Raw genomic sequence first — 72,089 nt, 5'->3', positions numbered from 1 at the left:
GAATTCCACAGGCTCACCACTCTCTGGGTGAAGAAATTTCTCCTCATCTCCGTCCTGAATGGTTTACTCCGTATCCTTAGACTATGACCCCTGGTTCTAGACACCTCACGATCGGGAACATCCCTACTGCATCTACCCTGTCAAGTCCTGTTAGAATTTTATTGGTTTCTATGCGATTCCCCCTCACTCTTCTGAACGTGGAGTGAATCAAATTGGCTGAAGACTGGCATCTGTGATGGTGGGGACCTCAGGAGGAGCACTGAGACATCGGGAGGCCTCCGCTTGTGCTGCAGTGGAAGCTGAGACAGCGGTCAGCAGACGCTCCATCACGGGTTGGTCTAGCAGTGCTGCCATGGAGGCGCTCAGCACATTCACTGTGGAAAGAATGGGCTCGTAAGCTCTGCACAATGCCCTGTGCCACAATGGAGCCAGACTCCTCCATTCTCCTAGCCAGTGATTGTAGGCTATCTGACAGGGGTCCCAATGCACTAAGTATCTCAGTGTGCATTGTCATCAGCATTTTCTGGTAGTCTGCCCAAACAAAATCCTCATCTGAGTCCCTGCAGCAGAACTGGTCTGAGACCTCACCCTCCAGGGAGTTCGTAAGCGAGCTGAGCTATCCCCCTGTCCTGGCTGCGGCCCACTCTTTGCCCAATGACTCACCATGTGTGGATCCCAAATCTATACTAGCCTCTAAGGTACATGCAGTACATGGTGGCTGCAAGTGTAAAGTCACGTGAAGGTGCTTCATCCTCAGAGATCGGCTGTTATACTCGCCATTCCTCCAGAGGCTGCAGTAGAGGAGCAGCCTGCAGTTCTTGACTATCTAAAAGCAGAAAAAACATAAGGGGAGGGCGGGGTGAGGGAAGGGCAGGTAGAGAGGAAAGCAGTCATCCCATCTGCAGTTTCCATTTCGTTGCACCTTTCAGGATGAGGGTGGGGAGTGAGTGGAGAAGGTATGTTGCTGCCTTATGCCGCATCATCCTGGATGGCCTTAGCAGAGTTGGGTGCCACTAGCTCTGTGGCATTGGTGACGGTAATCCTATGCACCATCTCTTCCAGGGTGATGAGGGGAAGCATATGTGCTGGTCCTCCACCGGTCCTTTGGGTGTCCCGCCTGTTGTGGTCCATCTCTCCTATAAGACAGAAGACAGAATGTCAGTGACTGTGGCCGGGATATTATGAGGGGACGTGGGTATCAACATCTGGAAAAAGCCATGCTGAGATCCTCGCATCACCTCTTCACCGGAAGTCTTGCCCTCGGCAGCAGCCGCGCCACCGCGGAAGAGCTGACTGCTGCCGGAGGAGCACCTACCAGAGGCCCAGGAGTGGTGCTGGACCCAGGCCACAGGCAGGTCAGGGCGGCAGGGGTCTCGTGGGATAGGGGTCGTGGGGGAGGGGAGGGGGTGTCTGGGAGTCCTGCTGGGTGAGTGATAGGGATGTGATGCATTCTGCAGTGAGACTTGGGTGGGTGGTGTGATGGATGTGATATATGATATGCAGATGCATTCATTCACTCAATGAGTGAGGTCATTAGACATTTTCTGGCACTGCTGCCAGGTTTTGGGAGCCACCACACCCTGGGTATTAACCGTCCTTGCCACGTGCTCCCACGTGTGGAAACATGGCCTTCTTCCTGACCTCTACCTCTCTGATTGGTGCATCCAGGGTAGTGCCACTAAAGTGGAAAGCCCTTTCCTTCACCTGGTGTGCCATTCTCTTTCTCCCTTAGTTCTTCTATGTGATTATCCAACAGCCTGCAACATCCTTTTTATAATAACTGTGCCTTTGAAAAGGGAAGGATGCCTGGTGCGTGTCGCTTCTCCACAATGCTACTCAGTGCTCTGCAGTGCACAGAGGAGGTTGGCAGTACAGTGGAGACTAGGGCAGTGTGGGAGTTGCTTGTGTCCATGCTAAAATCAGGGAAATTAGGTGGTTATGCTAATTTTATTTCCACCAACTAGTGTGGGCAGGTTACAAATTGCAGCCCTCTTACCCTAAAATCGGGGCAAACAAATTTCTAGCCCTTTAAATTTCACTTAAATGGGAGAAGTAGAATACAGTGTTGAATGGCCTCCTCCTATATTCCAATCCAGATTGATAAATGTGCAGTCTTTCTAAATCTGAGCTAAGGGTTTGTGTCTGCTATCAGCTCTGGTGCTTCAATGAAATGGCCATTTACCACATATCCCAGGGCATGAGACTCAACAGGTTGTCCCTCTCAATAACTCAGGAATTTTAAGGGCAGTTATAGCCCCTCTCCACTGCTTGCTGGAAATCATGTAACGTAACATGGAATGAAAATCAGATCTAGAAGCTTCCTGCTTTGCATATCAGTGTTAATCTACATGGTGGATTTACCCATTTCATCAAATGGGAGTGAAGTGAAATTCTGACAGTCACAGCTGCACAATAGTTTGATTACAATGATATTGCAGTATTCAAAGGAGGCTGAGTTTAATTTTGCTAACTTTCTCCCGTCCTCTCTCAAATGGGTTATTTTGAGCTTTGACATTGAGGTTCAGCAAGCTTTTTGACAACAGTTGCTAAAACAGCTGAGCCTAATCCTACTTTCAACTCACTTCTACACAGTGATTGTCAAACTTTTCTTCATTGGGCTGGGGGTGCTCCTGCAAACATTAACATTAAGACACTCAGAAATATTAACACACTCCCATTAACACCCTACCCCAAATTCTGAAAGACAGTGTCAGTACCAAAAATAAAACAATGCTATCACTATGTAAAATATTTATTAATATAGAGCACAGAAATAATATGCTGGTGAGTCAACACATGCAGCAAAGTACAAAATTCTGATGACAGACAGGAAAGAAATTGATAGCTGCCCAGATATCCTGCGATTCTCTCACAGACACTTAAGGTCCAGGAACCTCACTTTGAAACCTTGTCCTAAAAGTACTTTCTTAAAGCACCATTAGTAAAATAAATAGTATTAATTTAGTGATTCCAATAGAATTGTTTTTTCCTCATCCTGACAATTTTCTCCAACTTTTTTAATGTCTCTCTATGTCACATTCTAATACAGGCTGACAGGACAGGTGTGTGTCCAACTCCCAGGCCTCTGCCAACTCCAGTTTGTAACTGATTACTATCCATTCGATTGTGCCTCCAGTATGCCATTCTTTGTTGTGTATCTTGACTTTAATGGCCTGCGTAAAATCAGGTATGTATTAGAGTGTGCATTAGCCAGGTGTGAACCTGTGCCTGTATGTTACCAACCCAGCACCCTGAACCCCAAGGCACCTAATTTATAGAGTTAAAGTTATCAAGGGTGCTTTGCACTGGATTTCCACATTGGTACTTCGCCTCTGGGACCTAATGGGATGAAAAGTTTTTTCTATCTGTTTCCAACAGGGACCTTTCATGATAATGCTCGGATTTCTAAAGGGTAGGTCATGCCTGATGAACCTGATTGAATTTTTTGAACAGGTGACTAAAGTAGTAGACAGTGAAATGTCTAAGGATGCTATTTATATGGTCTTCCAGAGGCATTTGATAAAGTCCTTCATGAGAAGCAGTTAGCTAAATTTGAAGCCCGTGGAACTGAAGGCAAATTATTGAGTTGGTTAGGAAATTGGCTGAGTGATAGGAGTAGGATATGACTAGTGACCCCCAAGGATCTCTGTTGGTGTCCGAACTATTTTACCGTATTTATTAACGATTTAGATGATGGGACAGAAAGCCTCATATCCAAATTTGCCAATAACACAAAGATAGGCGGCATTGTAAGCAGCATTGATGGAAGCATAAAGTTACAGAGATATTGATCGATTAAGTGAAAGGTAAAAGCTGTGCAAATGGACCTAAAAAGTGGAGGTCCAAAGAGTCTTGGAAGTCCAGGTACACAGGTCATTGAAATGTCATGAATGGCTGAATTTGTTGACGTTGCAACTCTAGGGGGAGCACTTCCCTCACCTGTGCAGTTGCAGTGACGTTAGCGACATCCTAGGCAGCTGCCTGCACCAAAGATAATGCCGATCATCACAGTCAGTGGATCAAATTCTAGAACTAACCCTACATCTCTCCCCAGCATTTGATACTTTTGTTTGGCCTTTGCTACAGTCAGTGATGAAATTGCAGTTGTTTGATAATTAAAAAGTCAGTGCCTGCCTGAGTGACAAAGGCCCTCCACTTCTCCCTGTAAATATTACAATTACATTGGAGGTTTTTAATGAGCTCAAACCAATGTTTGATCTTCTCCAGCTGTGGGGGGAGCTGCTGAATACAAAGAGTACATGCATCTTGCTCCTCAACCTCTCCCTTCTGCCCAAATATGTGACAGTTTATTCATGTATATTTGTTTCCCTGCTGGGGGATTGGGGTGAGGTGAGATTTTATTGTAGTTAATTTTCACAAACACAATTTTGCATTCTCTGTTACCGCATGTCGAACTGCTGGGGAGGGTTCCCGGTCTCGAGCAGACTGCAGATGTGGCCAGGTAATGGTAGTGGGGTCACCAACAGCTTCTTTATAAATCATAAGTAAGCAGTAGGGCTGTTGATCTATTTCACTGCTAAACTCAGTGTTGCAGTGCAGGGAGTTGGAGTTCGAGTGGGATTGGGCCATGGACTCCTCACCGGTGGCATCTGAGCTTCACACCGAGTTTTCGGAGCCTTAAAACACTTGTATATGATGATGTCGCCACACAACAGCCTGTGTGTGATGATGTCACTGCAAGCATGTACAGGTGGGTTTTAAACTGGTCCTAGCAAAGAGGGAGATTCAGCTTAGGGGCACATTTTGATGATAACACCATCATTTTAGTGCATGCGCAATGAAGACTTTCAATTGGCATCAGGAGTTACAGTATTACCAGAATGGCACCTGGACTCCAAGGGTTAAATTACAAGGAGATATTACACAAACTGAGGTTGTTCTCCCTCAAATTTAGAAGGTTAAAGGGATGTTTTGATCAATGTTTCAAAGATACTAAAGGGAACAGATAGGGTAGATAGAGAGAAACAATTTCTGCTGGTTGGGGAGTCTAGGATTTGTGGGCATAGCCTAAAAATTAGAACTAGACCTGTCAGGAGTGAAATTAGGAAACACTTCCACACACAAAGGGTTGTGAAAGTTTGGAACTCTCGCAAATTGCAATTGATGCTCGATCAATTGGTAATTTTAAATCTGAGATTGATAGATTTTTGTTATCCAAAGGTTTTAAGGGATATGGGACAAAGACAGGTATATGGAGTTAAATCACAGATCAGCCATGATCTCATTGAATGGCACAACAGGCTCGAGGGGCTAAATGGCCTGCTCCTGTTCCTATGTTCCTAAATTTGAAGTTATTTACAGTCATCATACGCCAATGGTATAAAACTACTCTTTTTTGGCCCTAAGTTGACAGTCTTAGAGGAAGAGTTACCTGGCATCTAATTGTTCTATATATGACCTCAAAATGCACAATGCTGACATTGGGTACCAAGATTTGCTGCAATGCCAAAGGAAGAGAACATTAGGATCTGGGGTTATCCCAGCATTAATAATAGCAATGCAATTCCTCCATTAAATTTATAGGCCGCAGAGTTTAAATAAAAAGAAGAAAACTGTAAATGCAGGGCATCTGAAATACTAGAATTACACAGCTGCACTGTAAAGAGAAAGTACAGTTTAATATTTCAGATATAATCCTCTATCTAACAAAGCATGCACACCCAATACTTTAGTCTATCTTTTCCCTGTAGATATAGGTGGACCTACTGTGTATTTCCAGCATTCTCTGGTTTTGTTTCGGATCTATAGTTTTAATAGTTGTGTTACGATCAGGTGAGGATGGGTCAAAAGGCTCTCCTTTTGTCCCTCTCCTTGTTTGACCGCAACAGCGTTTATTTCTTTTAAACAGAGGATGTGCTTACCAATTCAGTGAGTGTTAAACCCTTTTATGTGCTATGATCATAAAAGAATCAATCGGATAGGTTTTCTTGAGTTTAACCAAGAAAGAGGCTAGTTTATTATACTTAAAACCAAAACCCGATCTAAGTAAAAATAATAAACTCCAACTTTCACACACACACACATAAACACAAGAATCACACACACACAAATAGGTTACAAAGTGAAGAAGAATAGATTGGTTGGATTAGAGTCCAGAACAAATAAAAGAATATACAGTCTGTGGAGTCTGGTTATTCAGTTGTCATCCAGCTGAACTCATGATCCTGAAATTTCTGGCTGGTAGAGGTAGCCACCTGGTTCAGGGTTTTCTTGGAGACAGTGATACAAATGGTTTTCTTCCAGGAGTCTCTGTCTGCAGCAATGATAGACTTGGATGTTTTACAGCCAGCAGGCAGGGTTCAAAACATACAGGGTTGCCTGGAGAGAGAGAGACCTCAACTTGGGTCCTGCACTGGTGCTTGGCTCCTGTAGAGAGAAGAAACTGCACATTTTCACACAGATGGAGAGTCTTTCACATGATGGACCAGTGTATTCTCTCTTTTGCCTCTCAATTAGTTCACGTCTAAGAATTCCAATCTCTCTCAGGTCCCATTGTTTCAGTAATATAAAAGCAAAATACTGCGGATGCTGGAAATCTGAAATAAAAACAAGAAATTCCGGAAATACTCAACAGGTCTGGCAGCATCTGTGGAGAGAGAAGCAGAGTTAACGTTTTGAGCAGTGTTTTCCCTTTGAGGTACGTCTCCACCAGTATCAATGTTCCAAGATGGCTTTGAATGTCTTGTTAATAGAGGTAAGGCAGGTAGCTCATTCAAAATTCTCAAGCCATTGTTCTGGTGGGAGATTAACCAGACATTCGACTCCACCTTGGTATGTGAGGTTTTTAGCTGCAAATTGCAGTGGCCATTTTAGCTGCTAACAGAGATTCTTTTATCAGTTTTTTTTGTCTGCTGCTTTCTTTTTAAAGTTGAATTCAAGTTCTTTGTCTCCTGCTTTCTTATTAAAGTTTAATTCAGTTTTCCAACCGATGGATTTAAAAAATCATCATTCAGCACAGCACGTGTTCATGACAGTTGGTAATTTTGGGATAGATTGGCCTCATTGTGTTCTCTTGTATCTCTCTCTCTCTCGCACTGCAGTAAGAGAAAGCACTCACTATTCCCACAACCAAACAGAGAAGGAGAAATATGAGAGGAAAACAGAAAATAAAGATAACTGAAAGGAGAGAAGAATATGTTATGCCACTCAGATGCCCCATGTGACTGCTGCAGCAGGCTGCTTTTAAGTATGGCTTTAAGTATATAGCCAACTAAAAATCTAGCATCTAATATTTGTCCAATGTTGACAGTTTCCCACTAAGACCAAATTGGTCGAAGCTCTATCCAGACTGTCCTGACATACCTGCTAAGAATCAGCTTCAGCGTGGCAGTACTGGAAGGCATGTGGTCAGGTGACCTGCCAATACTCTCAGCTGTAGAGAGAAAATGGAAGCTTGTTAAGTGGTAATGAAATTAGAAGATAGGTGTATTAAACAGCTCAGAAGTATACATTAGGAATTGAGTTTTACTATTTAGACTTAACTAGAATTGTTTTTTTCCCAAAAATATACTTTATTCATAAAAATCTGTACAAAAAGTACATTACAAAACAGTACAAAACAGTTCCAAACAGTTCTAAGTTGACATTCCAGAAAGTCCAAAAGAAATCAGTTTTCTTCTATACAGAATGTGAGTTGCCTCAGAACCCTTCCATTCCATTTTACGTGCAACATGCATTTGCATTACACAGCAAAACCATATTTTGATGCATACAGCCCGAGGGGTTTTTCACGGGTTCCAGACCCTTGGTTCTCTATGGTGGGAGGATCTTACACCGTGGCCTTTCCCCATTGAGCTTTTGCACTGGCTGCCCCAAGCTTTAGTGCATCCCTCAGCACGTAGTCCTGGACCTTGGAATGTGCCAGTCTGCAACACTTGGTCATGGACAACTCTTTGCACTGGAACACCAACAAATTTCAGGCAGACCAAAGAGCGTCTTTCACCAAGTTGATGGTCCTCCAGCAGCAATTGATGTTTACCTCAGTGTGAGTCCCTGAGAACAGCCCATAGAGTACAGACTCCTGTGTTGCAGAGCTGCTTGGGATGAACCGCGACAAAAACCACTGCATCTCTTTCCACACTTGTTTTGCAAAGGCACATAAGACATTTCAGGGAGCACAAGATATTTAATTTAGTGAAATAATTCATCAGAAGAAAAGGCAGTGGGGAACTGAGCCACATGGACCAGGAAGATTCTGGGTTTGATTTCCATTTCATACTGAGTTAGCTGGTCTCAGTAAGGGCAACAACAAGGGCAAAAGCATTTCAACAGTTCCCATCATATTTCAGACCACTTAACAGGCTGGAAACGTTGGAGTGGTTCAGGAAGGTTTTAGGAAAGAAAAGACTAAAGATGTGGTCAAGGAGAAGGGTTTTAGGAGTCTTTTAAAAGGAAGGATAAGTAGCAAGGTGGAGTAATTTTGAGAGAGAAGCTGTGTAGACTATGAGAATGAATTTGAAGTCAATTCACTGGGCTGAGGACAGGGTTCATGAAGGTAAGTGAATTTGTGCAAGAGAGGCTGAGGGTCATAGAGTCGTTAATGAGCTGGAATTTGTGAAGTATAGAGGCAGGATGGCTGCCAAGTTGAGTATCAATCCCTGAGGCAATGAAAGTATGGACATGATGGGCCAAATGGCCTCCTTCTGTGCTATATGACTAGGGTAAAGGAACTGTAAGAACATAAATAGCTAAGGTTCTGGAGATGGATCATTGGCAACAGACTAGCTGTGAGGGAGGAAGCTCAGTCCTGGGTCAAACAGGATCCCCCAAAATTCTGTACCTCTAGATTTAGCCAAAGGGAGCCATCAGACAGATTCATTCAGTTCAGGCCATTGACAAGGAGGTGCTGGGGAGAACTAAAGTTTGTGGCTTAATTCAGTTTAATGTTCGTGGGCTAAGAGAAAATCAACCAGGAGTCCCAATTATATCTTCTGTCAAGTAACCCCAACTAAAAATTGTTCAGGTATGGACATTGGGTGAGGACCAGATCAGTATCCAGCTGTAATGCTGTCTGTGACTGAGCATTTTGATCACACTCACTTTTTGGATTCACTTTGCCGAGATAGTGGAGAGTGTCTGGGGCCCAGGGAATTCTAACTCTATTATTTTATTTGAAATGGGTTAACACCAGTGTTAAAAAAATAACCAATCAGAAAATCCAGGCTTGAGTCTTCAGGAGAGGACGATGAGATCTAAAAACTCTTTCAGAATCAATTAAGCTTGAAGTCCAGCAGGAATGTTTTGTCTTGTGTATTGCTGCTGTGACAATTTATTCACTGCATTTTACTAAATTTGTGATCATTAAGATGAGCGATGATAGTACAAGGGTACAGTTTTATGCTGCAGACTCATGAATTGGAACTTGGCTCACTCTCTGAAGCTTGCTTCCTCTTAGGATTCTGAACAGGTGTCAGAGAGAGCAGAGACTTTTATGGCATCTGTCAGCTCCAGCCTCATGACTGAGTAATGAAAGGATACTGTTCAATTATGCAGTGCTACTCAGTCCCTACAAACATGTCATAATCTTCTGCAGTCTTACATAAAAAAAGGAATGAGTCAGCTAGGCTGAGACTGTGGAGAGCAGCCTGCACCATTCAGATTCATTGCTGCCTCTGCCTACAGCTGCCACCCAGTGTCAGTCAAAGAGACTGTAGGTCAGCTACAAGCCAAAAGAGATTCCCTTCTGCTCTTCGAAATGTGGGATCTTTAAAGCCTGCCTGTACACATGGCATAGGCAAACAGGGCCTTCGTCGATTGCCTTATCTAAAAGATAGCACTTCCTCAGTACTGCACTTTAGTGTCAGCCTAGATTATGTGCTCAAGTCTTAGAGTAGGATTCTTGGAGTGTCAGCTGTGGCTCAATTGGAAGCACTCTCACTTCTAAGTCATTAAGTTGTGGGTTCCAGTTCCATTCCAGAGACTTGATATAACCATAGGCTAACACTCCAGGGCAGTACTAAGAGAGTGCTGCACAGTCGAATGGTGCTGTCTGTTGGATGAGACGTTAAACTGAGGACCTGTCTTTCCTCTCAGGTAGCTGTAAAGGATCCCTTGGCACTATTCGAAAAAGAGCAGTCATGTTCTCCTGGCCAATATTTATCCCTCAATGAGCATCATGAAAAGCAGATTTTTGGTCTTTACTGCATTGATGTTTGTGGGGTTGTGCCATGTGCAAATTGACTGCCGCATTTCCAACATTATAATAGTAACTACACTTCAAAAAGTACTTCATTGGCTGTAAAGATCATGAAAAATGCTATATAAATGCAAGTCTTTCTTTCTTTAGGATTTGAACCAAACACCTTATGACTTGGCAAAGAATGCCACTAATCTGAACTATGATAGGGTATCATAGCCAAACCTGATTCTGTCCTTATTGAAAGTCCACCCTATGTGTTTATATTCTAACAAGAGTTATGGACAAAGATCAGGATGGGGCATTCTGTCTGATTTCCCTCCTTCTAACTTAAGAGCAATTATACAGCGTTAGCCCATACAGCACAGATCAAAGAGTGGACATGGAGTCTTCCTAGTCTATATGGATCAGTAACACACTGCATCAACCATTGAGCCATTGCAGAAGGTTGTCATTGGTCTCTATTTTTGACAGCTTCTGCGGTGTTGCGGTTGTCTTCTTCAAACTTACTTGCAATGTTGAACTAAATGAAAGACCCCTACAGAGTGAAATATGCTACAACAAAACAAAAGGAAAATACTGTGGATGCTGAAAATCTAGAATAAAAACAGAAAGTGCTGGAAATACTCAGCAGGTCTAGCAGTGTCTGTGGAGAGAGAAGCAGAGTTAACATTTCAGGTTGATGACCTTTCGTTAGAACTGGCAAGAGTTAGAGATATAACAGGTTTTAAGCAAGTACAGAGGCAGGAAAAGGGGCATGGGGAACAAAAGGGAAGGTCTGTGATAGGCGGAAGGCAGGACCTTCTGTTTTGTTCTTTCCTCACCTTCCTTTCCCTGCCTCTGTACTTGCTTAAAACCTGTTGCATCTCTAACTTTCTCTAGTTCTAATAAAAGGTAATCAACCTGAACTGTTAACTCTGTTTCTCTCTTCATAGATGCTGCCTGACCTCCTGGATGTTTCCAGCATCTTCTGTTTTAATAAAACATGCTGAGGGCTTCCTATGGAGAGCAGCTTTCAGACCATGCCCATGTACATTTGCCTTAAACTACATTGCAAAATAATAAAACATTCAGAATTTCAAAGTTTCACTGTTCACTGCCAGGTTGTAAAGTAATAGATCCCCAGTGGCAGCTTCTACGTAGATTAAGCTCAGCAGAAACACTGTCCTCAGTCGCAGGGAGGCATTAGCCATTGTTTACACTGTCGGCCTGACAAAAACATGCCAAAGCCTTATATTGCTCTCAGGCTAAAAATAATCCAATCTAAATGATTGAAGTGCAAAAGAAACTGAGACACAGGAATGTGCCAGTCTGCCCTCTGCTTACCAAATAGCTTGCTGAAGTTTTCCTGGTAGCTCCCTGTAGACACACATACATTTTTAATTCCTCCCATTTTTTTCCCTCCTCTCCTAAATGTGCCTACTCTTGTTGGGGTGTGGTTCCACAGACAGCAGCAACGCTCCAGGACCTTGTTCAAAATGTCCTGCGTGAGGCCAGACAGCAAGTGTTGGCAAATTATTTGACTGCATGGGTCATCACTGCTGAACCTGATCCTGTTCTCTCCTGATATTTTGCACACTGGCACATTCCAGCAGGAGTTACTGGACAAGGGAAACTATGAAGGTATGAGGGGCAAGTTCGCTATGATGGATTGGAAAATAAACTAAAAGATTTGACAGTAGACAGGCAATGTCTAACATCTAAAGAAGTACTACATGGTCAACAACAGATATATATTCTTCTAAGGCACAAACACCCAATGGGAAAGGTGAATCAACCATGGCTAACAAAAGAAGTTAAAGATTGCATTAGAACAAATAAATTGGCTTATAAGGATGCCAGAAAAAGTAATAAGCCCAAGGATAGGGAGCAATTTAGAACCCAGCAAAGGATGACCAAGAAACTGATAAAAAAAAAGGGAAAAGAAAATATGAATGCAAGCTAGCGAGAGACATAAAGGCGGACTGTAAAAGCTTCTTTTTGTATGCGAAAAGGAAAAGATTAGTTAGGACAAATGTGGGCCTATTACAGGTGGAGACAGGAGAATGTATAGCAGAAAACAGGGCAATGGTAGAGAAACTAAACAATTACTTTGTGTTTGTCTTCACAGAAGAAGATACAGAAAATATCCCAGAAATTCTAGGCAACCAAGGAACTGAAAGAGATTAGTATTAGTAAAGTGGTAGTACTTGCAAAGTTAATTGTATTGATGGTTGATAAATCCCCTGGACCAGATGAGCTACATCCCAGAGTGTTGAAGGAGGTGGCTATAGAGATTGTGGATGCCTTGGTGGTTATCTTTCAAAATCCTATAGATTCTGGAATAGTTCCTGCAGACTGGAATGTAGCAAATTTAACTCCACTATTTAAGAAGGGAGGGAGAATAGAGAACTACAGACCTGTTAGTTTGATGTCAGTAGTAGGGAAAATGTTAGATTCTATTATAAAGGATGTGATAACTGGACACTTAGAAAATAAAGGTAAAATTGGGCAGAGTTGACATGGATTTATAAAAGGGAAATCATGTTTGACAAACCTGTTAGGAGTTTTTTTAGGATGTTACTTGTAGCATAGATAAAGGAGAACCAGTGGATGTGGTGTATTTGGATTTTCAGAAGGCTTTTGATAAGGCCCCACACAAGAGGTTAGTAAGCAAAATTAGAGCGCATGGGATTGGGGGTAATATACTAGTATGGATTGAGAATTGATTACAGACGAAAAAGCAGAGAGTAGGAATTAACAGGTCATTCTCAGGATGGCAGGCTGTTACTAGTGGGGCACCACAAGGATCAGGGACACAGCTGTTCACAATCTATATAAATGCTTTGGATGTGGGGACCAATTGTAATATTTCCAAATTTGCTGATGACACAAAACTAGGTGGGAATGTAAATTGTGAGGAAGATGCAAGGAGGCTTCAAGCGGACTTGGACAGGCTAAGTGAATGGGCAAGAACATGGCAGATGGAATATAATGTGAATAAGTATGAAGTGATCCACTTTGTTAGAAAAAACAGAAAGACAGAATATTTCTTAAATGGTGAGAGGTTGGGAAGTGTTGGTGTCCAAAAGGACCTGGGTGTCCTTGTTCATGAATCACTAAAAGCTAGCATGCAGGTGCAGCAAGCAATTAGCAAGGTAAATGGTATGTTGGCCGTCATCGCAAGGGGATTTGAGTCCAGAAGTAAAGATATCTTGCTGCAATTGTATAGCGTCTTGGTGAGACCACACCTGGAGAATTGTGTATAGTTTTGGTCCCTTTATATAAAAAAAGATATACTTGCCATAGAGGGAGTGCAACGGAGGTTCACCAGACTAATCCCTGGGTTGGCAGGACTGTTTTATGAGGAGAGATTGAGAAAACTGGGCCAGTATTCTCCAGAGTTTTGAAGAATGAGAGGTGATCTCATTGAATCTGACAAAACTCTCACAGGGTGTGACAGGGTGGATGTAGATAGGATGTTTCCCCTGGCTGGTGGGAAAGTGGTGTTGAGGTAGATGATCAGCCATGATCTAATTGAATGGTGGAGCAGGCTGAATGGGCTGAATGGCCTACTCCTGTTCCTATGTTCCTTCCTATGTTACTATTGAAACCAAGAACATGAATCATGGCAGATTTTTTGTGTTCTCTCGCTGGTGGTGCAGAAGCTGGTTGAAGTGCCCCAATGGCTGCTCGGGCTAAGATCTTAACATTGATTAATAAGAATTGCCAGATGAAAAAAGACCATGGTCCATCCAGTTCAACTTCTGCCGTCCTGGCAGTCGCATGATGCAACAAAAATAGAGTTGTTGATCAATAATGGCAATCAATCTATCAATTAGTCTACAGCAGAACATGTGACTTAAGCTACACTTACCACATGCCATGTCTCAAATTACTCATATACTATATCCCAAGATGTAATTTTCCCAAAGAAATCTATCTAATTTATATTGGAATTAATCAATACTCACTACTTCCTCCATCTTCCTAGGGAACCCTTTCCATAGATTGGCTATTCACTCACTGAAGTAATGTTTCCACAGATTAGTTTTGATTTTAACCCCCTTTAAGTGCAGGCCATGTCCTCTGGTTCTACTATTCTGGACAAAGTGAAACAGATTGTCATGGTCTACATTATCTAGTCCCTTTGCAATACAAAAACAGCAATCATATCACCTCTCAACCTTCTGGTTTCCAGTGTGAACATGCTCAATTTCTCTTGTAGGTTAGATATTGGTTGAAAATGACAAATCTAAAACATAAATCACTTATTTATAAGCGTAAGGAAGGAATTTGTATTTTTGTTGCAACATCCTAGGAATATCCCAAAGCACTTTACAATTAAGTATAATCACTATTGTTTAGTAGGCAAATATAGCAGCTAATTTGTACACAGCAAGATCCCACAGTTATAAATACCCAGTTAATCTGTTGTGATGGAGGATTGAGTGTTGTCCAGGACTCCTCTATTTCTCTTCTTCAAACAGTACCAGAAGATATTTTATATCCACCCAAACAGGCAGATGTAGCCTCAGTTTACTATTTCATCTGTAAAATGCCACCTCTAATACTGCAACACCCCTTCAGTACCATCAGTCTAAATTGTGTACTACAAGATCTAAATTGGGGCTTGAACTCATAACTTTCCACTGACTTAGAGACAAGAGTACTAATCACTGAGCCAAGCTGACACCTTTTATGGATAGAGTGTCCAAGCAGTGGAAATCTCACCAGTGCTGTGTGATTTTAGTTAGTTAAACCCCAGCAGTGTCCTCTGCACAATTAGCATTATCTGCATTGAGTTAAGTGGGCTGTGTCCTGACAAAGAGTATGTATACACTCTACTGATGTGCACTTCCCAGTGCTATAGTCTGGAGACGATTAAGGATGTGGATGGTTTCCGTACATGTCAGACACCCAGCTACCCCAATATAAATTGAGTAAATACTTTGTGATCTTTTTGTAAAAGGATGTTTGGCAAGTGGACTCGAAGCAGATTGTGATATGAACCTTGGGAACGCAATTAAATTCTAATAATAAAAAGTAGTTGTGTTATCTTTTCTATGTTGAGGAGGAGTAAGTTCAGTCTGCAATCAAGAAACAGGGATAGTGTAGGTAGAAAAGCTTTGATTACAATTTTTTATTGAGGAGAGAATGGGGGTCAAATTGGAGAAGACCCGAAACGATTAGCCTGCACCTCCTAAAGGCGAGGTCTTTATCTTCTTTTGTATGGTGGTAGCAAAAAACAAATCAATATTAACATCTAAGTCAGATATCCAGGCTAAAGCTTCCGATGTAACAGCGTGGATATATTGTAGGTTGCCTGTGAATTTCCCCTGAGGGCAATCTCTATCAATCAGTACTCCATCCTTCAATCTTATGGTTTACCTCACCCTTACACGCACAGCTCTGTGGCGAGCCTTGCACCCAGAATTCACAGTTCATACACACTGGTAGCTATTTAGCCAGGACAGCTAAATCACCATAATCTATTGCAGGACACCCACTGACACATTTCCTTCTTTCTTGCAGGAGAAGCTGACGCAGGACAGAAAGCAACAGGAAAGAACTGGAGGAGGACTAGCACCTGCATGTTTTAAACCCCATGGAGGAGACAATGCTGGCATCATGGGAAGGAGCATTGCTGAGGCTGTAGACCCTGGCTATGCTGGAGGGACTAATGATGCGGATATCTGCATACCCAATCCTACTTCTTTGTTATCACTTCTTCCTCATTTCAGAAGTTCTTCTGACTCACCAGCTGCAGATGGTGTAAGCTCATACTTCTTAGTTTCTCCTTTCCCTTCACCACAAGCTACCTCTTGACCCTTTTTACATTTCAGATACCAAAGAACTGGAACCTTTCCATTGAGAGAAGAAAGAGGAAGAAGACAGTAAAGATGAAGAGATACTGTCACTTGATCTTACACCCACAGCCACCAACTCAGAGACTGACACTGCGCATTTTTTAAAGGCTAGGATAGAGGGAGGATGTGCATGTGTTGAGGCACTGGGCACAAACGTGCAGGAGTCAGGGCAGGACGAAAGGATAGGAAACACAGATGCCTACTGGCTGGAGGGTGAGGTCACACACTAGTTCTGCTGCAGAGGAGACAGCTGAGGACTTTGATAACTCAGGCTACAGAAGAAGGCTAATGGGTATACACAGTCATATGCTTGGAGCACTGGAAAGCCTTGCAGAAAACCTGTGTAAAATGCCAAGCAGAATGGAAAAGGACCTCATAGGAGCACTAGGATAGGCAAAGGCGTGTAAGTCAGACACTAACAGAATGCATAAGGATGATTAGATTCATTTTGTATACATTGTTTAAGGAGTGACTTTATAACATTGGATTTGAATGCACATTTTCTTGTAGTTTTTATTTCTGTCTTATCAGAAAGAGGATAGTGTGATGGTCAGTAATAGAGGAAAGGTACAGAGTGTTGGACTGCTGGTGAATTGGGAGGTGTAATTGAGCTTACTATTATCGCTTATGAATATCGCTAATAAGCAGATAGGGGCTGTCTAAGTGTTATAATATTACGTATCCCTTGGTGTGTGATCTGTTGTAAAGAGTCACAGGACTACAAGTAATATCCAAAATAAACATGGGGTTTATTATAACTGAACTGGAACATTTATACGCAATAGGTTACTGCACGAGCTCATCTACACATGTCTTACTATCTCGGGCTCCACCCACAATTGACTGGTCGTGTGAGACTGAACATCACATCCTCTGATGACCTTCATTTAAAGTTCTTAAGGTGGTCCATCCTTAAGGTCGTCCCACAACATCCCCCTTTTTTCCAAAGATAAAAACATATATACATTAAGCAATGATGTTGTGGTTCGGACTAACTATACATGATTAAAACAAAACATTATTCACAGGTAAGAAAATTTGACAGTCTCTAAAATGTAGAGGAGGTTTGCTTATTCGTCCGGATCTGGTTGTCGTGAGTTGCTCCCCTCATTTGGAAAGCTCAGAAAAACGATGATGGCAACATAGCCAATCACCGGCAATCCCTCTGGCCTCTGCATACTTGCTACAATGAACTGAAGTCTGAGGAGAGAGTCCTGGTCATACTGCCTCTTCATGCCAGGACTGCCAGCATTTGTGTCATCCTTTACATGGACTGACCCGATACAATCGACCTGAATATTTGCTGCCTTTTTTGGTGCATTGCTGACTTCATGTATTGTGATGATCTGTAGACCTTGGCATACTGGAAGTCCGGCGACAGCTGGTCCAGTTGTGTCTACAATGTAGAATGTTTGTGGTAACCATATGAAGCTTCCATAGCTGCACTGTAAGGTTAACACTCCAATGCCCTTGAATGGAGAACTATTGTAGGCTGTCAGCCTAGCTGTTGTGGTTTGCACCATGGATCCCCATTTCTTCGAGTACATGTCCTTCATTACATGGATAGGCAGAATATTTGCACTTGCTCCAGTGGTGATTTTTACTCTGAGCTTGTACTTGCCACTCTTCTGTGGACATATAATCTCGATCATGGTGACTGCTTCAGATTGCCTAATAGCATTGACATGTTGATCCAAATTGACTATGTGGATGCTTGTTCGCTATTCACGTGAGCGCAGTCTTCATCAGTGCCCTCCTGGCAACCTGCCTCTCTGCTGACCTGATGTACCTGCTTTGGCTTTTTTTGTTTGTTGACATACCTTCTGTTGCGTTTGCCATCCTTTTTTGTAGTCGTTCTCTCCGCCTGTGATCTGCCATTCTTGTGTGCAGTTTTTGAGCTCAGCCTTCTACACTGCTTTGCCCAATGTCCTCGCATATCACAAGCTTTGCACAGGTCCTACTACACCAGACAGCTGCAAATTGGTTGAGTCAGGCCACATTTGCCACAAGGCTTAGTAGACTTCTGAGCCTTAGTAACCATACTGCTTGTTGTAGCTGCCCCCAGTGCTTGTAAATGTTGGCGCCCAGCCATGATGCCTTCAAATTTCCTTCCAACATCGGGCAGTGTATCCATGGTGTGCCCTTTCTTCTTTTGAAAGGCCTGTAGTGGGGTAGATGCGGCATTCTGACAATTCAGTATCAGCGAAGTCACAATTTTGAGCTTTGTCTCGGCACCTTGCAACAAACTGTTCAATGGACTCATTTCATAGGTCATAAGCTCAAGCCTATGTACTCGGAAATTTAACGGTACCTTCAGTTGCTGCTCCAGGAAGGTCCAGATCTTTCTAGGTTCCTTCAGATCTTCATCTGAAAATCCTGAGGTATTGGGCTGTTTCACACCTTTGTTGCCCAGTGCAATCCTACTTTTGGTAGCTTGTTTCACTGGTTCAGTAACTTCCAGGATTAGGAAACACAGCTCCATTTGCTGTCAGAATAGTTTAAATGCAAATGCTACGCCCGACCTTTTCTAGTCCATAATTGGATATATGAAAGCCATTGTCATAATGATCCATTTTATTATAAATACAGAACTTTTACACAGGTTGTATTTTTCACAGGAACATTTATTTTGTTTTCCCTTTTAAGACAGATTCGGTACCTGCCCCTTTTAAGAGTGCAGTGTTTACACAGATAGGCTGTTTGTTGACACAGCTGTGAGATTTTTTTATTTGCTAGGTGAATTACTTTTTTTTCAACAGAGCTGTTTTTTTAAAAGGGCTGGGAGCTTGCAGTACTTGCAGCTGCCATGACCAGTTTTTAACTTCATGCTGAACCTCCAACGGTGCTGCTGAATCCTTTTGCGCTCTTTTGGGCTGAGGCCCCACCCACAAAGCAGGAAAAGAAAACAGGAAAGCTAAAACAGTAATGGCTTCAGTTACAGTTTTACATTTTTTCAACCCACTGCCAGATAGGTGAAAGCTCTGATCTCCTAGCACATTGCCTGCTGCACTCACAGAGTTCCAACCTCCTGGGGTCCTGGATGTGCTCTTGGGCTTGTTGCAGTGTTGTGAGGTCTCTTGTTAGCTGCTGTCCTGCTGGATCTTCGTCCACTCAGGTAGGCAGCTTGCTGTTCCGTCTTCCTTCTTTTGATGTATTCTTTGGGAAAAATCAAAAGTTGCCATGATGCGATGTTTGGTCGTTTTCAGAAAAAAAAATAGATCCCAATGCAGCCACCATATCAAATAAGTGTGTGGTTTATTATAACTGAACTAGAACATATATACACAATAGGTTACTGCACGAGCTCATCTACACACATCTTACTATCTCGGGCTCCACCCACAACTGACTGGTCATGTGTGACTCAACAACATTTCTTCTGATGACCTTCACTTACAGTTCCTAAGGTGATCCATCTTTGAGGTCGTCCCACAACATCCCCTACACCAGTCACCCTATGACCCCTCTAAATAAGGATGCCAATTTTACCTAAATTAGGGGTACTGATTTATGGGCCCATGCTAACTGGGATTTGAATTGTGAATCCTCCAACAGAGCACCCTCACAACCAGCAGAAAAGATTTTCATCTCATGTCTTAGCTAAATTCAAACTCAAGTTCAAAGGAGAGAGGCCGTTGTCTAATTCAATGCACCACGGAGTCATTTTTCCCTAAAATTCTCCCATTAACATGCTTTAATCTAAACCTTAGAAGAGCACTCCATTTACACTAACCATCCTTGGCTTCTCTGAGGGTAACTGACACTTCAAGGTGAAACTCATTTCACCTCAGATCCTTAAAACTATGAAAGACATTCATCGTACTTGCTCAAACTAGATTCAAACCCAGCTCCTAAGGTTGCTACTCAAAGAGCACATCCAATCTCTTCCTTAGTATCATATCCTGTCCTGCCCACCCATCATTCCCAGTTTTGCTGAACCTAAAACAAAAGCAAAATACTGCAGATTTTGGAAATCGGAAATAAAAACAGAAAATGCTAGAAGTACTCAGCAAGTCTGGCAGCATCTGTGGAGAGTGAAAGAGTTAACACCTCAGGTCAATGACCTTCTGTCAAAACCTACTGGGCCTACATTGGATTGAATTTAAAATCCTTTTCCTCTTCTTCAAATCCCCTTGCTGTCTCATTCTGCTCTCTCTGCAACTTTTTTTTATCCTTATATCCCCTCCCGCGCCCTTCCTCCAACACTCAGACCTTTTATGCATCCCTCTTCCCTTCAGCTCACCCCTGGCAACAAATGCTTCAACCATCTTGGCCCTATGGTCCCTAAACCTTTCCTCCTTTCCATTACTCTCTCCACCTTTAACACCTTCTCAAAAGCACATCTTTTTGACCAAACTTTCAGTCACCTCCTAGAGCCCTTCCATAGTTTGTTGTCAGCTCCTTTGTTGATTTTTCTATTTTTTCTCCCTTTTTGCAAGCACCTTCATATGTGTTCTTCACTTAAGGCATGATAAAATGCATGTTATTAAGTTAAATGTAAGTTATTACAAGGAGCAGGAGTCAGCCATTTGCCGTCTTCTACCATTTTGTAGCCATTTCAGATCTTTATCTATTTAGTCCCAATCCCTGTCTTTTCTCAATATTTCCTTTATTTCCCATGTAATTATCTGCATCTCTTTTAAATACCCCAACTGATTGTACATCTAAGCCTTTCTTGGATGGTGCATTCCCCATTTACACAATCTTTCAGACAATATAAACGCTCCTTGATGGCATAGCGAACAAGTTCACTCAGTCCTGTACCGTACATACAGACCACCAGTGTCCCCAGATTTGATTCCTGATCTCTGCTTAGTTAGTTGATTTTAGCTGAGGCCAATCAGGTTGGGGGGCTGGGGGGCAGCAAGGATGCAGGGAGTGGTGGAAATAGCCAGGCTTCCCATTCCTGATTCAGTGTTCCCTGCTGGAAATTGTGTGTTTGTGTGTGAGACAGTGGAACATGATTCATTTAATAATTCATTTAATACCATTTAATAACTATTGCACCAGTCTGGCCCACAAATAAAAATGGACAGTTTAAAAAAATTTGTTCTCAGAAAGTGCCTGATAATGGTTGAATTTACTTTTCATCCATAATTTCCGTGAAAAGGTGATGGACCTTTTTTCTTGAATGATTCTTTGTACAACTGAGTGATGTGCTAAGCTGCTTCAGAGGCCATTAACCGTTAACCACGTTAAATGGGCTGGAGTCCAATGTTCCCTCTAAGCTGTGCAGGTGCACTGCCATACAGCAATCTGGAACATAATGCACAGTGTAACAAACAGACTGTGTGCATACAACAAAGAAAATTTAGAGGGAACATTGCTAGAGTAACACACAGGCCAGTCTTGGTAGGGGTGCTAAATTCCCCCCACTGAAGACATTACTGCATTTCTGATGAAAGGTTACACAGACCTGAAACATTAACTCTGTTTTTCTCTCCACAGATGCTACCTGACCTGCTGAGTATTTCCACTATTTTCTGTTCTTGTCACTGAACTAGTTAGGTTTTTATGCCATCAAGAAAACAACATCATTACATTCTCAGTCTGGGTTCGGTTCAAAGCCAGAGCCCAGCACTGAAAGGACAATGTTCCAATCCAATTAACACCACCCAATCCCTCTTTGTAGTTGTTTTGAAACAAAAGAAAATAAATGATTGAATGTATTGATGCTCTCACATGACTCACAAACAAAGACAGTGGCTGAACAGTGGGTTATTATTAGATGCTGACAGAATGCTCGAGTTCAGAGCTGTTTCTGTTGATAGCTTACAAAGGATGATAAAATTATTTTAAAGAGTTCCTGCTCCCCCTCAATCTCTAAATGCAACCCTTTGCAGTGATACATGGCAAACCAATCTCTACCCTCTATTTTTAAATATATGTTAGTGATTGATTGAACTCTCACCATCCTGACCTGTACTGAAGCCCATTCAGACTAAGAGGGAACTTTGGCCACTGTCCAGCTGTACCATTTAATAACATGGTGTAATTACTGTGCTCCTGACAAGTCTGAATAGTATAACCTCAGGATGATAAATATGTATTTTTTTATGCATTTAGAAATAGGTCGCTGAAGGTGCAGAGCTGAAAAACAGGTGGGTCATTTAATGGCAACAGATCAACAACAACTTTCAATTAGATAGCATCTTTGACATAGTGAGATGTCCCAAGGTGCTTCACAGAAGCGTAATCAGACAAAATTTGATCCCAAGCCAAACAGAGATTATTAGGACAAAGAGGTGGGTTTGAAGAAGTGTCTTAATGCAGAGTACTTGAGAGGTAGAGAGGCAGAGGAGGCAATTCCAGAGCTTAGGCCCTAGGCAGCTAAAGGCACGGCTGCCAATTATGTGGGACAGGGAGTAAGAGATGCACAAGAGCTCAGAATTGAGGCAGAGATCTGTTGTAGGGCTGGAGGAAGTGACAGAGATAGGGAGGGGAGAGGCTATGAAGGGATTTGAAAACAAGAATGATAATTTTAAAATTGAGATTTTGGTGGACCAATAGGTCAGCAATCATAGGGGTGATGGATGAATGGGACTTGATGCAATTAAGAGGGAGTTTCAGTCCTGCACGCAATTTCCCTCAGTTCTAGCCAGCAGTACACCCAATGTAAAGAACACCCATCTCAGATGGATATCCATGGGTCATCCAAAGGAATGTGGGATAATAGACCCAATGACTTTGATAGGATATGTAAGTGCTCAATTAACAATATGGTTGGATGCTTCCTTGGAAGCACCACATTCACATTCCTGCTTTCAGTGACACTGTATAAAAGAAGTCATGCCAGAAGCTTATGACAAACATCAAGGAATCTCCCTACTGTGCATTGCTAGGAAAATACTTGCAACTGTCTTGCTAAACTGCTTGACACTGCACCTTGAACAGAATGTTCTATCAGAGAGTCAATGCGGCTTCAGAAAAAGTCATGGTACCATTGACATGATTTGCTGCACGTCAGCTCCAGGAGAAATGCCAAGAGCAGAACTGCAACTTGTACTCAACATTTTTGATCTGACTAAAGCCTTTGCGCAGTTAGTTGTGAGGGCCTATGGAAGCTCATGGAAAAATTTGGCTGTCCAGAAAAATTTGGCTGTCCAGAAAAATTCATTATTATGGTCCGGCAATTCCAAAACGCCATGCTTGTTCGTGTCCTGGACGGCGGAGAGTCTTTTGACATCTTCCCAGTTACAAATGGAGTGAAGCTCCTACCCTGTTTTCTGCCATGGTTTCTGAAGCATTCTGGGTTAGCGAAAGTGACATCCACATTAGATATCACACAGATGGCAAGAGGTAGTATTGCCTGATTGACCTCACCCATCCAGATGCCACCAACCAATTCTGTAGGCCCTGGAACAACTGCAGGGAACTGTTTGAATCAAGGTCAGCAGAGTGGTCTACAGCATAAGTAATGCAGTCATCATCATCCAACCCCATGAGTGGATGGTACTGTGTAGTAGCAACCCTCCATGCTACCTTCTCATGCAGCCCTATCTCCATTTTAATAGTTCATTATACAGGTACTCTGGTGTAGGGCTTTATTTCTCCTCTTTATTCCTAGGATGTGAGCCACCTTCTTTACTGCTACAGTCCATCATAGCAGGTTTGATAGAACATTTCAGAGAACGGTTAAGAGTCAATCACATTGCTGTGAGGCTGGAGGAACATATTGACCAGACCAGGTAAGGATGGCAGATTTCCTTCCCTAAAAGGGCAGTAGTGAACCATTGCTAGCTTTTTATTCCAAATTGATTGTAAATTCTCCAATTGCCATGATGGGATTTGAACTCCTATCACCAGATTATTAGCCCAGGCCACTAGATTACTAGTGCTAATAACATAACCACTATGCTATCATACCTGTACCTTTTCTATTACTTGCCTGCACACAAATAAAGAAGAAAGAAACAACTTGGATTTACATGGCACTCCCTCAGTACTGCACTGGAATCAGTCTAGATCGGTGGTTCTCAAATTATGGTCCATGAGCCACTGGTGGTTCGCGAGGCACTGGTGGTCCACAAGGATCCTCCAGGTGGTCCGCAGGCTGATCCAAAATGCAAGTCACTAACATGTAACGCCACAGCCAAGGCCATATGCGAGAAAACAGACCAGAACCCTCAACGCCACCACTCACGTGACATCACACAACCAGACCGGCTCCCAAGTGCATGGCTTGAGTCATAGGTGTGAGCAACAACAATGATTATAATATAATTATAATTACAATATCAGACAATAATTACAATATAAGCAAGATTTATGTTACTGTTGATTTTGTTTGATTAATATAGATATGAGGTATTAGTTTCTCAGAAGATTATTGTGATGGTTTAATAACACATATTAGAATGTTTCAAATAAACGATTTCTCTTGTATTATTAATGTTTATAGCATGAAAATGCCTATACTTTTGTTTCTGGCATGAAATAATAATTTGCTTATAATATTTAATTTAAAAAATACCCATAAATTGATTACATTTAGTAGCAAAAAAGCAGCAAAATATTTATAGTTTCCATCAGTTCCCATTAATCCTGATAAGTTTTTTGCAGTGACAAGCAAAAGCAGGTGGGGTAGGACCGGTAGGTGGTCCACAGGGCTTTTTGCCTTGCCTAAATGGTCTGCAGGGTTTTTTTGTCCCACCTAAATTGACTTTTGCCCTGCCTAAATGGTCCATGGATGAAAAGGTTTAGCGTCATAGTGAACCACAGGCCTAGATTATGCTCAAGACTCTGGAGTGGGGCTTGAACCAATCTTCCTCTAAGGTGAGTGTGTGTGCGGCCAAATAGCTACCTGGAATGTGCCACACATTGAAATAAACATGCTGCTTATAACTTTGTGCAAGTTCAGTGACTATTAAAACATAAGCTGCCCATGGACAAAAAGTAGTACTCAGAGGATTTTATTTAGAGGGAACATTGGCTTGAGCCCACAACTTTCTGACTCAGAGGTATATATATCTGCATGGCTGGGAAAGCAGATATAGTTCAATGTCAAGGTTAACAATCCATTCAGTGGCTTCAGTTGATGCAGTGTGACTGGTTGTGATGCCACCATGAATGGATCTCTCAGGACAAATGTTCAATATATGGACTAAAAACAAGAAATGCTGGAACCACTCAGCAGGTCTGGCAGCATCTGTGAAACGAGAAGCAGAGTTAACGTTTCGGGTCAGTGACCCTTCTTCCGAAGAAGGGTTCCAGCATTTCTTGTTTTTATTTCAGATTTCCAGCATCCGCAGTATTTTGCTTTTATTCAATATGTGGACATCTGACTTGGATGGCCACAGTCACAATTTGAGCCGGTCCTCATGTACCACTTGTGGAGCAAGTGGCCACGTCTTCCCTGGCTCATCCTCAAGTGGTTGAGGGTTGTCCAGATTTTCCGTAGGATGTTGTAAGCTGGGATTTCGTTGCTCGGGTCAGTTACCAGGTTGCAGTTGTTGATGTTAGCAGTCGACCAGGAGGTGCACCATTGAGAAGTGGGGTTGTCGTCAGTTTGTAGGGTGTGGAGTGTGTTCCAGTGGGGGCTACAAGATTTCAGGCGAGTGCGTGGAGGTTTTTTGAGGACCATATCAATGGAAATGCTGACTCCGAGGTCAGAGTGCTCCTACTGAGCCACAGTTGATATGGGGCTGAATTTTACCAGCCCCTCGACGTCGCGGGTGGAGGCTGGTAAAATTTTGCGGGGAGGGGCCCGCCTTGATCACCGCTGTCGGGAAGGGCCCGCCGCATATTGCCGGCGGCGGGGGGATCTCAGTGCGTCCCACCCACCACTTGGCGGCGGGCCCTTCATCTGCATATTCAAATGAACCTAAATGAGATGCAAATAAACAAACCTGCAGGCAGCGGACATCCCACGCTGATTTTACTGACTCCGAACGCAGCTCATGCACCTTCGAAGCTCCATATGGAGTTCCGAGGTGAGAACCTGGTGGGGAGGGAGGAGGAATAAAATTTTCAGGGTGGGAGGGGTGGGGGAGCAGGGAAAACAATTTTTATTGGATGTGGGGATGGTGGGAAGGGGTTGAAGCGCAAATGTGAAGAGGTTGGGGGGGAACATGCGGGTTGGTAATAAAGTTTCTTTTTGTGCTAATGTCCTGTAAAAAAACATTGGGGGTTATGGGAAAGGGCCTCCATTATGTATTTAATTTTTATTAAATAAAGGATTAAATAATCCTTTACAATATTCCTTTAAAAATGTAAAATTTCTCCTAAGGGCTTGCAACCCTTAAAAAATGGTGCCGGCACCTGCGCGCTGGCGTCAGACGCCTTTGCCGAGAAAACTTCTACGTCATCGGGGGCGGCCGCTCCGCCCCCTCCATTTAAGCGAAGCCCGCGCATTATATCGTGGGGGCTCCTTGACGGCACTTCTGTATTGGATGGCTGCCGAGTTGAAAGCGCGCCGCCGTGGAGCGCAGCCGCTGATAAAATTCAGGCTAAGGCGGCTATCCTTTGGATTTTCTTTCCCTTCAGTTTTGGGCTGTCTCTACCAACCCTTCAACCTTGACAAAAGGTTGGATGGTGATCCTTCTGAGGCTGTCTGAAGACTCAGAGTTTTTGTCCCGTATTATGGTTCTCCCCTTCAATTGTCTCGTCCCTTTCAATTTGAGTTAACATGCCATTTTCCTCTTCTGTCTCTAGTCTGCTCTTTAGATTTGTGCAATTCTGCATGTAAACGATTGAGCCCTGTATTTTCACAGAATTTACCCAATCTCCTATAGAAGGAGATGGACGTAACTCTCAGAGAAACGGTGTAAATGACCAAGTCACAGAATCACAGAGTTGTTACAGCACAGAAGAAGGCCAATCGGCCCATCGTGAAATTCACTTAGTGCCACTTCCCCGCCTTCTCCCCATAACTCTGCACATTCTTACTTTTCATATAACAGTCTAATTCCCTTTTGAATGCTTCAATTGAACCTACCTCCACCACATTCTCAGGCAGTGGATTCCAGACCTTAACCACTCACTGCATGAAAAAGTTTCTCCTCATGTCACTTTTGCTTCTTTTACCAATTACTTTAAATCTGTGGCCTCTCACTTTCGATCCTTTCACGAGTGGGAACAGTTTCTCCCTATCCACTCTGTCCAGATCTCTCATGATTGTGAATACTTCTATCAAATCTCCTCTCAGCCTTTTCTTCTCCAAGGAAAACAGTCCTAACTTCTCCAATCTATCTTCATAACTGAATTTCCTCATACCTGGAACCATTCTCATGAATCTTTTCTGCACTCCCTCCAATGCCTTCATATCTTTCTTGAAGTGCGGCACCCAGAACTGGAAGCAATACTCCAGCTGAGGTAGAACTAGTGTCTTATACAAGTTCAACATAACCGCCTTGCTCTTGTACTCTATGCCCCTATTAATAAAGCCCAGGATACTGTATGCTTTATTAACCACTCTCTCAACCTGTCCTGCCACCTTCAATGACTTAGAATTGTACCCTTTATTTTATATTGTCTCTCCACGTTCTTCCTGCCAAAATGAATCACTGCACATTTCTCTGCATTGAATCTGCCACCTGTCTGCCCATTCCACCAACTTGTCTATGTCCTTTGAAGTTCTACACTATCCTCCTCACAGTTCACAATGCTTCCAAATTTTGTATCATCTGCAAACTTTGAAATTATGCCCTGTAAACCAAGGTCTAGGTCATTAATAGATATCAGGAAAAGTAAGCGTCCCAACACTGATCCCTGGGAACTCCACTACAAACCTTCCTCCAGCCCGAGAAACTCCATTAACCACTACTCTCTGTTTCCTGTCACCCAGCCAATTCCGTATCCATGTTACTACTGTCCCTTTTATTCCATGAGCTATAACTTTCAAATGCCTTTTGGAAGTCCATGTACACCATATCAACTGTATTGCCCTCATCAACCCTCTCTGTTACCTCTTCAAAAAACTCCAGCAAGTTAGTTAATCATAATTTTCCCTTAAGAAATCCTTGCTGGCTTACTTTAATTAACCCGCATTTGTCCACATGACTATTAATTTTGTCACAATTCCTGTTTCTAGAAATTTCCCACTTCCTCGAACAATTCTGATGAAGGGTCGCAGACCTGAAACGTTCACTCTGTTTCTCTCTATACAGATGCTGCCAGACCTGCTGAATATTTCCAGCACTTTCTATTCTCATTTCAGAGTTCCAGCATTTGCAGTATTTTGCTCTTATTCCCTTGTCATCAGCACAGTTGAATTACAAGTCACAGGCGCCGCCTGGTGGAACAAAAGGATACAAAACAGTTGAAAGTTAAAGCAAACAACAACATGCATTTATATAACATCTTTAACATAGTGAAACATCCTAAGGTGTTTCAATGGAACATAATCAGATAAGCCAAAGGAGGAGATATTAGGATGGGTGACTAAAAGCTTGGTCAAAGAAGTAGATATTAAGGAGGGTCTTAAAGGAGGGGAGAGTGGTGGAGAGGTTCAGGGAGGAGATTTCTGAGATGAGGGCCTAGATGGCTGAAAGCACAGCTGCCAATAGTGGGGCAATGTAGTTGCGGATGAACAAGAGACCAGAGTCAGAAGAACCGAGAGTTCCAGGAGGTTTATAGGGCTGGATAACGTTACAGAGATAGGGTAGGGCAAGGTCATGGAGGGATCTGAACACAAGGATAAGAACAGGCTGTGTTGACAAGAAAGGAAAGCTGCAAATGCTGAAAACCTGAAATAGAGTAAGAAATTTTTGAAAACACACTGTGGGCCTGCCAGCAAACTAGAGAGCTATGTATTTATAAGATGCCCTATTATCCAATGAACCAGACACACTAGAAGCTCATAAATTTGATCCTAGAGATGGGGAGGGGGAGAGGGGGGGAGTGCGGGGAGGGAGTCCATTGTCCCAGAATCCTGGTGTAAGTGCCAGGATACACCCATCTGTGACCTCTAGCATTGACTGTGTCAAGGTTCGTAGTGTTGAGGGAGGTGCCTACACAGTGAAAGCAGAGTTGCTTCTGAGTTAGAAGGTTATAGGTTCAAATCCCACTCTAAAGACTTGTATATGTAATCTAGACTGATAATTCAGTGCTGCACTGTTGGAAGTGCCATCTTTTGGATGAGACACCAGCTGCTCTCTCAGGTAGATGGAAAAGATCTCAGGGCACTTTAAAAAAAAAGCATCAGAGTTTCCTGGCCAATATTTATCCCTTAACCAATAGCATTAAAACATATCAGCTGGTCATTCTTGCTGTTTGTGGGAGCTTGTTGTGTGAAAATTGGCAGCCGCATATCCTGCATTAAAATAGTGACTACATTTCAAAAGTACTTTATTGACTATAAGATCAAAGTGCCACCACCTGTATGCCAAGCTTTAACCAAAACTGGAAGCCAATGCAACAATCTCATGGTGGCAGGGGTCTTTATTATGAGGGAACAGACATCTGGCAGGAAATTTGCAGAGAAAGAAAAGACTTACATTTATATAGCGTCTTTCACAACCCCAAGACATCCCAAAGCATGTCACAGCCAATTAAGTACTTTTGAAATGTAGTCAGTGTTGTAATGTAGGAAATACAGCAGTCAATTTGCAATAAGCTCACACAAACAGCAATGTGATAGTAACCAGAAAATCTGATTTATTTGGTGATGATCGAGGGATAAATATTGGTCAGGATACCAGGGAGAAGTTCCCTGCTCTTCTTTGAAATAGTGTTATGGGATATAAGATTAAATAAGATAGGGGTGGTTTATGCCCCCTTCTAAGGTGGGAACAGACTTGGCAGCACAAAGCTTGTTGTGAATCAACTTTTTTGAGACAAAGGTAAGGACAAGTTTAGTAAGTTTTAAGATAAACTACTAGTTATAAACTCAGGCAGTAATGAACATTCTAACACAGATTATACTACCCGTATTAGAAACTGGATGGTAGAACACACGACTAGTTTCTTGTGCAGCTTTGAGGTCCTCAAGCTTTTTCGATGTCTGTCTGTCTGTCTATCACTCTATCTCTCTCTCTCTCAGTTTCTCTTGTCTCTTGTTGTTGTTTGAAGAGTTTCTCACTGTACAGTGTCTTCCTTCTACAGAGAAGACTTCTTTTATCCTGGCAGCTTTCCAATTAACCCTCCCTTCTCCCAATCAGTGATTAGTCTTGTATTAAAGGATGCCTTTCTTAACCAACCAAGGATCATTTTGTAATGGTTGCTAACCTTTTGGATTTATGTAAGTAATATTCCTATGTGTTGACGACTTTATCTCATTGCGAGACAAATCTACATTCTGTTCTTACAGAAGCTGTTTTCACTGACTGCTCTCAAGGTCTCACCATTTTACTGCAAGCAAGCATTTTAAAACTCGGCATAGTCTCCCAGAATCCCTTTTTGAGTGTTGTTGGAGCTGCACTCATCCAGGCAAATGGAAAGTATTCAATCACAATCCTGACTTGTGCCTTGTAGATGGTGGACAGGCTTTGGGGAGGCAGGAGGTGGGTTACTCGCCACAGAATCCCCAGCCTCTGACCTGCTCTTGTAGCCACAGTACTTGTATGGCTGGTCCAAAGAACAAAAGAACAAAGAACAAAGAACAGTACAGCACAGGAACAGGCCATTCGGTCCTCCAAGCCTGCGCCGATCTTGATGCCTGCCTAAACTAAAACCTTCTGCATTTCCGGGGACCGTATCCCTCTATTCCCATCCTATTCATGTATTTGTCAAGATGCCTCTTAAACGTCGCTATCGTACCTGCCTCCACCACCTCCCCCGGCAGCAAGTTCCAGGCACTCACCACCCTCTGTGTAAAGAACTTGCCTCGCACATCCCCTCTAAACTTTGCCCCTCGTACCTTAAACCTATGTCCCCTAGTAACTGACTCTTCCACCTTGGGAAAAAGCTTCTGACTATCCACTCTGTCCATGCCGCTCATAACTTTGTAAACCTCTATCATGTCGTCTCTCCACCTCCATCGTTCCAGTGAAAACAATCCGAGTTTATCCAACGTCTCCTCATAGCCAATGCCCTCCAGACCAGGCAACATCCTGGTAAACCTCTTCTGTACCCTCTCCAAAGCCTCCACGTCCTTCTGGTAGTGTGGCGACCAGAATTGCACGCAATATTCTAAGTGTGGCCTAACTAAAGTTCTGTACAGCTGCAGCATGACTTGCCAATTTTTATACTCTATGCCCCGACCGATGAAGGCAAGCATGCCGTATGCCTTCTTGACTACCTTATCCACCTGCGTTGCCACTTTCAGTGACCTGTGGACCTGTACGCCCAGATCTCTCTGCCTGTCAATACTCCTAAGGGTTCTGCCATTTACTGTATACTTCCCACCTGCATTAGACCTTCCAAAATGCATTACCTCACATTTGTCCGGATTAAACTCCATCTGCCATTTCTCCGCCCAAGTCTCCAACCGATCTATATCCTGCTGTATCCTCTGACAATCCTCATCACTGTCCGCAACTCCACCAACCTTTGTGTCATTCGCAAACTTACTAATCAGACCAGCTACATTTTCCTCCAAATCATTTATATATACTGCAAACAGCAAAGGTCCCAGCACTGGTCCCTGCGGAACACCACTAGTCACAGCCCTCCATTCAGAAAAGCACCCTTCCACTGCTACCCTCTGTCTTCTATGACCGAGCCAGTTCTGTATCCATCTTGCCAGCTCACCTCTGATCCCGTGTGACTTCACCTTTTGTACCAGTCTGCCATGAGGGACCTTGTCAAAGGCTTTACTGAAGTCCATATAGACAACATCCACTGCCCTTCCTTCATCAATCATCTTCGTCACTTCCTCAAAAAACTCAATCAGGTTAGTAAGACATGACCTCCCCTTCACAAAACCATGCTGCCTCTTGCTAATAAGTTTGTTTGTTTCCAAATGGGAGTAAATCCTGTCCCGAACAATCCTCTCTAATAATTTCCCTACCACTGACGTTAGGCTCACCGGCCTAGAATTTCCTGGATTATCCTTGCTACCCTTCTTAAACAAAGGAACAACATTGGCTATTCTCCAGTCCTCTGGGACCTCACCTGTAGCCAATGAGGATGCAAAGATTTCTGTCAAGGCCCCAGCAATTTCTTCCCTTGCCTCCCTCAGTATTCTGGGGTAGATCCCATCATGCCCTGGGGACTTATCTACCTTAATGCTTTGCAAGACGCTCAACACCTCCTCCTTTTTGTTCAATTTCTGTTCAATGGTAACCTCAGGATGTTGAGAGTGGGGGATTCAGCGATGGTAATGCCATTGACTATCAACTGTCTTGTTGCAGATGGTCATCGCCTGGCACTTGTCGGGCAGGAAAGGTGAGTGGCATCCCACTTTCTTGCAGCTCCACCCATTCCTTTCTCTTGAGGCACTTCCACACATTCCCATCTGAACAGCCAACAAGGACACTCACCCTCATTTTATTGCCATGTTACACACATTGCTCACAGTCACCCTCCATAAATGTTGTAATTCCATCTTTTCCACACAATCTATTTCTGGCACTCATAACTCTCTGCTTTCTCTCCTTGCAGATGAAGGGAGTACAGAACTCCAGGCAGAGGCAGAGAACCTGGGGTAATGGCCACCCTGAGTCCTGTTGCAGAGGAGGCCATGGAGATCATCAGAGTGGCAGTGAAGGAAGACAATGGATTAACTACTGCTTGCTGAGCTGGTGCCTGTGTGTCTGCAAATTGTATTGATCTGTGCTGATCAGAACTCTCTGGCAGAATACTAAAGTCATTAAGTTACAAACGAGATCAAGAAGATGCTATTAAAACTGGTGCAGATGTTTATGTGATAAGGACAGTATAAATATCAGCTTGGCTTTGGGTTCGGAGCCAAAGATCTGCAGATGGACACAGGAAGCAAACGGAGCCTAGTCTGCCAGCTCAGACCTACATTGCTGACGAAGTGACTACCTGGGAGAGTCGTAAGTATACACTCTAGTAACAAGACAGGAAAGCTAGTTAGAAACAGGGACTCACGAGGGGAATCTATGGGTAACTGTAAGCTTTGAATTAATGTTTAATAAATACTACTGTGAGTTAACCACAGTCAGTGAGTAGTTCCCTGTTTTGCTCGGATGCATATTCATCGTCTCGGACTTAGTGTGGGAAAGTGAGGAAAAAAGTGTTGGTAGCAAAACTCCCTACTGCAGAGTGCAAGGCCATTGGAGATGGAGACACGGAGGTCTCCCAGATACCTGATGACAGAATTAGATATCACACTGCCACATAGCACATAAAAATCATTAATGTTGATTTGCTGTCCACTAACTGAAATATGAGAATCTGCACAATGATGACTTTGAATCCTTTCCCCATGTCAATTCTAATTCATGTATTTCATCTCCCACATGTTCTTCAAGTGTGATACAACAGCTGTTGAGGGAGGAGGCAACAGAGGAGGTTGTGCACTCTGAGGAAGCATCATCACACAACTCATGCGCATCCTCCAACAGCGCAAATACACACAACGCGGTGGGGACTCCAAGGGGTTAGCTAGGTTGTCACATTCAAGAAGCTCGACACCATCCAGGACAAAGCAGCCCACTTGATTGACACCCCATCCACTACCTTCAACATTCATTCCCTATACCACTGACGCACAGTGGTAGCAGTGTGTACCATCTACAAGATGCACTGCAGCAACTCACCAAGGCTCCTTAGACAGCACCTCCCAAACCCACGACCTCAACCACCTAGAAGGACAAGGGCAGCAGAGGCATGGGAACACCACCTGCAAGTTCCCCTCCAAGCCACACACCATCCTGACTCGGAACTATATCGCCGTTCCTTCACTGTCGATGGGTCAAAATCCTGGAACTCCCTTCCTAACAGTACTGTTGGTGTACCAACACCCCAATGACTGCAGCGGTTCAAGAAGGCAGCTCACCACCATCATTTCAAGGGCAATTAGGGATGTTCAATAAATGCTGTCCTAGCCAGCGATGGCCACATCCCCTGAATGAATAAAAAAAAAGTGCACATCACAAGTGAGCAGGAGCAGTCATTGGAGAAAGGACAGCAGTAGAGTGTCCCTGTTGGAAGGTGCAGGATTCTCCAAGCTCTGTTTAGCTGGACAAAGATGCTGATCCTCAGGGATCATCCATGAAGAGGACTATTCTGGAGCAGTAACAGAAAATGTATGAAGTTCTGTAAACATTTTCAGTGGTTCTGTGCGCCTTTGGAGAGAAATTGGAGGGGTCCATCATAGCATGAGTACCATGATGTCTCAGGTCTTTGTGCTGATGTCCACCTCCATGGAAATGCATCAGATGTGGCAAGCAACTGAGTGCATGCATATCCTTACCAATGCCCTGCATATTCAATCTGCCACTATAAATAGGATAGAGGAAAGCCTTGCCTTGTCTGTTCAGTGCCTCACTGAAGTGCAACAAAGTGCTCTCCAGCTCTTGGCTAGCAGGAAAGTGCAAGTGGGCCACGAGAGGATGGATGGAGAAAGGGCACAGGGAAATTGGGACACTGCTCAATGTGCTCTCACTTTTCATCCCTTGCCTCCCCTTGCCCCTCCTCACCCCCACACCAGAGGCAAAGCCCCATATGCTGCATCCTGCCCGATGACTAAGTCTGCCCTTACATAGCTACAGGTAGTTCAGCCTGTGGCGAGGCTCTCATGAGCCCCAAAACCCAGAGAGCGTCCGCCATTAGGATCGCAACTGTCAGGGCATGTGAACAAGCAGCCTGCCTCTAGCTGAAGCCACAAGGGTAGTACCATGTAGAAGTAATAGGAACAGGAAGAGATTTTAGTTTCATAAGGGTATTCACTTGGGTGTTTATAACAATGCCACTCTGTCAATATTTTTGAGAATGTTATTGTAGCACAAACTTTATTTAAAGTCTCCATTGTCCAGTCTGGTAACATAATGGTAATGTTGCTGGACTAGTACTCCAGAGGCTTGGACTAATGCTTTGGAGATACTAGTTCAAATCTCCACCACTGCAGCTGAAGAAAATTAAATTCAATTAAAAGCTAGTCTCAGTAATTGTGACCAAGAAACTACTGGATTGTCATAAAAACCCATCTGGTTTAATAATGCCCTTTAGGGAATGAAATCTGCTGTCTTTACCTGGTCTGGTCTATATGTGACTGCAAACTCACAGCTATGTGGTTGATTCTGAACTGCCCTCTAAAATGGCTTAGCAAGCCACCCAGTTGTACCAAACTGCTATGAAAAAGACTAAAGAATAAAACTGGACACGACAAAAGCATACCCAGCCCAGTTTCCCCTGAAAAATCCTCCTCACTTGTGCCAAAATAGGGAGAGCTGCCCCACAGACTAGTCAAGCAATAGCCTGACATTGTCATACTCACGGAATCATACCTTAGAGCTAACATCCCAGACTCCTCCATTACCATCCCTGCTAATGTCCTGTCTCACCGCAGGACAGACTCAGCAGAGGTAGTGGTATACAGTCAGGAGGGCATGGCCCTGGGAATCCTCAACATTGACTGTGGACCCCATGAAGTCTCATGGCATCAGGTTAAATATGGGCAAAGAAACCTCCTGCTGTTTACCACCTACTGCCTTCCCTCAACTAATGAATCAGTATGCCTGCAGGTTGAACACAACTTGGAAGAGGCACTGAGGGTAGCAAGGGCACAGAATGTACACTGGGTGGGGGACTTTAATGTCCATCACCAAGAGTATCTCAGTAACACCGCTACTGGCTAAGTCCTGAAGGACATATCTGCAAGACTGGACTTGTGGCAGGTGCTGAGAAAACATAAACGAGGGGGAAAAAAAGCTACTTGATCACATCCTCACCAATCTTCCTGTTGCAGATGCATCTGCCCATGACAGTATTGGTAGGAGTGACTACTGCACAGTTCTTGTGGAGATGAAGACCTGCCTTCACACTAAGGATACTCTACATTGTGTTGTGTGACACACTCACAGTGCTAAATGGGATAGATTCAGACCAGATCTAGACGCTCAAAACCAGGCATCCATGAGGCTGTAGGCCATCAGCAGCAGCAGATTTGTACTCCACCACAATCTGTAACCTCACGGCCCAGCATATCCCTCACTCTATCATTACCATCAAGCCAGGAGACCAACCCTGGTTCAATGAGCGGTGCAGGAGAGCATGCCAGGAGCAGCATGAGGCATATCTAAAAATGAGATGCCAACCTGGTGAAGCTACAAAACAGGACTACATGCATACTAAACAGTCAATTAAACAGTCAACAGTCATTAAACAGTCAATGCAGCATTGACAGAGCTAAGCAATCCCACAACCAATGAATTAGATGAAAGCTCTGCAGTCCTGCCACATCCAGTCATGAATGGTGGTGGAAAATTAAACAACTAACAGGAGGAAAAGGCTACACAAACATCCCCATCCTCAATGATGCACAAGAGGCCAGAATTAAGGGAGTGCAGATATCTTGGAGGGCTGGAGGAAATTACAGAGACAGGGAGGAACAAAGCCGTGGAGGGATTTGAAATCAAAGATGAGATTTTAAACTCGAGGCTTTGCTTAACTGGGAGACAGTGTCGGTTAGTGGACACAGGGGTGATGGGCGAATGGGATTTGATGTGAGTTAGGATACAGGCAGCAGAGTTTTGGATGACCTCAAGTTTAAGGAGGGTAGAATCAGCCAGGAGTGCATTGCAATGGTCCAGTCTGGAGGTAACAAAGGCATGGATGAGGGTTTCAGCAGCAGAGCAGCTGAGGCAGGGGCAGAGTCAGTCAATGTTGTGGAGGTGGAAATAGCCAGTCTTAGTGACAGTGCGAATCTATGGTTGAAAACTCATCTCAGGGTCAAATATGACACTGAGGTTGCGAACAGTCTGGTTCCAGCCTCAGACAGTTGAGGCTGTTAGAGGGATGGAGTAATTCAATGTTTGGCACCTGGAAGCTAAACTCCACACGAGTGTGAGAATGTAATTGCAGCCAAGCATTATAGATTGGGTATAGCTGACTGCGAATTGCTTCAGTAGCTGCCAGTCTTAGACTTAGAATCATAGAATGGTTACAGCAGAGAATGAGGCCATTTTGCCCATCCATGCCAGCCCTCTGCAAGAACAACTCAGCTAGTCCCACTCCCCTGCCTTTTCCCTGTAGCCCTCCAAGTCTTTTCTACTCCGATAATTATTAAATTCCCTTTTGAAAGCCATGATTGAACTTGTATTGCATTGGCATTACATCTTTGTATAAGTGACTCTGTTGGAAATTTAAGCACTTTTACAGAATTGAAAATACAGCCTGCACTATGTTTTCATGTGACTTCATATATTAAAATCTGTTCAGCTTCTTGAAAAGGCTTTGAGCCTTAAGTAAATTGTGTAGATTTTATTTTTAATACACATTTTTGGACTTAAAGTATTTTAATTATTTAAAAAAATCTGTAATCTCATTAAACCATTTGAAAGGCTGATTTTATTATGCAGAAAATAATTACATTTGGGCCATTACAAGGAAATCCTTGATGTTAGTTACTGACAGGATTACAGAGAGGTCACAGATACCAAAACATTTTACAAATATAAACGTTTTATGGGATTTGAGGATTGTTTGAGATCACCAAGGGCTGTAAGAGGGAACGCTTTCACTGGGTGACTATCCTGTCAGTCAATAGGGAGGGCGCCAGTGTGAGGCTGGAGAAGTCCTGAAAAATGAAAACAAACATAAAAGTTAGCATTATAAAGAAAAGAAAGATGAAGGGAACAAATTAGAACCAGAAAATTAGAAAAGGAAAATAATACACCTCTATATAGATATTACCTTAGCACATTTCTTCAGAAACATCCCAAAGTGCTTCACATACAAGAAATTACTTTGCATTTCAGTGATTATTGCCATGTAGGACCACAGGATCATAGGAAATAGAAGCAAGTGTAGGCCATTCGACCCATCAAGCCTGCTCTGCCATTCAAATAGATCATGCCTGATCATCTATCTCCATGCTATATTTCCCCACTATCCCCATATCCCTTGATGTTGTGAGTATTCAGAAATATATTGATTTCTGTCTTGGGCATGTTCAATGACTGAGCTTCCACAGCCCTCTGGGGCAGAGAATTCCACAGATACACCGCCCTCTGAGTAAAGAAATTCCTCCTCATCTCAGTCTTAAATGGCCTGCTCCTTATTCTGAGACAGTGTTCCTTTGTCCTTGACCCACCAGGCAGAGGAAACATCCTATCCCCATCTACCCTGTCACGGCCTGTAAGAATTTTGTAAATTTCAATGAGATCACCCCTCATTCTTCGAATGTAGGTGAAGAGTCTGGTTCGCTATTGGATAATCTTTTCTTTAAATTCATTCTTAGGGTCTGAGCAACACCGTCATTCAGTGCCCATCCTAAGGTACCCTTGAGAAGGTGGTGGTGACCCTTTTTCTTGAACTACTGCTGTCCATGTGACCAAGGTTCTTCCTACACAGTTGTTAGGTTGGGAGTTCCAGGATTTTGGCCCAGCAATGATGAAGGAATAATATTGTAATTGTGAGTGACTTAGAGGTGATGGCATTCCCATGCACATGCTGCCCTGGTCCTTCTCATTAGCAGAGGGTTTGGGAGGAGCTGCTGCAGAAGCTCGGTGAGTTGCTCTAGTGCATCCTATAGATAGTACACACTGTAGCCATGGTATACCAATGCAGGAGGGAGTGGATGTTTAAGCCAGGGATGGGGTACCAATGTAGCAGACTGCTTTGTCCTGAGTATAGATGCCTCTACTCAAGTTTCTTATCAAGTTTGTTTAATTTGTTCAGCCAATGTGGCCCATGCTGACAGCACCACATTTATTTCTTGTCTCTTTCTGAAAAGGTGGCTGTGAGCTGCCTTCTAGCAATTGCCTTTACAAACAGGCAGCTTGATTAAGAGTCAACCAAGTTGTGTGAGACTGGAGTCATGGATAGACCAGACTGGGTAACGACAGCAGGTTTCCTTCCCTGAAGGATGATTGTGAACCAGTTGCATTTTTATGTTAATTTCCTGGAAAATCTTCTGGTGCTACCCCACAATTTGGGGGTAAGATAGTGCAATGGTTATGCTACTGGACTAGTAATCCCCATGAACATGAGTTCAAATGGAAATTTGAGAATTTGAATTCAGTTTTTTAAAAATTGGGCATAAAAAGCTGGAATCAGTAAAAGTGACCATGAAAGTGTTGGATTGCTGTAAAAACCCACTAATGTCCTGTAATGAAATGTGCCATCCTTACATGATCTAGCTTATAGTCCCATACCAATATGGCCTAGTAAAACACTCAGTTGTATCAAATCCCTGTAGTACAAGAAGAAGCCCCACCACTACCTTCTCAGGGGCAACTAAGAATGGGCAATAAAATGTTGGTCTTCCTAGTGACACCCGTCTTCACATTGAGGGTACCCTCCATCGTGTTGTGTGAGACTACAACCGTGCTAAATGGGATAGATTGCAAACAGATCTAGCAATGCAAAACTGGGCATCCATGAGGTGCTGTGGACCATCAGCAGCAGCAGAATTGTACTCAACCAGAATCTGTAACCACATGGCCCGGCATATCGCCCACTCTACCATTACCATCAAGCCAGGGGACCAAACCTGGTTCAATGAAGAGTGCAAGAGGGCCTGCCAGGAGCAGTACCAGGCATACCTCAAAATGAGGTGTCAACCTGGTGAAGCTACAACCAAGGACTTGCTAACAGTGTGAGTAGCATGCGATAGACAGAGCTAAGTGATCCCATAAACAACGGATCAGGTCTAAGCTCTGCAGTCCTGCCACATCCAGTCATGAATGGTGGTGGACAATTAAACAAGTAACTGGAGGAGGTGGCTCCACAAATATTTCCATCCTCAATGATGGAGGAGTCCAGCACATCAGTGCAAAAGATAAGGCTGAAGCATTTGCAACAATCTTCAGTCAGAAGTACCAAGTGGATGATTCATCTTGGCCTCCTCCTGAAGTCCCCAGATGCCAGTCTTCAGCCCATTCGATTCACTCCTCGTGATATCAAGAAACGACTGAAGGCACTGGATACTGCAAAGGCTATGGGCCCTGACAACATTCCGGCAAAAGTACTGAAGAACTGTGCTCCAGAACTTGCCGCGTCCCTGGCCAAGCTGTTCCAGTACGGCTACAACACTGGCATCTACCCGGCAATGTGGAAAATTGACTAGGTATGTCCTGCACACAAAAAGCAGGACAAATCCAATCTGGCCAATTACTGCCCCATCAGTCTACTCTCAATCATCAGTAAAGTGATGGCGTTGTCAACAGTGCTATCAAGTGGCACTTGCTTAGCAATAACCTGCTCAGTGATGCTCAGTTTGGGTTCCACCAGGGCCATTCAGCTCCTGACCTCATTACAGACTTGGTTCAAACCTGGACAAAAAAACTGAACTCAAGAGTTGAGATGAGAGTGACTGCCCTTGACATCAAGGCAGCATTTGACTGAGTATGGCATCAAGGAGCCCTTGCAAAACTGGAGTCAATGGGAATCAGGGGGAAAACTCTCCACTGGTTGCAGTCATATCTAGCGCAAAGGAAGACGGTTGTGGTTGTTGGACGTCAATCATCTGAGCTCCAGGACATCACTGCAGGAGTTCCTCAGGGTAATGTCCTAGGCCCAACCATCTTCAGCTGCTTCATCAATGACCTTCCTTCAATCATAAGGTTAGAAGTGGGGATGTTCGCTGATGATTGCACAATGTTAAGCACCATTTGGGACTCCTCAGATACTGAAGCAGCCCTTGTCCATATGCAGCAAGACCTGGGCAATATCCAGGCTTGGGCTGATAAGTGGCAAATAAAATTCATGCCACACAAGTGTTGGGCAATGAACATCTCCAACAAGAGAGAATCTAACCATCTCCCCTTGACATTCAATGGCATTACGATCACTGAAACCCCCACTGTCAACTTCCTGGGGGTTACCATTGACCAGAAACTGAACTGGAATAGCCAGAGAATTACTGTGGTTACAAGAGCAGGTCAGAGGCTAGGAATCCTGTGGTGACTAACTCACCTCCTGACTCGCCAAAGCCTGTCCACAAGCAACAAGTCAGGAGTGTGATGGAATACTCTCCACTTGCCTGGATGGGTGCAGCTCCAACAACACTCAAAATTCAACACCATCCAGGACAAAGCAGCCTGCTTGACTGATCCACAAATATTCACTCCCTCCACCACCGACGCACAGTGGCAGAAGTGCGTACCATCTACAAGATGCACTGCAGCAAATCACCAAGGCTCCTTAGACAGCGCCTTCCAAACCCACAAACTCTACCACCTGGAAGGACAAGGGCAGCAGATGCATGGGAACACCACCACCTGCAGGTTCCCCTCCAATCCTCACATCATCCTGACTTGGAACTATATTGCTGTTCCTTCACTGTCGCTGGATCCAAATGTTGGAACTTCCTCGCTGGGTCAAAATCCTGGAACTCCCTTCCAAACAGCACTATGGGTGTACCTACCCCACATGGACTTCAGCAGTTCAAGGAGGCAGCTCACTACCACCTTCTGAAGGGCAATAAATGCTGGCCTTGCCAGCAATGCACACATCCCATGAATGAATTTTTTAAAAACTACATCCTGAGAAAGAATTTTTTAATATGTTTTAAATGACCAGATTGATTGAATTCAATTTCACACTTGCAGCGATGGGATTTGACTCAAGACTTTTGGGTTGTTAGTCCCACACAATAACCAATGCACTGTGTCTGATATGTGCCCATTATTTTACGTGTGAGCCTGACAGGGTGGTAGCTGTTTTTTCATCTGTGGAGAGCATCATACTGCCAGGCCAGGGCAGCATTAGTTTGGAGCATACTGCCTGGCCATCTGGTCCACTGGACTCATTCGTGAGGCCCAGGAAGAATATATTAGAGATGTGAGGGGAAAATAGAATGGGTGAAAAATTGCACAAGGGGTGGGTGTGTCCCAGCAAAGATGTCAGGATGTGTCCGCCCTGGACCTTTGCTGTTAATTCCACCAGAGGTCAGGGGGAAGTTCCTTAATTTAAATAGTGAGAAGCCATGTTGCCATGATATACTGTTGGGAATGATAGCATAGTAACATAGGGATTAACGTAGAGGCCTGGACTAATGATCCAGAGCCATGAGATCAAATCCCACCTAGCAGTTGGGGAATTTAAATTCAGTTAATTATATAAATCTGGAATTAAAAAGCTGGTATCAGTTGTTGTAACCATGTAACTAGTGGATTGTCATAAGAATCAATCTGGTTCACTAATGTCCTTTAGGGAAGGAAATTTGCTGTCTTTACCTAGTCTGGCCTATGTGTCATTCCAGACCCACAGTAATGTGGTTGATGCTTAACAGCCCTCTGAAATGGCCTAGCAAGCCACTTAGTTGTCAAGAAGGCAGCTCACCATCACCTTCTCAAGGGCAATTAGTGATGGGTAATAAATGTTGACTTTGCTGGTGACACTCACCTCCTGTGAGCGAATAATAAAATAATTAGGCACCTGTTTGCCTGAAGAAGCTGCATATTAGTGTGGTAGTTTGTAAATAGGTTAAATTTAAATAGTTTGAAATGAAATTTCTGTTATTTCTTCATGGAGGTGAGGGGAGTGGTGCAGGCCACAATCTCAAGTGGAGACCACTTTAACATTTGGCAGTCTGGACCCAGTGTACTGCCGCCCAAGAAATGGTGGTTCCTCCGGGAATTGCGATCTTCCAATGTTAGGAGTTGCCAGCCCCGCTTCTTCCTGTATCAATGGTCTTGTTTAGAGGAGGTAGAAGCTCTTACAAGCTCATTGGGGGACTCCATTGATAGGCCAGATCCCAGTAACATTTAATCCCAAATCTTGTAACATGAGTTACCAAACTTGATTTATAGGTAACCTCAACAGCAAACACAGTACTAATAATTATAAACCAGTCTTCTCAGCAAAAGAAACATGCTTACCAAGCACTCCCAGTCTTCAGCCAGCCATAATGTGCTTTACAAAAGCTACAAAATAACAAAAAGGAAGATTAATTATTTGATAACCTTAAATGTAGAAGACTTAGCTCATACCTGAGGTGAGATGATAGCTTTTTGGTTTCCAGTTTATCATTAGTAGTATCCATTCGCCTGGGAGTTTCAATGTTTAAAACAGGCCTACAGAATGTAGTTCACTGGTAATGCCATAGGCTTCTAAAGGGACCCAGGTGACCAGTAAAGCTAGCATTTGGACTTCAGGGGGACCCAGGTGTCCCATGGATAGCATTGAGCTCTAAAGGATTCCAAGTGTTTTTTGAAAATCACATTGGGCTCCAAAGGGACCCAGATATTTAGTGAAGCTAGCATTAGGCTCTAGAGCGACCCAGATATCCAGTGTAGTAATAGGTTCTAGAGGGGTCCAGAAGACCAGTGGATAATACTGAGATCCAGATACTTGAGCTGATACTACAGTACAGTACTAAGGGACTGCTGCACTATATTTCAGATGAGGTAGACATAAAAATTACATGGCACTTTTTGAAGAGCAGGGGAGTTCTCCTGGCGTCCTAGCCAATCTCCCAACTAATGTCACTAAAAACCCGATTATCTGGTTATTGTTATGTTGCTGTTTTTGGGACCTTGCTGTGCAGTAAATGGCTGACATGTTTCCTAGATTATGTTAGCAACTATACTTCAAATGTACTTCACTGACAGCAAAGTGCTTTGGAACGTCCTGAGGTTATGAAAGACTTTGTAAATGCAAGTTCTTTCTCGCTTTCTAATACAGTAGCGTGGAGAAAACCTTTAGCTCATAGTATCAGCAGGACTGGTTTGCACCAGATTCTATTTTAGTAAATTACTCAGACTGTTCTGGTGTTAGAGGAAGTCCTGGAAATTGAATATTTGTCAATGAGTATCTTCAGGTCAGGTACAGCAAAGATTAAATCCAAGGTCCTTTGACTCCAACCTCTAAAAATATGCTCTATTGAACCAGTCTGAATTGAATGCTACTTTCCGCACTATTGAGGCTAAATTTTCCCAGGCGGCTTTGGCGGCAGGGGCGCAAGAAAATTTAGAAAGATGCATGTTGGATCAGCTCCCCGATATGTTCCCACCTCCATGCACATTTCCCGGAGGCAGACTAGTGCGTTTAATGACAACCCGTCCAGCAGCAGCTGGAATCCAATTAAGGATGTTAATGAGCCACTTATTGTCAATTTTCCAGGCCACTAGAGATTTTCCCGATGGCACAGCAGGCCCCCGCTGTGTCAGGATCCTGAAAATGGATCAGAGAAGGTCTCACAATGGGAGGTCCGAGCTGCGACTCATTTGAGGGTCTGAATTTATTTTCCGGCAGTAATTCACAAAGGGGATTTATCCCCAGGCAGCAGGCATGTCCTGGCAACCACCTCATGAATATTGTTGTCTCTGCTAATGCTTTCCCTGCTACAGCCGTTTCCCTCCCACTCAAATAGGCCGCTCCTATTGATGGTCAGGCATTGCCCAGACAGCAAAGGCAGCTGGTGGCCCTACAAAGGGACTGTGCTGAGTGGGCCTCCCAACGCTAGAACCTAACCACCGTTCCTAATTGGACGGGGCTCCCGGAGGTGGCTTCTTAATTGACCGCCTCAGGGAAGATTGTGTCCGTCGTCCAGCCATGGCCACTTTCAGTTTTCTGACCCAGAATTCATCCCGATGTTGGGATTGGGACCCACCTGGGCAAATTCAGCCCTTGGTCTCTGAGGGATAATGAATTACCTGTGCCTCATCCTCTCGCAACTAAGAAAATGCATTCATGTAGAAACTTTACAGTCAGCTGACAAAGGAGACTTTCATTCCATCAATCTGGACTGGGTCTAAACTCAAGTTCCAGAGATGAAAGGATAGTACCAACCCATCCCCCAAGAATAACGATTAAATTAGAACTTGCTCCTAAAGATTTGGGTGCACCTATGATGATTTCAATAGTGTCTACCGAAGCAAGCCAGTTAATGCCAGTCTCTGCCTACTCAGCATGTTCCATCTAGATTTTTAATTATTCCAGTTTTCTCATCGCCTTTCCTGAAGCTGCTGACTGATGTTTAGGTATGTTTCCACATACATTGATAGCCTTATATTAAGACAATGGCCAATTCTCCTTGTGTGAACCAAGACGGAGCATGGTAGCAGCCTATTTGACTGTGGAAGAAGATTACAGCTAAGCCTGACCCTGTCTTCACCTAACTTCATATATATACACACACACACACTTTCCAGCAGAAATCACCAATAGCAATCAAGACTGAGAACCTTGGATAAAAGCAAAATACTGCAGATACTGGAAATCTGAAACAAAAACAAAAAGTGCTGGAAATACTCAGCAGGTCTGGCAGCATCTGTGGAGAGAGAAACAAAGTTAACGTTTCAGGTCAGTGACCCTCCATCAGAACCTTGGAGATATTTGTCTTTCCATCATCTAAAAGTGTTAAGGCCAAATGTAGTAACTAAACACAAACTGCAGGTGTGCAAAGCAGGGACTTTCCTGTACTGTATGATTTAGTACCACAAAAGCCACTGCTCTTATTCACTGTGCCATGGGGCTCAGCTCTTGACTTTGTTTTAACTAACTTACCTTCATAGTTGATACAACCATTGGCATCTTCCTGTCCAGCCATCAACTGCTCCACCTCGTCCTCTGTCATCTTCTCACCTGTTGGAAAACCGTGAAGTGACATTAGCACCAGGAGCAAAGGTAAACCCTCACTGTGAATAATGGCTGCAGGCTTCAAATCAATCTTTTACTCTCCTCTCATTTTCTCCCCTCACACTCTGTCTCTTTAATCCTAAAATATGACCCCTGTTGAAGGGGATACTGCTGAGTGGAGTTGGTGGGAAGAGTCCCTGACATCTCTTGGTGCCTAACATTTTTTTTTTATTCATTCATGGGATGTGGGCGTCACTGGCTATGCCAGCATTTATTGCCCATCCCTAATTGCCCTTGAGAAGGTGGTGGTGAACTGCCTTCTTGAACCGCTGCAGTCCTTGGGCTGTAGGTACACCCACAGTGCTGTTAGAAAGGGAGTTCCAGGATTTTGACCCAGTGACAGTGAAGGAATGGCGATATAGTTCCAAGTCAGGATGGTGATTCATAGGCTTCACCTCATCCTTACACACTTACCACTACTGCAAGCCTCAAATCCACATACACTGGCAGCTATTCAACCATGACAGGCACATCAGCTAAATGGATTGCACAACACTCACTGACACATTTACCTTTCCCTCACAGAGCAAGCTGACCCACAACTGGAGGCAGCAGGAGCTAACCGGATGGGAACAGACGTGCATGCATGTTCTAACCCCCATGAAGAAGAAAGTGCTGGCCAATATTGGAAAGCTAATTGCTCGTGGCCAGCGACGGGCTGAAACCATTGAAGATGATGGTATCTCATAGCTAATCCTCCTTCCCACATCCCGCACATTCTTCTGATTTACAAGTTGCAGATGGTGTAAGCATGCACCCTTTAATTTCCCCCACTTCCTGTACCACAATCTTACCCTTGTGCCTTTTTCCTTACAGATACCCAAGAGGTACAGCCTGGTCAGAACAGAGTGATGAAGAAGACACACTACAGTCAATTAATTTCACACTCACAGACACCAGCTCAAATATTGACACTACATGTATCTTAGAGGATAGATTAGAAGCATGATCTGCACGCGATGAGACATCAGGCACAAGTGGACTGTAGCCAGGGCAGGGGGCAAGGGGAGTGCATGTGCCAGCTCACCAGAGGGTGGCAGAGGACTCGGACATCGATGGAGAAGCTCTGATGGATATGCACAAAAAAAGATTGGTGCATTGGGAAGCCTTCCAGAAAGCCTGTGGTCAATGTGAAGGCACATGGAGGAGTCCAGCACCAAGTTGGCACAGGGCTTCACGCATAGCTTGGCGCCCAAGCATTCTAACATGTAAGTGGTGGTCAACTCCATTTATATGCGAACCCAACCACGATAGAGTCATAGAGTTATACAGCACAGAAACAGGCCCTTCGGCCCATCGTGTCTGTGCCAGCCATCAAGCACCTAACTATTCTATTCCCATTTTCCAACACTTGGCCCGTAGCCTTGTATGCTATGACATTTCAGGTGCTCATCTGAATACTTCTTAAATGCTGTGAGGGTTCCTGACTCTACCACCCCTTCAGGCAGTGCGTTCCAGATTCCAACCACCCTGTGGGTGAAAATTTCTTTCCTCAAATCCCCTCTAAACCTCCTGCACCTTAAATCTATTCCCCCCGGTTATTGACTCCTCCGTTAAGGGAAAAAGCTTCTTCCTATCTAATCTATCAATGCCCTTCATAATTTTGTATACCTCAATCATATCTCCCCTCAGCCTTCTCTGCGCTAAGGAAAACACCCCTAGCCTTTTCAGTCTCTCTTCATAGCTGAAATGCTCCAGCCCAGGCAACATCCTGGTGAATCTCCTCTGCAATCACATCCTTCCTATAGTGTGGTGCCCAGAACTGTACACAGTACTCCAGCTGTGGCCTAACTAGCGTTTTCTACAGCTCCATCATAACTTCCCTGCTCTTATATTCTATGCCTCAGCTAATAAAGGCAAGTATCCCATATGCCTTCCTAACCACCTTATCTACCTGTGCTGCTTCCTTCAGTGATCTATGGACAAGTACACCAAGATCCCTCTGACCCTCTGTACTTCCTAGGGTCCTACCATCCATTGTATATTCCCTTGCCTTGTTAGTACTCCCAAAATGCATCACCTCACACTTCTCAGGGTTAAATTCCATTTGCCACAGCTCCGCCCATCTTACCAACCCATCTATATCGTCCTGTAATCTAAGGCTTTCCTCCTCACTATTTACGATACCACAATTTTCGTGTCATCTGCGAACTTACTGATCATACCTCCTATATTCATGTCTAAATCATTAACGTACACGACAAACAGCAAGGGTCCCAGCACCGATCTCTGTGGTATCCCACTGGTCAGAGGCTTCCACTCGCAAAAACAACCCTCAAGCATTACCCTCTGCCTCCTGCCACGAAACCAATTTTGGATCCAATTTGCCAAATTGCCCTGGATCCCATATGCTCTTACCTTCTTAACCAATCTGCCATGTGGGACCTTATCAAAAGCCTTACTGAAGTCCATATAGACTACATCAACTGCTTTACCCTCATCTACACATTTCGTCACCGCCTCAAAAAATTCAATCAAGTCAGCCAGACACGATCTCCCCCAGACAAATCCATGCTGACTATCCCTGATTAATCCCTGCCTCTCCAAGTGGAGATTAATCCTGTCCCTCAGAATTTTTTCCAATAGTTTCCCAAACTAACTGATGTTAGACTCTTCTTTGGGCCTCCTTATCTCGAGAGACAATGGATACGCGCCTGGAGGTGGTCAGTGGTTTGTGAAGCAGCGCCTGGAGTGGCTATAAAGGCCAATTCTGGAGTGACAGGCTCTTCCACAGGTGCTGCAGAGAAATTTGTTTGTTGGGGCTGTTGCACAGTTGGCTCTCCCCTTTCGCCTCTGTCTTTTTTCCTGCCAACTACTAAGTCTCTTCGACTCGCCACAATTTAGCCCTGTCTTTATGGCTGCCCGCCAGCTCTGGCGAATGCTGGCAACTGACTCCCACGACTTGTTAGACTCACCGGCCTGTAATTACCTGGTTTATCCCTGATACCCTTCTTAAATAATGGTACCACATTCGCTGTCCTCCAATCTTCTATACCTCTCCTGTGGCCAGAGAGGATTTGAAAATTTGTGTCAGAGCCCCTGTAATCTCCTCCCTTTCCTCACATAACAGCCTGGGATACATCTCATCTGGGCCTGGGGATTTATCCATTTTTAAGCTTGCTAAAACAGCTGATACTTCCTCCCTTTCAATGCTAATATGTTCAAATATATCACAATCCCCCTCCCTGATCGCTACACCTACATCGTCCAGATGCAGCATCTGATGGCCAATTTTGCAATTCGCATTGCAGCACATGCAACAGCCACCCAACGTCTGAGTGGAAGCTTAGACTGCTCTCATGAAAGGTGAGCTTGCTGCCTTGCAAGTTCAGACTGTTGCCATCATGGCTGTGGACAGTGTGCAAAGGGACTTGCAGACCGTCAGTGGTAGGGAAAGTATTAGAGAGGATTCTTCGGGACAGGATTTACTCCTATTTGGAAACAAATGAACTTATTAGCGAGAGGCAGCATGGTTTTGTGAAGGGGAGGTCGTGTCTCACTAACTTGATTGAGATTTTTGAGGAAGTGACGAAAATGATTGATGAAGGAAGGGCAGTGGATGTTGTCTATATGGACTTCAGTAAAGCCTTTGACAAGGTCCCTCATGGCAGACTGGTACAAAAGGTGAAGTCACATGGGATCAGAGGTGAGCTGGCAAGATGGATACAGAACTGGCTCGGTCATAGAAGACAGAGGGTAGCAGTGGAAGGGTGCTTTTCTGAATGAAGGGCTGTGACTAGTGGTGTTCCGCAGGGATCAGTGCTGGGACCTTTGCTGTTTGTAGTATATATAAATGATTTGGAGGAAAATGTAGCTGGTCTGATTAGTAAGTTTGCGGATGACACAAAGGTTGGTGGAGTTGCGGATAGTGATGAGGATTGTCAGAGGAGACAGCAGGATATAGATCGGTTGGAGACTTGGGCGGAGAAATGGCAGATGGAGGTTAATCCGGACAAATGTGAGGTAATGCATTTTGGAAGATCTAATACAGGTGGGAAGTATACAGTAAATGGCAGAACCCTTAGGAGTATTGACAGGCAGAGAGATCTGGGCGTACAAGTCCACAGATCACTGAAATTGGCAACGCAGTTGGATAAGGTAGTCAAGAAGGCATACGGCATGCTTGCCTTCATCGGTCGGGGCATAGAGTATAAAAATTGGCAAGTCATGCTGCAGCTGTACAGAACTTTAGTTAGGCCACACTTAGAATATTGCGTGCAATTCTGGTCACCACACTACCAGAAGGACGTGGAGGCTTTGGAGAGGGTACAGAGGAGGTTTACCAGGATGTTGCCTGGTCTGGAGGGCATTGGCTATGAGGAGAGGTTGGATAAACTCGGATTATTTTCACTGGAACGACGGAGGTGGAGGGGCGACATGATAGAGGTTAACAAAGTTATGAGTGCCATGGACAGAGTGGATAGTCAGAAGCTTTTTCCCAAGGTGGAAGAGTCAGTTACTAGGGGACATAGGTTTAAGGTGCGAGGGGCAAAGTTTAGAGGGGATGTGCGAGGCAAGTTCTTTACACAGAGGGTGGTGAGTGCCTGGAACTTGCTGCCGGGCGAGGTGGTGGAAGCAGGTACGATAGCGACGTTTAAGAGGCATCTTGACAAATACATGAATAGGATGTGAATAGAGGGATACAGTCCCCGGAAGTACAGAAGGTTTTAGTTTAGACAGGCATCAAGATCGGCGTAGGCTTGGAGGGCCGAATGGCCTGTTCCTGTGCTGTACTGTTCTTTGTCACAGCAGTTCAGTAATCTGCCCTCTAATAGGTTACTAGAATTGCTGAGGTGCCATAGTGGGGGAGTGACAGTGGCTCCAGGGAGCACAGCCTGCTGTCTTTTCTCGTGCAGGTAACATTCATCATCCCACCCCTGTCACTCTGCCAGTGCCTTTGCTGTTGCCTGTGAGCTGACCAGTCCATGCTTTGATGGTGCAGTCAGCAGCCGGGCCTTCTAGGCCCAGAGCTGCACAAGATCATCCTCCAAGATCTTCTGCAGTCTTCTCTAATGAAAGTCAGCAGCTTTCTCCAGTCACTGGGGGTTGCACTGCATAGGAGCATTAGGATAGGCAAATGGGCGGCACAGTGGTGCAGTGGTTAGCACTGCAGCCTCACAGCTCCAGGGACCCGAGTTTAATTCTGGGTACTGCCTGTGCGGAGTTTGCAAGTTCTCCCTGTGACCGCGTGGGTTTTCGTCGGGTGCTCCGGTTTCCTCCCACAGCCAAAGACTTGCAGGTGATAGGTAAATTGGCCATTATAAATTGCCCTAGTGTAGGTAGGTGGTAGGGAACAAAAACAAGAAATGCTGGATTCACTCAGCAGGTCTGGCAGCATCTGTGGAAAGAGAAGCAGAGTTAACGTTTCGGGTCAGTGACCCTTCTTCGGAACTGGTGGTAGGTGGTAGGGAATATGGGATTACTGTAGGGTTAGTATAAATGGGTGGTTGTTGGTCGGCACAGACCCGGTGGGCCGAAAGGGCTTGTTTCAGTGCTGTATCTCTAAATAAAAAAAAAATAAAAGGCACACAGTACACAAACACTAAGGGAATGCACATGGGTGATTAGTTGACTTTTGTATACAATATGGCTTCTTCGGCAACATCGCCTAAACTTACAATCTCCATCGCCTAGAAGGACCAAGGCAGCAGGTGCATGGGAGCACCATCACCTACAAGTAGCCATCCAAGTCACACCCATTCCCACTTGGACATACATCAGAGTTCTCTTATCTACATTGGTTAAAAATCCTGGAAATCCCTATCCAACAGCAGTATAGGAGCACTTCCACCACACGGACTGCAGCAGGTCAAGAAGAAAGCTCGCCACCACTTTCTCAAGCCAACTAGGAATGGATAATGAATGCTAGCCTTCCCAATGACACAATAAACATATAATGAATTACAAAGAGCAGTTACTATTGCTACGTAGATCAGTGTGACAGTCATTATTCACCAGCAACATCCCACAGATGTATGGCCAATTAAATTATTGTTTGGAGGAACACTGGTCAGAATGCTGGGAGAACTCAGTACTCTTCTTCCAATCCAAAGGGTGCCAGAATTGTGAAAAATGTTGCTGTGACAAGTCATTGCAGTAGATGGTATAAATGGGTTAAACAGGCAATCAAATGTGTTTCTGAAGAAAAAGGATTGGGGGACATAGTGAGAAGGGGTTTGGTGCGTTTGAGCTATGACAGTCTTGTTCAACCTAATGGCATTTTCTTGTTCCTAAAAATGTTAACGTGCTCATAAAGGAACCTATTACATTGTCAGAACTTAGAAAGTTAGAGGGAAAGAATAATATTTGCAGCTCACTGTTGCTGGTAAGCAGGCCCTTTGCTGTTTGCCAAACATTTGAAAAGGTCAGATCAGTCATTAAAATATCGTCAAGCCTCTGTCCATGATGCTGGAGGTCACCTTGTCTTAATGTCTGCAGTAATATGTTTCTATTTTAGTTCCTCTGATCTAAGTCCCAAAACAGCCATTGTCCCTCCCACCCCTCCCCCAGTAAGTTGGCAGATGTCCCAGGCAGGTGCAAAGAAAGAGACAGCCCTCTCTTATGGTGATGTTGTTCATCCATATTGGGGAGTTTTCTGAATGAGCTAAATTCTCAAAGCAACCAGGAATAGACCTACTCTTGGATGCCTGGAATAGTGCACAACCCGAGTTAATCTCTCTCCATGGCAGAGATTGAATCTACCACTGTGCGAACTAATTCTGATGATTTTTTTTCCACAGTTCCTTTTCATTGAAGGACCAGAGAAGAAAAAAGGCTATTGGATTGGCTCTATTAAAGTCCATCCCAACCAAGCATCCAACAGTCCTTTGAGTACATTAGTGTCTCTCTATTCCCTTACTTGGCAGGTTATTGCAGACATTTATCAGCCTTTGCATGAAGAAGTCCTTTCCGTATCTGTTCTAAATTAAAGTTTTATAGCAACATTCAGGCTACAGCAGAGAGCTGATATAGGCATGATAGGGTTGATTTTAATCCGTACAGGCAAGCAGTTAAAATAGCTGCAGCGACTTACACATCTACAGCTGGCTGTCTTTCCGTGAGTTATAATTTTACCCTGTTGTTTTGAGCAGACGAGCAGGACACCTGATAGAAAATAGCGTGTGCATCTTTAAATATACAGATCAGGCTCTGTTGACGTCATCTAGACTCAACTGCAATTTTAACCTGGGGTCTGCTTGGGGGAAGCGGTTGTGGTTTCTCCACCAGGCCAACCTACCGCAAGTGGATCCGGGTCCCAGAAGTTCTCAGGCCTGCTCCCCTCAGATTCAGGCAGGAGACTGCTGGAGCCTATGCAAACAGAGCCCAGGAGCTAAATTCTCCCAGGCTTCATGCAGCAAAGAGCTGGATGGTGTCTCTCAGTCCACTACCCACATGACTCTGGCTGTGAGATAAAATTGGAGCTGATGTGTCTGATGGCCTCTTTCTGAATTTTAAACAATGAGTAAGGTCATTCAGCCCAATTAACCCAGTTCATCCATTTACAGAAAACCTACTTCCCTCATTACAGTTTCTTAAATGATTTTCAAATGCTGCTTATCCACAAATGATTATTGAGACAGAGACTATAATATTATTTAGAAGTGAATTCAATAAGTATTTGAAAAGGAGCAAAATAAAAAGATTGGTGGGGGGTGGTGGGAGGGGAGAAAATTGGGCTCAGCACCTGCAATGGTAAATTGAGCTGAGTGGCTTCCTTCTGCGTTGTAATTTCTATGATTCTTTAGGATTGCAGATGTTACAGGGGAGAGGTATAAACTTGGCAATTACAGACCAATCAGCCTAATGTCAGTGGTGGGGAAACTTATAGAGACAATAATCCGATAAAGGATTAATTGACACGTGGAAAATTCTGGATTAATACATGAAAGTCAGCGCAGATTTATTAAAGGCAAATTGTTGACTAACTTGATTGAGTTTTTTGATGAAGTAACAGAGAGGTTTGGCGAGGGTAATGTAGTTGATGTACATAGACTTTCAAAAGGCATTTGATAAAGTACCACATGGTAGACTTGTTGGCAAAATTAAATCCCATGGGATTAAAGGGACAGTGGCACCATGAATACCAAATTGACTAAGGGACAGAAGGAAGATAGTAGTGGTGAATGGTTGATTTTTAGACTGGAGCAAGGTATACAATGGTGATCATTAGGGATTAGGACCACTGCTCTTTTTGAGCATATTAATGACTTGAATTTGGGTATACACTGCATAATTTCAAAGTTTGCAGATGACATGAAACTCGGAAATGTAGTAATGAGGAGGCTAGTAACAGACTTCAGGAGGAGATAGACTGTTGAAATGGGCAGAGGCATGGCAGATAAAATTTAACACAGAGAAGTGTAAAGTGATGCATTTCTTTTGAAAGATTGAGAAGAGACAATATAAAACAAATGGTACAATTTTAAAAGGGTGCAGGAACATAGACTGTTAAGGCTTCAATTATGTGGGGAGACTCCTTCGAACAGAGGTTAAGAGGAGATTTGATAAAGGTGTTAATAAAGGAGAAACTGTTTCCAATGTTAGAAGGGTCAATAATCAAAGGATACAGATTTAAGGTGATAGGCAAAAGAACTAGAGCCAATTTGAGGATTTATTTTAACCCAGCAAGTTGTTGTGATGTGGAAGGGACTGCCTGAAAGCAGATTCAATAGTAACTTTCAAAAGGAAATTGGATAAACACTTGAAGGGAAAACATTTATAGGGCTATGGGGAAAGAGCAGGGGAGTAAGACTAATTGGATAGCTCTTTCAAAGAGCCAGTACAGGTGTGATAGGCCAAATGGCTTGCTTCCGTGATGTATCATTCTATGATTCAATGACACCAGGTCAAACAAGGCCAAGGCAAGACATATGTTGCTTACAATCACATCTGATGAATCAGTGTCCTGCCATGCTGAACATCATTTGTAAGAGGCACTGGAGCTTCAATGTTTTTGATCAAGAGTGACATGGTAGCACCACCACTGGCTGTGTCCTGAAGGACATAGGGAAAGATCAGGTCGCCATCATATGGTGAAGGAACCAACAGTGCTACTGTACTCAATTCTAACTCACCACCGCCTCTCTCAACCCCTCTACTGCCTCTGTGTTGTCAGACTGCTTGTCTGACATCTAGTCCTGTATGAGCTGAAATTTCCTCCAATTAAACTTTGGGAAGACCGAAGTCATTGCCTTCGGCTCCCAGCACAAAATTTGTTCCCGAGCCACTGATTCCATTCCCTCCCCGGCCACTGTCTCAGACTGAACCAGACTGTTCACCATCTTATTTGACGCTGAGCTGAGCTTACAACCCCGTACCCTCTCCAGCACCAAGACTGCCTATTTCCATCTTTGTGCCTATCTCTACCCCTGCCTCAGCCCATCTGCTGCTGAAACCCTCATTTATGCTTTTGTCACCCTCAGATGCAACTATGTCAATGCTCTACTGGTCAGCCTCCCATCTTACACCTTCTATAAACTTGAGTCCATCCAAAACTCTGCCGCCTGTATCCTAACTCACTCCAAGTCCCGTTCACAAATCAGCTTTTTGCTCACTGACCTACATTGGCTCCCAGGCCCTGAATACCTCCATTTCAAAATTCTCACCCTGGTGATCAAATTCATCCATTGGTTTGCCCTTCCCCATCTCTGTAATCTCCATCAGCTCTACAACACTGAGAACTCTACATTCCTCCAATTCTGGCCTCTTGTTCATCCCACACTTCCTTCACCTCAACTTCAGTTCTCTAGACTTAAGCTCTGCAATTCCCTTGGTCCGCCACTCCAAGTCGCAGATTTTCTTTAAAACTTACCAAGCACAGTCACCTAAGTATCATCTCCTTCTTTGCCTTGTTGTTAATTTTTGTCTGATTATGCTACTGTGATGGGCCTGGGATGTTTTACTATTTTAAATACGCTATAATAATGCAACTTGTTTTTTGTTGTTGTGGAGTGACCTACTTAGCAAGGGTTGATCTTCTGATTTGATGGAACTAAAGGACTGAGTCAGGCCATGAAGTTACATATTGTGCTGATGCCAACGCTTGTATGTAAAGAATGAGTACTTAGGTAAAGTACAAGAGAATTGCTGGTGACCGTGGAAGGGATAAGTGTAACTACAGCAAGAGCCTTTAGGATGAAAGGAAAGCAAATTGGAAACAAAAAAATTCTTTTTGTAGAAGCTAAAGAAGTTCTATAATGATAAAGCAACCAAGAACAATTTTCACTTAAATCAATAAACATTCAACCTAACCAGTCTACTTATAAACAGTCATATTTGTGTCACATTTCAACTAAAATGTTCTCTCTGCCTTGGTCTGTTTGTGTTAACAACCTCTACTAGAACTAGGATCTCCAAGACCATGAATATGACTCCCAACTCACTCAATGAGAATCTTCAGCTCCAATCAGGGTCTGCAACTCTGTCAGTTAGGATGTCCAGCTCAACCAACCAGAAGCACCAGCTCAACCAACCAGGACATCCAGGTCCATGAACTAGGCTCTCCAGCTCTGTCAGTAAGACCTCTGATACAAATTTCAGGAGCTGTGGTGGTGAACAATTCCTTCAGATAGTTTCAGCTCCACAGAAGTTTGAGTTCCTATGGTCCTAGCTCGTCTTTGCAACACAAATAGTGGACACTACAAAACATAACAAGTACAATAAGCATGCAAAGCCAGAGGAATGGTTCATTGGGCTTGATTCCCAGCATAATGATGACCACTATCTTGATCCTCTTGATTAGGAAACAGTTCAGGAAAATTTTAAAGAAGGAAAATAAAACAAGCAAAGAGAGGCAAAGAATGGATAACAGGTTTAAGATCTAAGAACATAGGAACAGGAGTAGGCCATTCAGCCTGTCGAGCCTGCTCCACCATTCGATTAGATCATGGCTGATCATCTACCTCAATGCCTCTTTCCTGTGCTATCTTCATATCCCTTGATGTCATTAGTCTCCAGAAATCTATCGATTTCTGTTTTAAACATGCTCAATGATTGAGCTTCCACAGCCCTCTGGGGTAGAAAATTCCAAAGATTCACCACCCTCTGAGTGAAGAAATTCCTCCTCATCTCAGTCTTAAATGGCCTGCCCCTTATTCTGAGACTATGTCCCCTGGTTCTAGACTCACCAGCCAGGGGAAACATCCTATCTACATCCACTCTGTTGTGCCCTGGAAGAATTTTGTAAGTTTCAATGAGATCATCTCTCATTCTTCGAAACTCTAGAGAATACAGGCCCAATTTCCTCAATCTCTCCTCATTAGACAATCCTACCATCCCAGGGATTAGTCTGGTGAACCTCCGTTGCACTCCCTCTATGGCAAGTATATCCTTCCTTAGACAAGCGAACCAAAACTGTACTCAATACTCCAGGTGCAGTCTAACCAAGGCTCTGTACAATTGCAGGAAGACTTCTTTACTTCTGTACTCAAATCCCCTTGTGATGACAGCCAACATACCATTTGCCTTCCTTATTGATTGTTGCACCTGCATGCTAGCTTTTAGTGACTCATGAACAAGGACTCCCAGGCCCCTTTGGACACCAACACTTCCCAACCTCTCAGCATTCAAGAAATATTCTGTCTTTCTGTTTTTTCTACTAAAGTGGATCACTTCACACTTATTCACATTATATTCCATCTGCCATGTTCTTGCCCATTCACTTAGCCTGTCCAAGTTCACTTGAAGCCTCCTTGCAACTTCCTCACAACTTACATTCCCATCTAGTTTTGTGCCATCAGCAAATTTGGAAATATTACAATTGGTCTCCACATCCAAATCATTTATATAGATTGTGAACAGCTGTGGCCCTAGCATTCCAGACCAAGGGCAATCGATATTATCTTATTCCCTCCTAAGCCCATGATGGCACAGTGGCAGTAGTAGCTTCAGACTTACAACTTTCATACCCTTTACCAGAAATCAGTTAGTCCTTAAATACAGACCCAGTGTAGCTAAGACATGGCGAAGTTCAGCCCCCATTACTGTGCCATTTCCCTCCTTATCGAACACTCTCAGACCCTCAACGAAGTCCTCAAATGTGCCCTGGTCTTTAACCTTGCAGATATGTTGATGCATTGGCAGAAAGGTGTCGAAGTCCAACATCTTTGTATTCATCTCTGGAAAATAAAGGAAATTAAAATTATTTTGTTTTAAGAAGTATATAATTAGGTGCAACTCGCATGACAAATCTCACGATTATCTGCATTAGCATGCCGATCAATCACTATCTAAGTACTCTAAGTTCGCTTAAAACTTTGCAAAGTGAAAATATCAGTTACAATGGAGTGACCACTGCACAGTCCTTGTGGAGACGAAGTCTCGCCTTCACATTGATGATACCCTCCATCGTGTTGTGTGGCACCACAACCCTGCTAAATGGGATAGATTTCGAACAGATCTAGCAATACAAAACTGGACATCCACGAGGCGCTGTGGGCCATCAGCAGCAGCAGAATTGTACGCAACCACAATATGTAACCTCATGGCCCGGCATATCCCCCACTCGACCATTACCATCAAGCCAGGAGACCAACCCCGGTTCACTGAAGAATGCAGGAGGGCATGCCAGGAGCAGCACCAGACATACCTTAAAATGAGGTGTCAACCTGGTGAAGCTAAGACACAGGACTATCTGCATGCCAAACTGCATAAGCAGCATGCGATAGACAGAGCTAAGTGATCCCATAACCAACCGATCAGATCTAAGCTCTGCGGTCCTGCCACATCCAGCCGTGAATGGTGGTGGACAATTAAACAACTAATTGGAAGAGGTGGCTCCACAAATATCCCCATCCTCAATGATGGGGGAGCCCAGCACATTAGTGCGAAAGATAAAACTGAAGCATTTGCAACAATCTTCAGCCAGATGTGCCAAGTTGATGATCCATCTTGGCCTCCTCCTGAAGTCTCCAGCATCACAGACGCCAGACTTCAGCCAATTCGATTCACTCCTCGTGATATCAAGAAACAACTGAAGGCACTGGATACTGCAAAAGCTATGGGTCCTGACAATATTCCAGCAATGGTACTGAAGACCTGTGCTCCAGAACTTGCCACACCCCTAGCCAAGCTGTTCCTGTACAGTTATAATACTGGCATCTACCCTGCAATGTGGAAAATTGCCCAGGTACACAAAAAGCAGGACAAGTGCAACCCGGCCAATTACCGCCCCATCAGCCTACTCTCAATCATCAGTAAAGTGATGGAAGGTGTCATCAACAGTGCCATCAAGTGGCACTTGCTTAGTAATAACCTGCTCAGTGATGCTCAGTTTGGGTTCCGCCAGGGCCATTCAGCTCCTGACCTCATTACAGCCTTGGTTCAAACATGGACAAAAGAGCTGAACGCAAGAGGTGAGGTGAGAGTGACTGCCCTTGACATCAAGGCAGCATTTGACCGAGTATGGCATCAAGGAGCCCTAGCAAAACTGATGACAATGGGAATCAGGGGGAAAACTCTCCGCTGGTTGGAGTCATACCTAGCGCAAAGGAAGATGGTTGTGGTTGTTGGAGGTCAATCATCTGAGCTCCAGGACATCACTGCAGGAGTTCCTCAGGGTAGTGTCCTAGGCCCAAACATCTTCAGCTGCTTTATCAATGACCTTCCTTCAATCATAAGGTCAGAAGTGGGGGTGTTCGCTGATGATTGCACAATGTTCAGCACCATTCGCAACTCCTCAGATATTGAAGCAGTCCGTGTAGAAATGCAGCAAGGCCTGGACAATATCCAGGCTTGGGCTGAGAAGTGGCAAGTAACATTCGCGCCACACAAGTGCCAGGCAATGACCATCTCCAACAAGAGAGAATCTTACCATCTCCCTTTGACATTCAATGGCATTATGATCGCTGAATCCCCCACTATCAACATCCTAGGGGTTACCATTGACCAGAAACTGAACTGGACTAGCCATATAAATACTGTGGCTACAAGAGCAGGTCAGAGGCTAGGAATCCTGCGGCAAGTAACTCACCTCCTGACTCGCCAAAGTCTGTCCGCCATCTACAAGGCACAAGTCAGGAATGTGATGGAATACTCTCCACTTGCCTGGATGGGTGCAGCTCCAACAACACTCATGAAGCTCGATGCCAAGCAGCCCACTTGATTAGCACCCCATCCACAAACATTCACTCCCTCCACCACCAACAGACAGTGGCAGCAGTGTGTACCATCTATAAGATGCATTGCAGTAACGCACCAAGGGTCCTTAGACAGCACCTTCCAAACCCGCAACCTCTGCCAACTAGAAGGACAAGGGCAACAAATGCATGGGAACACCACCACCTGCAAATTCCCCTCCAAGTCACGCACCATCCTGACTTGGAATTATATCGCCGTTCCTTCACTGTCGCTGGGTTAAAATCCTGGAACTCCCTTCCTAACAGCACTGTGGGTATACCTACCTCACATGGACTGCAGCGGTTCAAGAAGGCAGCTCATCACCACCTTCTCAAGGGCAATTAGGGATGGGCAATAAATGCTGGCCTTGCCAGCGACGTCCACATCCCATGAATGAATAAAAAAAAGAAAAATGTTAGAATCTATTCTGAAGGATGGGATAAATAGACACTTGGATAATAATGATTTGATTGGGCATAGTCAACATAGATTTATGAATGGGAAATCATGTTTGTCGAATCTGTTCGAGTTTTTTGAGGATGTTATAATAAAATTAATAAAGGGGAGTCGGTGGACGTAGTATACTTGGATTTTAAGAAGGCTTTTGATAAAGTCCCCCACAGGAGGTTGGCTAGCAAAATTAAAGCACATGGGATAGCAGGTAATATACTGGCATGGATTAAGGATTGGTTAACAGGCAGAAAACAGAGTAGTAATAAAAGGGTCATTCTTGTGTTGGCAGGCTGTGACCAGTGGGGTATCGCAAGGATCGGTACGTAGGACCCAGCTGTTCACAATATATATCGATGATCTGCATGTGGGGACCAAATGTAAAATTTCCAAGTCCACGGATGACACAAAACTAGGTGGGAATGTGTGTTGTGAGGAAGATGCAAAGCGGCTTCAAAGGGATTTGGACAGACTTAGTGAGTGGGCAAGAATCTGGCAGATGGAATATAATGTGGAAAAATGTGAGGTTATCCACTTTGATAGGAGGAACAGGTGTGCAGAGTATTTCTTAAATGGTAAGAGATTAGAAAGTGTAGATGTACAAAGAGACCTGGGTGTCCTTGTCAATAAGTCACTGAAAGCTAACATGCAGGTGCAGCAAGCAATTAGGAAGGCTAATGGTATGTTAGCCTTTATCGCAAGAGGATTTGAGTACAGGAGTAGTGAAGTCTTGCTTCAATTGTATAGCACCTTGGTTAGACCGGACCTGGAGTACTGTGTGCAGTTTTGAGCCCCTTACCTTTGGAAGGATATTATTGCCATAGAGGGAGTGCAACGAAGGTTCATCAGACTTGGTCCCGGGATGGCGGGACTGACCTACGAAGAGAAATTGGGGAAACTGGGCCTGCATTCTCTAGAATTTCGAAGAAAAAGAGGTGATCTCATTGAAACCTACAAAATACTCAAAGGGATAGACAGGGTAGATGCAGCTAAGATATTTCCCCTGGTTGGGGAATCTAGAAACAGGGACACAATTTCATAATAAGGGGGAAGCCACTTAGGACCAAGATGAGGAGAAACTTCTTTACTCAGAAGGTTGTGAATCTTCGGAATTCTCTACCCCAGAGGGCTGTGGAACCTCAGTCATTGAGTATATTTAAAGCAGAGTTTGACAGATTTCTAAATACCAATGACATAAAAGGATATGGGGATAGTGTGGGAAAAAGGCATTGAAGGGGATGATCAGCCATGATCGTATTGAATGGCGGAGCAGGCTCAATGGGCTGAATAGCCTACTCCTGCTTCTATGTTTTTATGTTTCTATGTATCGAAGATTGTTCTTTCAGCTGACAGAGTTACTTTGGTATTCTGTGTCTATCTGTATCTTACTTTCAAACCCTTACCATCTTGTTTGGGTCTTCCCAAGACCTTCATAACCTCTGCATTGGTTGGGTTCTGACCCAGAGCACGCATGACATCGCCACACTGGGCATAAGTGATCTTCATCTCTGAGGTGGGCGTCCTGTCGAACAGGGTGAATGCCTCCTTGAAATCTGAAAGAAAAAACAATCAGAGCAATGTGACATGCCATGCAGAGACATGGGCATTCTGTGCAACACTTCTGATTTCCTCCAAACCACTGTGTTACTGAGTTTAGTCATGCTTTGTGTATTTGTACCTGAAAACTGCAAATGGGGTCCTACAATTAGTGTAGCACAACAATTTGAATATTTAAGCCACCTTCTGCTTGAAACAGGCAGGAATGCTGCTTGCCCAACTGAACACTGGGCATCAATGGAATGGCTGAGCATTTTCAGCTGCTAGCACTGCCACTCCCCCCACCAATTTTTCAGGTGAGAAACTGCTGGCAGCTGAAAATTGGTCCCACTGTCTGATTATGGCTGTCCAAAACTCATTATAGAAGGATTTCAAACCCCTAGCTTTTCCATAGCATTACTCTTGGCTGACTGGGATACTGACTGAGGAGGCCTTGATTTTTTTTCTCCTTTTTACTGTAACTGGATTATAATTTGGAGCAGAATCCCTGGCTAATTTTCCTTTCATTGGCCTGTAGCCAGAGGCCAACAGCTAGTAACTCAATTGTTATTGTAGCTGGAATCTACTAACAGGGGTGTAGGTGGGTATCATACTTGGTTCAGTGATAGCCCTCGCCTCTGAGTCAGAAGGTTGGGTATTCAAGCCCCATTTCACAGCTTGACTAAGTGCAGTACAGATGGAATTCTGTACTGTCAGAATTTCTGTCTTTGAAATGAGATGTTAAACCGAGACCCTGTTTGCCCTCTCAGATGGACATAAAAGATTATTCGAAGAAGAGCAGGTGAGTTCTACTGGTGTTTAGCCAATATCTATCAATCAACTAACAGTCCAAAACAGTCTAACTGGCCACTTATCAAATTGCTGTTTGTGGGAGCTTGCTGTACGAAAAATATCTATTGCGTTTCCCATCATTACAATAGTTCAAAAGTAATTTATTATTAAGTGATTTGGGATATCCTGAGGTCATGAAAGGTGCTATATAAATATCCTTTAACTCAACCTCGACTATTGATGATACCAATCGACTGCAACAGGACATAGATAGGCTAGCAGAATGGGCAGACAAGTGGCAGATGGAATTTAATACAGAGAAGTTTGAGATGATGCACTTTGGCAGAAGGGATAGGGAGAGGCAAAATAGATTAAATGACACAGTTCTACAGAGTGTGCTGGGACAGAGGGACCTGGGGGTTCATTGATCTTTGAAGGTGGCAGGACATACTGAGAGAGTAGTTAGCAAAGCATATGGGATCTTGGGCTTCATAGATACAAGTATTAAGTACAAAAGCAGGGAAGTTATGCTGAATCTTTATAAAGCTCTGGTTAGGCCACAACTGGAGTATTGTGTCCAGTTCTAGTCACCACACTTTAGGAAGGATGTGAAGGTCCTTGAGAGGGTGCAGAGGAGATTTACCAGAATGATTCCTGGGATGGGGGAGTTTAGTTACAAGGTTAGGTTGGAGAAGCTGGGGTTATTCTTCTTAGAGTCATAGAGTTATACAGCACAGAAACAGGCCCTTCGGCCCATCGTGTCCATGTTGGCCATCAAGCACCTAACTATTCTATTCCCATTTTCCACACTTGGCCCGTAGCCTTGTATGCTCTGGCGTTTCAAGTGCTCATCTAAATACTTCTTAAATGTTGTGAGGGTTCCTGCCTCTACCACCTCTTCAGGCAGTGTGTTCCAGACTCCATCCACCCTCTGGGTGAAAATTTTTTTCCTCAAATCCCCTCTAAACCTCCTGCCCCTCATCTTAAATCTATGCCCCCCGGGTACTGACCCCTCCGCTAAGGGAAAAGATTTCTTCCTATCTAACCTATCAACGCCCCTCATAATTTTGTATACCTCACAGATTTAAAGTTTTGGACAATAAGGATGTGAGGAAGAACTTTTTTACGCAACAGGTGTTAATGACCTGGAACTCGCTGCCGACAAGGGTGGTAGAAGCGGAGACGATGAATGATTTCAAAAGGAAATTGGATGGGCTCTTGAGGGAAATAAACTTGCAGGGCTACGGGGACAGAGCTGGGGAATGGGACTGATTGGAGCTCTCTACAGAAAGCTGGCATGGACTTGATGGGCCGAATGGCCTCCTTCTGTGCCATAATGACTACATGTGTATATCCTGGGACCTCAGTACTGTATTCACCACACTTGTTTATTAGAACAGCCTCATGTAATTCACTTTCTCCTGTAACAAAACTGAGATCATACAGTGTCAGTGGTGTCCACACCCTTACCTTCGATCTGATCGGCAGTGAATTCAAGCTGGAAAGAAAAGAATATTTGTGTCAGGTAGGAATTTTACAAACAAAAATGGAAAATGCTGGAAATACTCAGCTGGTCAGGCAGCATCTGTGGAGAGAAAAGCAACATTAACGTTTCAGGTCAGAACTGGCAAAAAGTTAGAAATGGGTGGCGTAGTACTGGCATCTGTGCAAATGCAGCCTCATCGACTGAAATGTCACTGTCTGCAACATCTCAGGCAGCTGCCATTAATAAAAATGGCGCTGCTCAATTTGACACAAAAAACAAATTGAACCCCAACTTCCTCACCCCTCAATGGCCTCAATTGCTGCTTCCACAACCCCCCCAACAGTACCCCGCTCCCTCCCGCAATCGCTGCATTCAGTTTCCCACTCACTCCCTGATTGCTGCTCTCTCCTGTGCCTGCCTTCTAGCTGCTCTCACCTGCTCGCTGCTTGATCCCGCCACTCCCGACTGCTCGCCGCTTCATCCTGCCATTCCCTCCCGCACCCAACTGTTCACTGTTCCCTCCAGCTGCGCGCTCACTGTCTCGCTGCCTGGAGAAGCAGCGAGGATGGAGCAAGTGGGGTACAAGTGGTGAGAGGGGGAAGCGGCGAGGTGGGAAGCAAGCGGCGAGCAGTCGGGAGCGGTGGGATGGAACGGTGAGCAGTTGGGAGTGGGACGTTGGGGGGGATGGAGACAGCGATTGCTGCCATTGAGGGATAGATCAAGCAGCGAGCAGTTGGGAGCTGGAAGCAGGAGATTGTGGGCGACGGAGGCAGTGATTGCTATTATTGAGGGGTGAGGCAACACCCGGATGTCATTACGTCTGATGTCATTACATGGTGATGTTGCAGCGCACATCTGCGGACTCATACTGGCAAGCTGGCAAATATTCGGATGCACTGATGATGTCAGTGATCGTTCTGCGCATGCTCTGCGTTGTCAGGAGACACTCTGTAGGTTTTAAGCAAACAAAAGCTGGGAGGGTGGAAGAAGAACATAAGAGAAGGTCTGTGATACGGTGGAGGGCAGGAGATATTAAATGACAAAAGGTTTCATTATACAACTCCAAATGAAGAAACAAAAGATGTGTCTGGATGAAGTGTAAATGGCCAAATAGCAACCATCCAAACACAAAGAAAGAAACAAGGCAGTGGGGGGAAACAAACTAGCAAAAAAAACATGAAATAAGAAAAAGGGGGCAGAGGTTATGATCTCAAATTATTGAACTCTATGTTGAGTCCTGAAGGCTGTAAAGTGCCCAGTCGAAAGATGAGGTGCTGTTCCTTGAGCCTATATTGAGCTTCATTATAGCAGGCCAAGAACAGAAAGGTCAGAATGGGAGCAAGGTGGGGAATTGAAATGGCAAGATCAAGAAGCTTGGGGTCGTGCTTGTGGATGAGCGGAGGTGTTAGGCAAAGCAGTGACCCAGTCCGTGTTTAGTTTCCCCAGTGTAGAGGAGACTACATTGTGAGCAGCGAATACTGTATACTAAATTGAAGGGAGTACAAGTAAATTGTTGTTTCACCTGGATAGAGTTTGGAGCCCTGGACAGTGGGAAGGGAGGAGGTTAAAGGGTTGGTGTTCCATCTCCATGAAAAGCTGCTGTAGGAAAGGGAGGAGGTGCTGGAGGTGATTGAGGAGTGGACCAGGGTGTCACGGAGGGTCCGTCCCCTTTGGAATACTGAAACGGGAGGGGAAGATGTATTTGGTGGTGGCATCACACTGGAGGTGGTGGAAATTTCGGAAGATGATCCGTTGAATACGGAGGCTGGTGGATGGTAGATGAGGACAAGAGAAACCCTATTGTGCTTTTGGGAGGGAGGGGAAAGTGTGAGAGCAGAAGTGCCTGAAATAGATCGGACACAGTTAAGGGCCCTGTCAACTATGATGGGGGAAATCCTCGGTTGAGGAAAAAGGCAGACATATTGGAAGCACTGGTCTTCTACTCAAAAAAGCTCAAACTTTGTAAAAATGAAAAAGATACACAAAAGCATGATGATATTTGTGTCCCTGAATAGTAACAACAACAGCATTTGCATTTCAGTGCCTTTAATGCAGTAAAATGTCCCAAGGCACTTCACAGGAGGGTTATTAAATAACTTTGGTACTGAGCTGCATAAGGACAAACAATGCTGTGGTTTCACAGCTTAATCAATTTATCCAAAAGACAGCACCTCCGGTAGAACAGCAGTCCCCAGGTTCAAAGGGCAGAATGGCTTACTCTTGCTCCTATTTCTTATGTTCTTAAAGGATACTCAAGGCATGTAAAGAGAATCCATGAGGCTGACAGCCTGTGCCAGGGATTTGAGTTATGAGGAAAGGCTGGAGAGACTTGAGCTTTTTGTCCCACAAGAATCTGTTTTGGGGCTTCAATTATTCACTGTATTCATTAACAACTTAGATCATGGGATAGATATAGATACATATTCAAATTTGCCAAGGACCACAAAGATAGGTGACATTGTAAGCAGTGTAGATGGAATTGTAAAATTAAAAAGAGGTATTGATAGATTAAATAAATGGGAAAAAAACGTGGCAATGGATTTCAATGTAGGCAAATGTGAGGTCATTCACTTTGGACTAGGCACTTTCTAAATGGTTAAAAGCCAGGAATGGTGTCGATCCAGAGAGATTTATGAGTCCAGGTACACAGATCATTAAAAGTCATGACAGGTACAGAAAATAATCAAAAGGCTAGTGGAATAGTGACCTTTATATCTACAGGAATAGAATACAAGGGGGTAGAAGTCATGCTTCAGCCATACAAAACCCTGGTTAAACCACACCTGGAGTACTGTGAGCATCACATCTTAGGAAGGATATATTGGCCTTGGAGGGAGCACAGCGTAGATTTACCATACAGATATCTGGACTCCAAAGGTTAAGTTACAAAGAGAGATTAAACAAACTAGGGTTGTATTCCCTCGAATTTAGAAGGTTGAGGGGTGATTTTAACATATTAAGGGGAACAAAGGTAGATTGTGAAAAACTATTTCCACTTGTTGAGGAGTATAGGACTAGGGGGCAGAGTCAAAAAATTAAAGCCAGACTTTTCAGGAATGAAATTAGGAAACACTTCTTCATGCAAAGGGTGATAGAAGTTTGGAGCTTTCTTCTGCAAATGGCAATTGATGCTCGAGGTTGATAGATTTTTGTTATCCAAAGATATTAAAGGACAGGGGCAAAGACAGATATTTGGAGTTAGGTTGCAGATCATCCATGATCTCATTGAATGACTGAACAGGCTCGAGGGGCTAAATGGTCTACATTCCTATTTTCAACCTGGAAAGGAGCTAATCATATCAAGGTATACAAGATAGTTAACGAATGGAAAAGGTGATTATCCACATTATTACTTTAAATTAAATAGTGAAAGTAGAACAGGAGGAGTGCAATTCAAACTTGTATAACACAGTTTTAGGAATAATGTCAGGAAATTCTTTCTCACACAGAGTGATCAATGTGTCAAATAAACTTTGTGGGATCGTGCTGTACACACAATGGTCGATGCGTTTGTATGTAAAACAGCAGTGGATGGTCTTTAGATTGGCTCTCAAGTGTTTTGGGATGATCAAAGGTGCTACATAAAAAATGCAATATCTTTCACCACAGGGACCTGAGTTCAACTTTAATACAGACTTCAAAATCATTTCTCTCTGCCAGCTATGTGTGTGAGTTTGTAATTAGTTTGAGAACTGTTTTGATCTAACCCAGCTGCCAGGCCCCTAGGTTCTGGAATTCCCTTCCTAAGTCTCTCTGCCTCGTTACCTCTCTGTCCTCCTTTGGGATCCTCCTTAAAACCTACCTTGGCCAGGCTTTTGGTCACATAGCCCTAACATTTCCTTATGTGGCTTGCTGCCAAATTTTGTTTAATAATGCTCCTATGAATTGCCTTGGCATATTTCACTGCATTAAAGGCCATAAATACAGGACTTTGTTATGACTGGAGAAAAGTCAAATTAGTCTCCCACATTAGATGATTGTTTCAGATGGGGAGTTAAACAAATCTAGATCTCTTGTTTTTGTTCAAAGTATATTTTAAGTGGATTTCCTTCTTCTCAAGCAGGAAGATAGATACTTAACTGTTTCAGACACCCAGTGGCAGCAACTCCCAGAGCAGATATAGCACATGTTAGATACAGAATAAAGCTCCCTCTACACTGCACCGTCAAATACTCCCACGGTAGGTATAGTTGAGTTAGATACAGAGTAAAGCTCCCTCTACATGGTTTTATCAATACTCTTAGTTCAGTTAAGCACAGGTTACATACAGAATCAAACTCCCTCTACACTGCCTCACCAAACACTCCCAGGGCAGACATAGCATGAGTCAGATACAAAATAAAACTCTCTCTATACTGTCCCACCAAATACTCCTAGGCCTTGTCACATTTTTCTATTAGATCTTCCATGCAACAAAAGGTCCCAAGATAACTCACAGGAGGAGCAATGGATATAATAGATATTTAGTATCTTTAGCATTCAACTTTCTCATTTTCTGTTCAAGGCTGAGCTTATCTTCAAATTCAAACCCCATCTTATAACCACAGCAATATCTCCTATTTCCACCTCTGCAATTTCTGCCTATTCTGCCAATAGCTCATCACTACTGCTATTAAAACCCTTATCCACAGCTGTTTACTGCTAGGAATAACTACCCCAATGCTCCCTTGATCTTGTCTCCACCTGCATCTGTAATTTTAATTTTTAAAAATTTGTTCTTAGATTTAAGGCAATCATGGCAAAGTCCCATTAATCACCTAATTTCTTTGAGAAAGTTAGAGAGGTCCTTCTTGTTGAACAGCAGCAATGGTTTTGCAAATGAGTGGCTTGATAGATCACGCCAGAGGGCGTTAAGAATGAGGTAGAATCGGACTGGAGGCACATATAAGCCAGACAGGGTAGGAGTGGCATGTTCCCTTCCCTGAAGGATGTAAATGAGCCAACTGGATTTTCACAGCATTCTGGCATTTAATGATATTTTTCTGGTGCCAATCCACAACATAGGAATTATTAAATTCAAAAATAAAATGTCAGTCTAGTTCACCTTTTACCATCCTGGTAGTTGCAACATGCAAGTTATCAGAGTTATTAAATTCAGTTTCATAACTCACTATGGTAGGATTTGAACTTTTGGGCTGCTAGTCAAGCACCATAATCATCACACAGTATAAACTGCAGCTTACCCAGAACTCTGCTGTCTACAAACCATCCCTCACTGAGTTCTGCTCAACTACTACTCCTGCTTTCGACTTCAAAATTCTTGTCCTCATCTACAAGTCCCTCAGTGGCCTTGCCCCTCCCCACCTTTACAACCCCTGAAAGGAAGCATGTCATCCAAAAGGAAAGGTCTCTACCCGAAACCTTCATTAATTTTATCTTCAGATGTTAAACATGCTGAATGTTTCCATTTCTTGCAGTTTTCCCCTTGTTAAACAGTACCGTTTTGAATCTCACACTGGAAAAAACAGACAGGCGTCCTTTGCTGATGGGGGGCTGTACTCACAGTTACTTTCTTGGGGTCGAACTCAGGCTCTTTGGGGACCTCCGGCTCAGGAGGCTTCACCTCCTTCACCTCCTTCTTCGGTTCTTCTTTCTTGGGCTCAGGTTTCTTGGGTGCCATGTTTGAGTGTCAGAAAGAGATGAAAGGACAGCAAGCGCAAGTGACAGGGGCTGAGCAGAGAATGGGCACACGATGTCTGTGACAGAGGCCTTTTATCTCCAGTCAGCTCTCCCAGGCATGCCACAGTATCATTTCTCCATACATTCCAAGCCTGACAATGCAGCCTTCACTATAAATGGAAAAAGCATCTGTTGCTATTTAAAAGCAGCTGGACTTAGCATTGTTACCGATCAGTCTTGGAATAGAAAAGACTTTGTTTGAATCAACAAATCACAGAAATGACAAAGTCACAGTCCAGCTTGTCAGTCACAGAAGCCTCTTCAGATCCTTTTAGATTTAACGGTACTCATTAAACAGCAGCCTCCTGCAAAATAGAGTTTGTATGAATTTGTATGAGTTTTTTCCCCCTTCTCTCCTGATTCACACTGGGGTACAGTTCCACATTCAGATAGTCCCCTTCCACTACCTCATGCCATTTTTTGTAGGTGACGCTAGACAGTCAATGTTAACTTGGTTTGTAACATTAACCTCTCTGGATAAAATGTTGTGGGGTCAAACTCCACTCCAGGAATTGAGCATGTAATTCAGGCCGACAATGCAATACAATACTGAGGAAGTATTCTTCACTGGGAGGGTGGTGAATTCGTGGAATTCTCTACCCCAGAGGGCTGTGGAGGCTCAGTCATTGAGTATGTTCAAGACCAAGATCAATAGATTTCTAGATATCAAAGATATCAAGGGATATGGGGATAGAGCGGGAAAATGGCATTACAGTAGAAGATCAATCATGATCTAGTTGAATGACAGAGCAGGCTTGAGGGGCTGAATAGCCTACTCCTGCTCCTATTTCCTATGTTCCTATGTAAGTGCCGCACTGTCAGACATGCCATCTTTAGGATGACACCTTATATCTGTTGCCCATTCCAGCAGTTCCAGTATTATTTCAAGAAGAGAGGGGAAATTAAGCCAATGTATGGACCAACATTCCTCCCTTAAACTGCACCAGTGGATCAGATCTAAACTCTGCAGTCCTGCCACATTCCATTGTGAATGGTGGTGGACAATTAAACAACTGACGGGAAGAGGAGACTCCATAAATATCCCCATCCTCTACGATGGGGGAGCCCAGCACATCAGTGCAAAAGACAAGGCTGAAGCATTTGCAACAATCTTCAGCCAGAAGTGCCAAGTGGATGATCCATCTTGGCCTCCTCTTGAGGTCCCCAGTATCACAGATGAAATTCTTCAGCCAACCTGATTCATTCCACGTGTTATCAAGAAAGGGCTGAAGGCACTGGATACTGCAAAGACTATGGGTCTTGACAACATTCTGGCAATACAAAGAACAAAGAACAAAGAACAGTACAGCGCAGGAACAGGCCATTCGGCCCTCCAAGCCTGCGCCGATCTTGATGCCTGCCTAAACTAAAACCTTCTGCACTTCCAGGGACCGTATCCCTCTATTCCCATCCTATTCATGTATTTGTCAAGATGCCTCTTAAACGTCATTATCGTACCTGCTTCCACCACCTCCCCCGGCAGCAAGTTCCAGGCACTCACCACCCTTAGTGTAAAGAACTTGCCTCACACATCCCCTCTAAACTTTGCCCCTCTCACCTTAAACCTATGTCCCCTAGTAACTGACTCTTACACCCTGGGAAAAAGCTTCTGACTATCCACTCTGTCCATGCCACTCATAATTTTGTAAACCTCTATCATGTCACCCCTCCACCTCCGTCGTTCCAGTGAAAACAATCTGAGTTTATCCAACCTCTCCTCATAGCTAATGCCCTCCAGACCAGGCAATATCCTGGTAAACCTCTTCTGTACCCTCTCCAAAGCCTCCACGTCCTTCTGGTAGTGTGGCAACCAGAATTGCACGCAATATTCTAAGTGTGGCCTAACTAAAGTTCTGTACAGCTGCAACATGACTTGCCAATTTTTATACTCTATGCCCCGACCGATGAAGGCAAGCATGCCGTATGCCTTCTTGACTACATTATCCACCTGCGTTGCCACTTTCAGTGACCTGTGGACCTGTACGCCCCGATCTCTCTGCCTGTCAATACTCTCCTAAGGGTTCTGCCATTTACTGTATACGTCCCACCTATATTCGATCTTCCAAAATACATTACCTCACATTTACTGAATATTTGTGCTCTAGAACTAGCTGCGCCCCTAGCCAAACTGTTCCAGACCAGCTATAACACTGGCATCCACCTGGCAATGTGGAAAATTGCCCAGGTATGACCTGTGCACAAAAAGCAGGACAAATCTAATCCAGCCAATTACCGCCCCATCAGTCTACTCCCGATCATCAGCAAAGTGATGGAAAGGGTTGTCAACAGTGTTATCAAGCGGCACTTGCTCAGCAATAACCTGCTCACTGACGCTCAGTTTGGGTTCTGCCAGGGCCACTCAGCTCTTGAGCTCGTTACAGCCTTGCTCTAAACATGGACAAAAGAGCTGAACTCCAGAGGTGAGATGAGA

At 43.9% G+C, this 72,089-nt stretch overlaps 1 protein-coding gene across 1 annotated transcript; it reads right to left on the bottom strand.

Annotated features, from left to right (window-relative positions):
• Positions 1 to 37,395: 37,395 nt before the first annotated feature.
• LOC137369547 (myosin light chain 3-like) lies at positions 37,396 to 69,599 on the bottom strand. Its single transcript, XM_068030813.1, has 7 exons — positions 69,483 to 69,599; positions 63,964 to 63,991; positions 61,569 to 61,718; positions 57,543 to 57,716; positions 45,469 to 45,546; positions 42,840 to 42,884; positions 37,396 to 37,591 (listed from the first exon to the last, which is right to left on the bottom strand). Exons 1-6 carry the CDS (start codon positions 69,597 to 69,599, stop codon positions 42,856 to 42,858), a joined length of 576 nt encoding a protein of 191 aa, XP_067886914.1. The 3' UTR covers positions 37,396 to 37,591; positions 42,840 to 42,855.
• Positions 69,600 to 72,089: the final 2,490 nt, after the last annotated feature.

This window comes from Heterodontus francisci, chromosome 5 (genome assembly GCF_036365525.1).
Source record: "Heterodontus francisci isolate sHetFra1 chromosome 5, sHetFra1.hap1, whole genome shotgun sequence".
In the NCBI taxonomy this organism is placed as follows: domain Eukaryota; kingdom Metazoa; phylum Chordata; class Chondrichthyes; order Heterodontiformes; family Heterodontidae; genus Heterodontus; species Heterodontus francisci.
Note: the sequence above shows the minus strand (reverse complement) of the source record. Positions and strands in the feature narration are given on the sequence as shown.

Coding starts and splice junctions, on each gene's coding strand:
- LOC137369547 (XM_068030813.1), bottom strand. CDS start 69,599: ATGGCACCCAAGAAACCTGAGCCCAAGAAAGAAGAACCGAAGAAGGAG. Junction 63,992..69,482: donor TCGACCCCAAGAAAGTAACT/GTGAGTACAGCC, acceptor TTTTCTTTCCAG/CTTGAATTCACTGCCGATCA. Junction 57,717..61,568: donor GGGAAGACCCAAACAAGATG/GTAAGGGTTTGA, acceptor TTTATTTTCCAG/AGATGAATACAAAGATGTTG.